A 72,089-nucleotide genomic window follows, 5' to 3' on the forward strand; every position below is an offset into this window, starting at 1 on the left:
ACAAAATCCAAGTGAAAACTTAAACAAATGAAAACAAAGAAAATGGCAAACAAGCAAAGACAAAATGCAAATAAGACCAAGGAAGTGATATTTTTCATCAGGAAAAGTGGGTGGAGTTGTGTCTGGTTAAATGAGTGGGTGAGTGGAAGCGCGGCTGGCAGAAATGAAGGTGCTGTAAAAAGTGTATTCGATCTATGAAAATATTATGTACAGTTATGCATTAGCATTTGTTGTGTTAATATGTAAATTAAGTCATTTATAGCCTAGTAAATTTAAAGTGGATAGTAGTTGACTTTTCTCTCTTTCTTTTTTGTTCTCTTTCGACTCACTCAGTTGAAATCCACCCCAGTTCCGTTCCTTTCCCGCGGGACAACCGTCAAGCATTACTTTACGGGAGGCGGAGTGCCTACTGCCTCTTCATGAAGATCTGCGCTGTTGTTCAGCGCGATGTATCAGGTCAGTCCATAAGTTGGTGCGTATTTTACCCATAATTTCACTTTTGTACGATTTTTGCATACAAAAAATTATTCGCGGAATATAACGGAACTATTTATATTTTCTTTGATATATTGTGCACTGTAGAAGCACGTGTTGTTAAAAAATAAAATGGTGTCGTCGTACGCGTATGAGAGGCATACTTTGTATTTTTTTATAAAAGTGGTAAAAATGCAACAACTGCTGCTGCAGAAATAAACACTGTTCACGGATAGGATATTGTGAATGGTTTCAAAATTCCGAAGTGGTAAATGCGTCGTGGAGGATGTCCCGATGCGTCGTCCTGAAGTCTTTAACTCCGACACCTTGCTCGAGCTCGTGGAAACTAAGCCAAATTAGACAGTCGATATTATAGCTCAGAGGTTAAATTCATCGCATGAAACAGTTCACAGGCACCTGGTTCAGTTGAGAAAGGTTTCAGAGCTGGAAAAATGGGTTCCGCATAGACTTTCCGTCGCCAACCTTCAGTACGGAGTTAATGTGTGTTCTCAGCTGCTGCAACGGCTTGAAAATGAAAGGTTTTTCAACCGTAATCCCGTTCGCAAACGTTCATGGTTAGATAGAGATCAAACACCAGAGGTGACCCCTAGAGATGGCCTTCACCGCAAGAAGATTCTCCTGTCTATTTGGTGGAATATGGCCGGTATTGCTTGTTATGAACTGCAGGAACCAAACCAGAGGATAACTGCTGATTATTATTCCCATCAGCTGTCAAATCTGAATGAGGCACTTAACAAAAAACGACCGTCTTTAGTGAATAGACGCAAAGTTTTGTTTCACCACGACAACGCAACACCTCATCCCGCAAGGCAAACATTAGGCAAGATGAACGAGCTCGGGTGGGATCTAATACCGCATCAACCATACTCTCCGGATATTGCACCTTGTGATTATCACCTTTTCCGTGGACTTCAATCCCATATGAGCAACAAGACCTACTCCTCAAAAGAAGCTATAAAAAGGGATATCGAAGCATATTTTGGCTCCAAGGACAAGCAATTTTTTGAGCAGGGAATTAAAAATTTGCCTAAACGTTGGGAAGACATTGTAAATATATATATATGTAGGATAAAATGCACCCCTGCATGGCAACCCGAACACGACGAAGACATAGAAAACTGAACGGACGCCACAGAGGTTAGAAGCGACCCGAACACGACGAAGATATAGAAAACTAAACGGACGCCACAGAGTTTGAAATAGTTAGACATGGTAGAACGGAGTGTTAACGCCAAAAGTTGAATGGATAATAAGTTTGTAATAAATTGAATTCCTACATAAATGGATAATAATAAGTTTGTAATAAATGTACTGAATAAATGGATAATAATAAGTTTGTAATAACTGTACTGAATAAAGGGGTTGATATTGGTGAATTCCTGCATATATACAATATATATATATATATATATAAAATTGGGGCGTACCACCTTAAAAAATGCATGAACTTATGGACTAACCTGATAGTTTGTGGTAATTACTATTTTTTGCCATATTACTGACAGCGGACCAATGTTCTTCTGAGTCAAGCATAATATCCCCTAGGTTACGAACCATTATTGAAGATTTTCGGAATCAATCGATACGTTCATCGTCCTTTCACAGAGTAGTTCCACTGCTCCTGCCACGTACGGATGCTTTGCTCCCGTTCAGAGTTTCGCTTGGTTGGCTGTGCTGGATTCGCTCGGAGTTTTTTTTATATCTGCGAATTCGAATGTAGTTAGCTTAACTGGTAACATACCTGCGATGACTAATCCAGCATCCTTTGATACGGCGCGGAATGCGCAATACCCTGAGGGCACATAATGCCTTTCATGTAGGTGCTGCAATTTGTTGTTTGGTGTATCTGGAATAGTATGATGCGATTCAATGCATACATCGTAATGTTTGTGAGGTGAAATGGTTAGAACTTTGAAAAAAAACATATAAAACATATACAAAAAAATTATACATCCTCCAAAAGCATTACATTTCCTTTCACCTTTATCAACAGCTTACAAAATCTCTTTTTTACACAAATTTGCCAACAATATGCCTTAATTTTTCCCCAACACCATTGCGTATGAGTAACTTTTGCTGCAAAGAAATGCAACAAAATGTGCGGCGTGCATAAAACAAACTTAATAAAGAGCTACCATCAGCGTATTGAAACAAGCAATAACTTGAAACAGCACTTGAATGGTAATTCATATTTTCAATTAAATCACTCACACTAGCAATTAAGTGCAGATACTTCAAACATTCGCAATGGGCCGCGTTGAAAGGGAGCGCCGGGCACTGGATGAAATCCATTGAATGGACTAAAAGAACTGAGAGTATACAAAGTATTGAGGTGCAATGAAGAGGCTGCATATTGATTGCATTTAATTATTGTGTGGAGTGGCATGTTTTTTGTGAAGGCCATTGTGCATGTGTGTGTATGTGTTGATGTGTTGGTAATCAGCGAAAGAAAGTGAAAAAAGAGCGAATGGAATTCATATTTTTTTTATTGTACATAAAATTTTAAATCAACACAATGTTGCATTGACTGCTGTTGAGTGTTTGCGCTGAAACACTATACCTTTTTTAATTTATCTGGCTGCCACTGTGCATACTCGCATGTTCGCCTTGGTATAAAGTGAGAGGCGTAATGATAAGATCACCACATTTTGATAGGTTTTAACTAATTATTAGTATATTCTTTTTAAATTTCAAATATGTTTTTAAGAAAAGTGTGTATTTTATTATATGAAAAATAGATTTCATTCTATCGGGTGTTTTTATAAGAGCTTGAGACTTGAAAATGATAATGCAGAACAGAAATATTATGCTTGCTTGAATACTCCAACAAATCGATTGTTAGGCGCGCTGTATGGTAAGTTACGCCGTCTTGTTGGAACCAAAAGTCGTGCATTTTTAGTTGACTAATTTTTGTAAACAAAAGTTCAGTCAGCATATCGAGCCATGCTGACTCGCCATTCACCGTACCTGCAGCTCTTTCTTCATTTCACAAGAAGTAAGGACCGATGGTGCTTCAGCGCTGGTCAGTGCTTTATGAACTCTGCGAACAGATTTACTTTTTTTTTTTTCAAAGAAAAGTGCCATATTTTTCCAAGCTTTGTTCTGGCGTTAAACGTTTAAGATGACTTACTGAACAGAAATGTTACCACAGTTTGCCATTCTTAGCTATCAAACCATATTCATCTATATCAATAGTTCTCATGCACTTAAAAAAAACATCTGATTTATGCAAGACCTTAAAAGCCAAGTTCCAAACTTTTGCCATATAAAACAAAAATTTGGTGTACTTGTTATATAGAGAAAATGCGCAACAGCTTAATGGGAGAAAAATAATAAAAATCAACGAGAAGTGGGAGCGAATTCAAATTTGCACTCTATTGGACTGGAATTAAATGGGCCATAAAAGTACATACTCAATTTTTTTAAGCTGAATAAAAAATGTAAAGGCTGATGAAATTTTGTTTTATTTATGTTAACATTGTATACCTTTTTTTGTTTCTATTTTATTTATATATATATTTTTGAATTTATATTTATTTTAATTTAAGTTTTTTATTTTTAATATTTTATTTATTGTATATTTGTTTTAATTTATATTTTTTATTTTTTCATACTATCTATATTTATATTTTATTACTTTTTTAACACTAGTTTTTTATACTTTTCCAAGTTATTTTTTAATATTCGATTTATATTTATTTTAATTTAACCTTTTTATTTTACATTTTTATTTTATTTATACTTATCTTATAATATTTTTTTTGTTTCTATTTTATTAAATTTTCTAAAATTTATATTTTTTAATTTTTATATTTTATTTGTGTTTTTTAATTTATATTTTTTATCTTTTACTTTTTAATTTTTATTAAATTTTTTTATTTTTTTTATTTATATTTTTTATATTTTATTTACATTTATATTACATTTACTTATATTTTTACTATATAACATTTTTAATTCTATTTGGTTTATATTTTTTTAAATTTATATTTGTTATTTTTTATATTTTATTTATGTTTATACTTTATTACTTGCTGTGTTGTTGTTTTTTTTTATATTTACACTTATATTATGTTACTTTGTTTTAATTTTATTTATATTTTGATTAATTCTAATTTTTTATTTTTTATATTTGCTTTATAGAATGAACTATATTTCCAACAAAACACAATTCTCAAAATTATCAATATGTGAGGTGACCTTATCATTATGCCACTCACTTTATATTCATGTAAATGATGCTCCAGCCGCACTGCTATCAGCGTTTTCAGTTATTCAATGCAAGTGAGCTGCGGCATTTAAATCGTTGGTGTTGGGTATGTGGGAATTTTTTTTGCTGAAAGGAAAAAAATTAATTTTCTCTTTTGATGGAATTAAAAAATAAGATAAAACACTAGTAAAATTAAAACCATAAAGCATAAGTGAATTGAGTGTAACGACAGGCGAATGAAAAAATTAAAAAAAACGGTCAACACACATACACTTACATGCCTACAGTGTAATCAGCTGCTGCGTTGATAGCTTCGGTATATACCGTGCGAAAGAAATTAATTGATATTTCATGTGAATATTATTTAAAAGTATAATTCCATGCTGCGAAAGTGAGTAGTGCAGAGCGAGTAAGGGAGCAAGGGAGTCCGCGCGAGCGAGAAGAAAGGTGGTTTTGAGTAAGCGCTATCGTTTACATATAAAATTAATAGGCTTATTCCAACCACATATTCAATTCATTTACTTTCGTGCCATAAAGAAAGAAAATGAAACCAAAAACACATGAAAAAGGAAACTTTTTTGCTCAACCGAACTTTCTGTATGGCTGGTAGAGAAGAAAAAATATATGAGATCGTGCAGCACAGGCAATGCTATTATCCATGTGGCAGCAGCTTAAATGCACCGCTGCCACTTCAAGAATTTATTTCGCATATAAATTTTACAAAACGCCCACAAAACAACAACTCAATGCCGTCTATGAAGCCGCGAATCCACCTACACATGCGCACACACACATAGCCGTGGTATTAGTGGCAAGGAAGCGGCAAAAGTAGACTGCTCAAGCGCAAGTTCGTATAAAAAACGGGAGTAGACTTTGTGGTATGTGACGTTACTGCCGCTTTGCATGTGAATTTATGTGCGCTGTTGTATGTGCAATTGTTCACTTAGAGCTACGCGCGCGCATTTGTAGCCATTTAAATGCACTACTACTCGACTACAATTGCTTGTGCTGTCATTGCTGCAGCTGTTGTTGTAGTTGCTGCTTCGGCCATATATTATTCAGCCATCGCTTTGCATGGCATACAATTTCAATTCTTTTCTCCTGCTCTGGTGGCAACTCATTTCGGCAATTCGCGCACGGCTGCAAAATACCATTGAAAGTCTCATTGCAATAAACTTCATTTTGAAGTGGCTACAATTGCGCTGAGACAACAAAACACACACGCACACACATACATACTTTTGCAATGCATATATGGAAATAATAAAAAAGTTTGCATGCGGTGCGGTCGCATAATGTTTCGTGTTTTAGGCTGCCACATTGGCGTATGCGAATCGTTAAAATGTTTAAAAGAGTGCGGTTTCATATGGAAAACTTACTGATTTGCTTTTGTTTTTGTTATTTTTTCTTCATTCGGCTCCATTAAGTGCAGTACACTGAAAGTACGTAAAACTTGTATAGGGTCTTGAAGGCTTAAATGTGTGCGACAAGTCAATGTCCCTTAAGGCGATCGAAAATTTTTGGAAATTTGAGTTTTGTTTTAAATTTCAAATAAGTATGAAAATATGTGAATTTTAATTGCTATTTTTTTGCGGATGAGGGGTTTTAAAATGCCTATTGCGTCAACAAAGTTACCGTTGAAGCAGTGATATGTCCGGAGACTAAAAAACTCGCCCTCGTTCGGAACTGTCTCCAACTCACAAGGTCTATGCTTGTGCGTCTGCGTCCAGGTCCCGCTTTTCCATCAGGAGAATATTTTCCGCGAAATCACTGTTGATTTCTTACATTTCCTCGCTAGTTTGGAGTGGTTATGTGCCCGACTGCATTCTCCAGTGCTCGACGTTTTTGTTCTCAACGCATGTATTGGAAAAGGTGTGCTTAACGCCATCTTTGGCTGCATCACCGCTTATGCAAATGGGCTGTTCGAATTTCTCTTATTTTGAACAGGTATTTCTAGAAATACCCGTGCCTCGAAAGCATTTGGGTTGCATAAAAATTAATTCCACTGAAGTTCCCGCTGTACAATGTAGTGACGTCTTTTATTAGCCTGGCCGTCCACCTGCCGCATATTCCGTTTCTCCAGAGGTCTTGCCATAGCCTTATCCTTTCATCATTTATTTCCCGTGCCGAAAGTTTGCTCACTACTTCTTCCAACCGCTGGTCTTTTGATGCCCACAACTTCTTTATCTTAAAGGTTAGTAAATCTTTAGGTATTGAACCGCTTATTATTTGAACAACTGGCCTTGATACTCTGTGGTAGGCAGATACAACTCTCACAGTTGCCGTTCGCTGTACCGATGTTGGAGTTACCCCGGCGATTCGCCTTTAGCCCATTTGCCCACAGTTCAGCGCCGTATAAGAGAAAGAAAAGTGTGGTAGCCATGATTTCTTCCCGTTTCGTTTGGGTTGGTCCCTCTATGTTTTTCATCAGTTCACTGACTACGGATGCCATCTTAGAGGCTTTCTCTGCTTCTTTTATAATCTTTTTTGTGGTTAGCGCATTTGAGCAAGTTTGCATGCTAACTTCTAACGGGATGTGCTCCTTGGTTATAAGTATTAGCTCTGTGTTCTCTATGGCTAATTTGAGGCCACGTGAATCTATGAGACCAACGTGACTTGGTTAAGTTTTCTATGGACTTCTTCAAGGTCTCGTGCTGTTATGTTTGCGGCGATATGGTCTGCGTATCCGATTAGAAAGGTACTATCGGGCATTTCAATATTGAATATCTCATCGTAGCTGACAAATCCCAGATTGAATGCACGCTTACCCTAGATATATTTCAAACTAGGGCATTTAAAAACTCCCGCAAGTCTTAAGGGAACACATAGAGAGCTAGATTGTTCCAAAATTCTGTTTTGAAAACAAATTTTCCACACGCATCCTCGGAAATATTGCAGCTAGCTCTAAGCTTACCTTATTACCGCTGCGCCGATCAACCTGAGTATAGGTAAAAAAGAAGCCGCGTTTTGGGTTAGTAGCTCTTCAGTTGTAATACAACCAATCACTTCGCACTCTGAAGTCTCAAACTGCCAAAAAATATCTACAGTGGAAAAAATACTTCTCCAAACTATCAATTTTATGTAGAATTATTCGAACTGAGCTGGCTAGGCAGTGCATAAACGAGCATTGTTGAGGTCTCTACATAGAGAGGCATTCCTGGAAATTGTAACGCGTTCGATGTGGCAAAAAGCGGAACTGATCTTAAATCAGTCTATTATGCGCAATACGTGGACATTCTTTTATTCTCAAGTAAGTTCAGTTTCAGGTCGGTCTATAAACGCAGAAAAAGGGTGGGTGGACCGTGGAGACAAGATTTAAAAGGAAAAAAGTTGATGGATCACGGATACTGGATCAAATAACTAGACAGATCTGGTCTAGATAGAGCGTACACAGAACTAGGTCCTTCATTAATCTAAACTGGGCGTTACCTAATTGCGCTATGACTTCTGTTGCAACTGTAGGAGCGCGTATGTGGTGAAGAGTGTTGAATACTGCTGGCACTACTTTTCGCTCTTCTCAGCAGGGGCATGCGATCTTGCCATACCATCTTTGGATGGCTGGCAGACTTAAAATTGGCGGATTTTCGTTTTTCATGTAGCATAATTATTTTGCTTCACCTGAAGTTAGTGAGCGTAGAGAATGGATCTTGTCATCAGAACGGCGGATAGGAGAATTTTTTATATTTAGGCCACTAAATAATTCTTTGTGTGTATTTTTCTTTTGACTTGACTTGACTTTTTGGCTTTACCCCATTTGCATTCGATTTGACTTTCTTTTGCTCGGCACCCATAGCAAACAACACAACGCCTATACGCAGTCCAACTGCCAGACCAATGGCGTTGTAGTGGAAGCAATCGAAGTTGACGTTGAGCCTAAAATCGACATGCATTGAGCCATACAACACAAACCTCGGGTGGCGGCATTGTCGCAAACACAGTCAAAACACACACACGCACGCATATATCAATATACAAGCATAGTTAGCATCGCCACAAGCAATTGAGGGCCATATATTTGAAAACCGCCTACAATTTTTCGCAGCCACCGCAACTAGCAGACACACACCAATAAACTGCAAGTAGGTGAACGCAAGAGGATGAAAAGCAAGGCAATAGGCAAAATTTCTTTTCGCCTTATCCCAGATGTCTAATCTATGAGTACGACTGACTGGCTGACTATGGGATTTTATTTGTAGAGTACACACATATGGCTGGCTTCTTTGCCGCACCGCTAGTAGACGCTCTAGCTGTCATACAAATGTCGCATGTCCTTTCTGTTGGCAGTGTAGGAAAAATTTTGTTGCATACATGCACACGTAGGCTGCTGATTTCAGGGACGCTCGTACAAATCTTATATCAGAGCTGAAGGCAAATAGCCGTACACCTGCCCCCGCACACGCACACTCCATCCAACTTGGTACCATAGATGCTTATATGCGCCTTCTTTTCTCGCTCATAGCTTGTCAAGCATGCCGACAACAATACCACTACATACCTACACACATACATACACAGCGCAACATATTGGGTGGTAAACGAACTAAAAGCGTGGGGGCAATGTGAGCCGTGTTGCTTTGGCTTTCCTCCTGTGTCAAATTTGGCGCTAGGCCAACTAAATTTTCTACCAAACTGAGAATAAAATACAAAATATCCTGCGATTAATGCGGCCATGTGTGAGTGTGTAGGTGTAGATGTGACGGAGCATAGGAAATTGCCAGCGGCGTCTAAGCGGCAAGCACACACACACTCCCTCATTCACTCACTCACACACAGGATATGCCATTATGCACTCGTATGTATGTGCGTGTGTTTGCATGTGCCGGTTGGCAGTTATAGGCAGTTGTCGCAAGCGCCTAGGCAATTCTCACACAACTTTTATGCGCCCTCTATGTAGGATCTAATGTCATATGCCTCATTGTGCTTAGTGATGTATGTATGTGTGTGTTTGTTTGAGTCTTTGCCTCTGCTGGTCCGATGTGTGTGATCAAATATTATTACGAGCCTTAGTCAAATCCGTGTGTGCACACTGAGCAGTTCACTGCGCCTCTAATGCCGCTCTGACTCAAAATGTTCGACTTTCCCCGTCTACTTGCCACCTAGACAAGGCTGGTCGTACAGCTTGGCTGCTTTCACTATGTATGTATGTATTTATGCTTACACAATTTTACCACAAGTTTTCTAGTTTTTTGACTGCCGCTGTGTTTCCTCAGGCGTCTCTTTACTTGCTGTTTGTGCCGATTTATATTTTTGGTCTAAGCAATATTTTTTGCTTGTGTTTTGCTTTTTTTTGGGTAGGCCTTTGTCCTGCTAAGTATGCTACACTTCCACTTCTATGCTGTGTGAGCGCCTTGAGCTTTTTGACTTACGTGGTGGCATACGAGTGCGCTGTTCAGGTCCGTGTATGATGGTTTGTGACTGGCTGTGTTTTATTTTCCAAATGCAGCCAAGCGCAAATGGGTAAACAAGGGATTCCAATGAAATTGAAGTGTTTTCGGCTATTGTGTCTTGGATTTGCTCTGTTGCATCCACATATATAAGTATATATATTTGGCTCAATAGATACACATCCACACTTATGCCTACTTTGATTTCTTTTGTTTCGAAAATTTTTGTGGAGACATCCCATGTTATGGCACAATACACACACACATACATAGGCATGAGCAGCTTGAATGAATGCAGCTCAGTGTTAGAGTGATTTGGCTTTTGCGAAGTGGCTTACGAAATGTCGGAAATCGTGAAGAAAATTTGCAAAATTGCAATTGTTTTAATTCCTTTTTTCAATTTTCTATTGTCTTGAGTAAAGCTGAATTTCAAATTTGAAAGATTTAATTGAATTCAGTTGAAATGAAATTTAGTTCGTTACCGTTTTGTGTCAGAAAATACTTTAAATTGTAGCTACAGGGAAACTTTCAAGTTTCACAACATTTTTTCTCACTATTTCTTTTAGTTTTTGAAGCCAGCGTTCAACAGTAGTATTATCAAAATGGACATCCCACACAACACACACTGCCACAATTGTAAGCAACCAGAAAGAAAGGAAGCGATTTTCAATTTCCTCTGAGAATACCCAGAAAGTGCCAACCCCGAGTAAACCAATGTTTGAGAGTCTCTAACAACCGTGGAAACAAAATGTTGCAGACTCCAAAAAGCGCATTCTGGATGAATTTTTCTTTCAACCAACCGCGGTTGTTAAGCCTCTAACGCGCGGTGTCTATTGTTGTTGTAGAAGTTCATAAAATCCTGCCAAATGCAGTGAAGTTCTCGGCCGTTGTCGTTTATTCCATCCAACCGGAGAACTAGAAAACAGGTAGCTTCGGCAAAGTGGGAGCAGAGAGAAAAGGTGTTGAGGTGATTAGTGCAATGCGGGGTATTTTCACTAGCTGGACATATGTGTGTTGAATATGTCTGGGTGATTTCAGCTACAATATCCAAAGCATAATTTTGCCAGAGCAATACTGGCGTTGCGAGACCATTAAAGCTCTTCGTCTCTAGTGGGTGGCGCTCCAATAACGAAGTGCGGAGAGTGAGTGTTCATGGAAAATATTGAAGGGATTTAGATTGGCGCATTGTCTCAGAAAGGCTGTCAAAGAAAGGAGCACTCAGTAACCTTAATCGCCTAGCTGCCAAAAATGGAGATTTACTGGAAAAATGCTTGCAACAGTCTCTTTATCTGAAATCAGATCCCCCCAGCTTCTGCAATAGGGGCTAAATGGTAAACCTAGCTTTTCCGCATGTGAGTCAATCGTCCAATGACCGGTAATACAGCTACGAGCTTGGAAATTGAATGGTGTGGAGTCCCCAGGACTTTCAGAGTCCTCCGTCTACTGTACTGGGGTTACAGGATTCTCTGAATAAATTAATATTTTTCCTGCACTTTTCTGAGAAATAAGACCAATTTAGTACACTTCAATTTCAGAAATTTCATTTCCCTTTATGCTCCTATGCTCTGGAACCCAGATCCTCTGTTTCCTCTTAGCTAAACGGTTGATGCAGATATTTGGTCGATTTTCCTCAAATTTATGTCCACTTCGTTGTTTCCATCAGGCCTAACTTTGACTAGCTTCTTCAATAATAAAATTCACTAATTCTACTGTTGCTGTTTTTTATAATTAAGTTTCAGTAACATAGATCAGCCTACCCTGGATGTGAGCTGATTATCCCCAACAAAACCCTGCGGAAAACAGTGAGCAGAAGAAATGCAGAAAAAGTACGCATTTAGCGCTGATAGTTCCTAGTTATGGCAAGTTGATGGTTTCAGAGATAAAAATAGCTAATGAAATAATTTATATCTTCAAATAGAAATATAGAAACAGGAAATGAAGTTTGAATGGCCCTATGTGCATACCTACATATATGTATGCATACATACCTTGCTTTCACGCATTTCCAAAATTCCAAATTCCAAAACAAAAAAACTCACACACTTTCAAATGCTTTTAGTCATAGTTTTGCAAAATTTATAACAAAATAAAAATCTTCCACAATTCTAACCAAGTACATAACTTTATTTAAATCCATCTAAAAGCTATAGTTACGTATACGCATTGGTGACCAGCAATGCCTTAGACCGAAAAATGCAATCATTGCAACATGTAAGTAACAACACACACATGCAAGCAAGTGCAAGCATATGCTGAATAATTGTCTTAGCCGCCTGAGATTTGTTGGTTTGGAATTTCGCATTCAGCATATTTCAATGATTTTGTCACAATTGGCTGCACAGCATTGAATATATGTGCGTTATTTATATATGTGAGTTATGTATGTATGAAATATCTAGAAAGAGTTGGAGGGAATACGATTTAAATCGTCGGGGACAATTGTTTGAAGTAAAGAGTTGGAAAGTAGTCATACAAGCAGGTTGTCTATTTTTGATTTTAATAAATTTTTTGCATATTGCATGACGTCGATTTTTTTATAAATATTGATTGGTGGGCACCACCATACATTTAAGTCTATAAAGTTATATTTTCATGCCCCATTTAGACTCAGTGTTCATAAGAGAATTCATTGAACACTTGAATTTGACACATCCCACCAGTTTTAGGGCGGCAAGAAAAGTTACCTCGGATAGTGCGGGCTGGTTTAGCGTAGTGCATGGCAGTTAAGTTAGAGATGCAGAAACGCTTTTTTTTCTTTATTTCACTGCTTCTTATAACTTCTACAGGATCGTTGGAGATTCATACCCAGTTTTTTCGAATGTTGTTTTGATAGCCTAGGCCCTGCTAATGCTCGAACAACAGTCGATATAAATATCTTTCTCTTAAAAAATACTACATATTTCACACTCGGTTTTGATGCCATTTTTCCCAACTTTGTCTTACAAGACAATCTTTGACTTCATCTTTCATGAATCCGCCTTTTTATAAATTCCCTGAGAAGAAGTTTGCTTGTGCACATCCTTTATTTAAATTAAATTCTCTAGATTATATGAAGAACTCTGTATTTGGTGATATTAAAAAAGAAATTTATAAATATTGTTTTTGGTCATGCAGAGCATATGTTTTCATAAAGCAAATTCCGGGTACAAACTTTTCATCTGCGAGATACGTTTATTCTGATCTTAATACAATTTTTTTAATAAAATTTACAAAATTCTTCTCTAAGTAATATTTATTACAAACATATGCTCGTATGAGCATAAAAGCTTTATGCCATTTAACAAAGCAGAATGCCTGCTGTCAACTTTCCGGTGCAAAGACAAAAGCGCTGGCGTCAGTGTCACTCAACGGTTTTGGCTTGCTTAACACTTTAGCTCTGCTCAGCAAACTCAAAGCGAGTCTGTGTAAGAACATAAGTTTCTAAATGAAAAATAAAAAAATGGTATTTTAATTTTTGCTTTGGCAATGAGAAAGCAACCAAAATACAAGGAAAAGTCAAATGATTTAGCAACTGGAAGTAGGGGTGCGCATGCGCAAGCAATATTTTTACTTAGTAAAACTTGCTTTCGATAATAACTTACGGCGCATACTAAGTGCATAAAAAGTTTTACAGTTAAGCGAAAAATATATGTACTCAAAAGAAATACTGATAGTTATGCCACATGAAAGATAGACAGGCAGCAGGCAGGCAGACAGAAAGAAAGGAAGCGTGTGACAGCCAAAAAAAGGAAGTGTCATGCCGACGTCGCGATAGTTGAAATATAGTCATGCACTCGCACGCTTCAACTATTACAAGCAATTCAATGCATACACAACTTATATATTGCCACAGTGTTATTGTTGTAGCTGGCTGCTCAGCTAACGCTATTTATCATAATAACTTCAAGTAGTTCGCTTGAGAAGGAAGAGAGAAAGAGAGAGAAGGAGAACACAAAAAATAATAATAATAAAAAATAAAAAAAGGTTCTCGTTCCGAAAGCGAGCAGCGTAACTTTGATAACGGGTGTAAATTGCAGCTCCCAGCACTGGTGCGCATCTGTGGGTGTGTATGGACGTCAGTTAGTGTAAGTGTGTGTGCGTATGCACGTGCATGCTAATATGCAAAGTAATGTCATAATTAAGGATTTACATGCTAAGCAGCAGCCAGAGGGACAGCTGTTGGTAGGGGATAGTAGTGTATTTGTAGGCGGCACTTAAGTAGGAAAAATGCAAAAAAAAAAAAATATTGTATAGGCCAATTGCATGATACCCAGTGCACACACGGGAAAGTGGTTTCTTCGAATACGCGCGTAGATCTGGTAACCAAAGCAACTGAGGTGTTAAAGCCGCAAGTAGACAACACTTTCAGTAGTTTTCGAAACTAACAATAAGTGAAATGTTATTGCTGGAAGTAGGATTTTAGACAAGTTGACTATTTCCATTGAGCCTTAACTCCAGTTTATAATTAACTTGAATTCAACAAAAAAATTGTCTAGGTAAACAATTTCTCTTCTCACTGAACATCCTAAACTATCGATACTAAGAAGATAGAACTACCGTGGAACACTAGTAGAATAATAAGTAAGCTCCCCACAGAAAGAGAAAATGAAAGCGGCTCAGCAGCTATTCAGCAATACTTCACCCTGATGTGGCAACCAACCTTCCTGATATCGAAAGCTCTCGGAACTAGCTCATGCAACACGGTTTTTCGGCGTCAGGTTTACCGAGTCGGAAGATGCGGACTACGATACTTGATAAAATCCGTGAGCGACATCTTTCAAGGCTGCATCCGCCAGTAGAAGTGTAGTTTTAAAATTTCGCACACACTTACTCCCATCAACGATGGGAGTAATTTGGATAATTCTTTGAACAATTCTGGAATATTTACATACTCGTAAGTTCTCCTATAATTTGTGGTGAAGAGACCAAATATTTAAGGTCGCTTTCGAATGACATATGGCTTATTGCCACTACCTAGGTAGGGCCATCGCTATTCATCGTTTCTATCATTTAGTGCCTCGTACCCAGAGTAAGTATCATACCCGGGTCTTATCAAATTGTCAACAATACTCAAATATTTATTATAAAAGTTGTAAAAACGACACAAATACACTTCGAAAATTATTATAGAAATTGCTTTCAAGAAATTTCTGCAGCGGGTTTACTGTTTTGCACAACATTCCTTTTGTTGTTGTTGTTGCTTTTGTTATACCACCCATCTCGCTTTGCTTCATTTGCGGTGAAAAGTTCATTTCACGCGTCGCGCGGTCGCAACATCCGGTGCACTGGTGCGTTTCTCCGCCTTTCATGCCACTGCCGCACCGCAACCCGCTGCACCTAGCACTTAGCCTATCAATCTTCAACTTATTCCGCGTGCTTGCGAAAGTTTGCGCGGATATGCGGCGCACTAGAAATGACACTACAGGCATGAATACTAATTTTACATCTTCCACACCAGTTACGCTCCAAGTGCCCCTCACCAATCTTCACACACTCACGCTGTCAAAGTTCTGCTGCCATATTTGGCTGTGTGCAGCAGTTGCACTGCCAGTGGTTTTGCTGTTGCAGCGTAATTGTGAGCGCCTTCACTTCATTGCACTTCTCCACATAATTCAACACTTGTTTAATCCTTTTTTTTGATTATTTTTTATTACTTTCTGTCACTTGTTAGTGCAGTTACTTTTATTGTTATTGTTGTCATTTGCGGCTTGCTCACAACTTTATAGTTAGTTGCAGATTTTCTTAAACTCTTATGCAGTCGTGTGTGTGGGTGTGGGAGAGTAGTGTGCGTGAATTTTCGTTACATCCGTTGGCAATGCCTGCGGGTGTCCTTATTTTTGTGAGATTTACAAATGTTTTACCCAAGCGCAAGCAGCATTGTCCCTTGCAGCTATTCACGCCACTATTCTTGCCGAAGCGTGAGCGGGTAGGTGGTTGACAGGAGTATTTACGAAATTTCTGTCAGCATCTTTAGCTCATCAACATTATGGCTTTCATCAGCGTAAATATCATTAGCCTCGACTTCATTAGAGGCGGCGGCTGCGGTGTTGCTGGTATTAGTTTGCAGCTTGAAAATTATCTGGCAACAAATTTTGTGGCGCCCACAGGCGACATACATACTTATGTACGTGCGTATATACTTGAATATGTATCTAATTTCTTTTAAGTTGCCGCCACTTTTATCCCAACGCTTAACGTTTCCCCTTTTTGACCCCCTCAACTGTCGCGCAATGTGTAAAATTGTCACCCCTCCACTGCATATCTCATTATCTTCTTCTCTCCTAATCTTAATGTACTTCTTGCGCTGACTTTTTTCCTCTTATGCCATTCTCCCTCACCACAAATCCCCCGAAGTTGTTGATACGCTGATTAGTAGCTAATTTTTTTGGCGGTTGGTGGCGGTCGTAATTGCAGTGTCAAAGTGGCGCTTCAAGTTTTGCATACATAAAATTCATAGTCAAAAGTTTTACTGCCAGATTTGCTTACGACAAATTGCCATTTTCGTTACCAGTTTGTTGTCGTTTCTTCGCTTTTAGTTTTTTGGCTGATTGTTTGCAATTTGGAGATATTTAAATGCATTTTAAGTGATGTGTGATTGATGCAACCGAGTTGGTGTTATGCTTTTAGCAGAGTCGGATTTGTCTGTGTGTGCTGATGTGTGAGAAGTTGGCTTCTTTGACAGTTTCGACATAAATAACGTTATGTGGAAAAAGTGAGAGTTCGGTGCGTTATAGTAAGCTTGGAAAAACACCTGCCTGTCTTTTGCACACTTTTCCATTACTTAGCTTTAGGCTGATAAAGTTGGCGAGCTAGGATATTCAGATATGACTTGTCATCTCGTTACTGATGTCACTAATTATGTCGCTCATTGTTAGTATAAATGACAACTTTTTCATTTGATTCGTTAACAGTTATGCAAGGAACAAGAAACTACATCACACCAATGTGAACTGGAAGTTCTTACAACTCGGAACAATGCGCTGCGAAGATATTCCTTATTAAAAAAGGAAATACGCCAAAATAAATCTCTTAAGAAATGCCATCGGTCCTTGAGGCCTCCACCTTCACTTGTTTATACCAGCTCGCTCAGTGAAACTAGTAAGCGAACAAAATGTCTAGAAGTCTGAAAATTAGTACTGGCTGACCGAATAATTAAAATGTGGTTGATAGCAGAAGAATTAGAGATGAGCAAAAACAAACAGGAGAGCTTTTACAAGAATATTTGCACATGGAAAAATTTAGTGTGTGTTTGGTACCGTGAAGGTGCACACCATTCGACAAGCAGATATGATTGAAGAGTCTTTTGAAGTTATGACAAAGTGATTAAGATGATTTTTGCAACCAAATTGTGATTATTTATGGAATCTGAATTCGTCTATGCAAAAGTCGATGAAGTTGGTCGATTACTGGGCTAAAGTATTTACAAATAACAGCCAATACTAGAGGAGTAGAGAAAATACAATCGCATATCGAGTTATATTTTTCTGATCAAAAACAATCATTATTTCTTCAGTTTTAAAATTTTCATCGAAAATAATGATAATTTTTTCTGTTAAGCTTCATTTTTTCTCTCAGAAATAAAAATTAGGGTTAAGTCACTTAAGAAGTTACCTCAATAATTTGGCTTTATTATTTTACAAGTTTTCTGTTTTCTATTGAATTAATTTTCGTTATTTTCTACTATAAAACCGGAGTTTTTAACTTTGTGGAAATTAAAAAAAAAGAAAGAAATTTAACAAATCTTTTCTCGAAACTTCAACCTATTTAACCTGATTGTTTTTTGATTCGTAAAATTTTGAGTATGTAATTTTATAGCCGTCGTAGCCGAATGGGTTGATGCGTGACCACCATTCGGAATTCAGAGGGAAAGCAGTAAAATGATAGAAAAAGTTCTCTTCTAATAGCGCTCGCCCCTCGGCAGGCAATCGCAAACCTCCGAATGTATTTTTGCCACGCAAAAGTTCCTCATAAAAAATATCTGCTGTTCGGAGTCGGCTTGAAGCTGTGGGTCCCTCCATTTGTTGAACCACATCAAGACGCAGGCCACAAATAGGTGGAGGAGCTCGGCCAAACACCAAGAAAGGGTGTATGCGCTAATTATATATATATATATATATATATATATATATATATTTATATAAATATTTTATAGCCCTTTAAATTTTGGTAGCCTAAATGCAACTTTAAGGTGGCTCCAAAATTACATTGATTTTTTTAAATTTTTTTTTGGGGTGTTGTGTATTTCCATTAAAAAAAACTCCCAGTTATGATTAAAAACTCGTAGGGATTACTTTCTTTGACGTTTTATAATACGAGCTAAACTTGCAAATCTCTCAACGAATTTGATTTGGCGATCGCGTGGATTCGTCTATGCAGCTTTCATTACAGATTTAATTATTTTAGGAAATTTGTAGCACAGTAGGTATACAAAAAGAAATCAGTGAGCCTAAAAAAATCCGCAAGCCTAAGTTACTCACTTTTAAATTTTATCCAACTGCAAGATTCAGCAAATAATTTCAAAATAATATCAAAATATTGCATTAAAACCTTTACGGCGGTGATAGTTAAGTCATGAAATCTCCATCAAAAGTTAGACTGCATCGTAACGCAAAAAAGAAACTTCATTTCATCTGCTAACCAGCACGCCAATAAAAACAACAACTTCTTCTTTCTATGTTGCCTGCAACATTGAATATAGAACATTTGAACATTATCTGTCTACGCCCACGAGTCAGTTTATCTGTCAGACTGTCATGCAGAAGTGTAACTGATTTACAATTGTTGTTGTTGCTGATGCTTTGATGTCAAGCGTCGTTCAACAGTCACCACTTGCCTTTTGCCACTCGCCATTTCGCCGCGGCCATTGTTGGCTGGCAGTTAATGTTGAATATACAACTATCTTGAGCGCTACATATTTTTAGTCTGTTCATTTGGGAGCAGTGGTGTGGGGAATTGCATGTGACAGGGATGCTGGTTGGCAGCTTGACTTTCCAAAGCATTCTGATTTTCTAAGCGCAGTTGGTTTGCATTTTGTGCAGCTTGGCTAGTTTTGCATGCTCGGCTGATTAACTGACTGACTTAATGACTGTAAATACTTGCCACACTGAATAAAGATACTGTAGGTATGTGTGCACATTTGTATTATGTATAGAGAATGCGCTGAATGCCTACTTCGTATGCAAGAGGGGTGGCTAAACTTGGCTGAAAAATGTCTAAGGCCACAACAGATGAATAAATATGATTTAATATTTTTACTTTTTTGCTTTCACTACATTTTTGCTTTCTCGCTATGCAGAATTTTAATAATATTGTTAAAAATATGGCTTGTGAGTGTTGTTATGAAAAGCAGCTTAATGAAATATCTAATGAAGTACAAATTAGACAAGCAATAACGAATCCTTTTTCAACTGTGTTTTAAAGCTTATTAAAAAACAGCACTACAACCAATATTATCGTGTATGGAATTTGACTTATATGCACACTGCTGTTCTTCCAAGCTATTGAAAACGCTTACCTCAATCACTACAGGGGTAAAGAGTCTCAAACTCGCTTCGCTACGCTTAGAATCTATAGTTGAAGAGCAAGTGTTAAGATACAAAATAATTTGCATGAGTTATTCAGCTAAGTTCTGGGTAAAGGTTTCAAGCAACATGGAACCACATTTCCAACTGGGTAGTTACAGTAAAGGAGCCACTCCACTCCGAATTGTAGCTTTAATCCTTGAAAGTTTCCTCGAAGTCCTCTTATCCATCCATATGTCGTCAAAAGGATTCCGCTAATTGCAAACAAAGCCCACGTTGAGCTGGCTCATTTCAGGCTTACTTAACAAAGAACAGATCACATCATCATCGCCATCAGGAAGCACTATAGCTCAGGGTGAGCTTAAGTTTCATTTACTAGCTTTTTAAAAGTTCCACGATTCAAGGCAGCATACCTCTACATTCTCTTTGTATGGAAAGATTTTCTCACGTGGGCGACCTCATTAACTTTAGAGTTTTGTGCACTGGCAATAGCTCTAATGACCTATATAAATTAACCTTAATTCTCCCTGACCTAATGCGAAACCGGACATATTCAAATTAATTTCAAACGCATATTAATGAACTGCCTATTATTCTTTGAACGCGTACTACACTGGTTAGCACTCAATCGATTGCTACTTTGATTGCGACTTACTCGACCATTTTGAAGAAGAAGTTCTAGCAAAATTTGTTTAGATGGAAAGTTAAAGGACAACGTCGTAAGGGATGACCATGACTCCGATGGAAGTACCATGTCAAAGGAAACGTATCATCGCTTGGTATAACAAATTGGAGAAGGCGCGCGCAAAGCAGAGACGCCTGGCGAGACTTGCTGCAGTCCGCTGCGGCCCGGTAACAGGTTGTGATCCTTCATCAGGGTATATACATAAGTGTAAGTAAGAAAGTAACTTAGTGTTTTTCCGTTAGAAATTCCTAATCGCTATCGTTCGAACGTTTTCTCTTTTACCTCTTCTTTTTAGTTCAGTGACATCTCAGTAGATGTTTTTCTAATAGTTATCGTCCAAGTCAGTTCTCCTCCTTCTAGAGTTAAAACATAACCTAATCTAATTTGGGTTTCGCCACGAGTTTTTCTTCTTTCCTCCATTTACTTCGATTTGCGTTAAGGTGGATGTCAAGTAGGGGGGTTTCTAGCTATCCAGTTTCAATTCTTGTGATGCATTAGTAGCTGCTAACCTGTAGTTAGTGCCAGGCTACATAAGCGCGAAGTGGGACTCGCACTAAATTTTGCTGAAGCTTTCTATTCAGCCGCCGTAGCCGAATTGGTCGCTGGGTGACTACCATTTCGAAGCGCCCAGATTCGAATATCCGGACATGAAACATCAAATAATAGAAAAAGTTTTTTCTAAGAGCGGTCGCCCCTCGGTAAACAAGAGTGGACTACCTTTAGAGAAAAATGTATTATAATCCAACATGTCTCAGTTACTTTTGTGTACAGTGAGTTAGAGTTTTGAAATTTTTGGTCATAGAAATATTTATTTGTTACAAAGTTAGACCAGTTGCAAACAAATTTTGATGTTGTAGTCCAAACATTTTCCTGCAAAACAAAAAAGAAAAAAATATATCCAGTATTACTAGTCTCTGTTCTGTTCCAATCAAACAATTTAAATTTGTTGTACTGTGTAATCATAATCACGATTTATGCAGCCTGTAACTCGTGCAATTCAAGACTCTTGATTTCAAGTTCAAGGCACTTATTCACGATGTGTAAAAAAATTAAGAATTTATTATATAAATTATCATTTTTCAGATATTACAGCAAAGTTTAATCGGAATTCATTTGCAGTTTATGTCGCAGGCTTTTCGTGTTTTTGCTGTTGTTTTTCTTCACGTTGATTCATGTTTGTTATTTATCAGCATTCGCTTTTACAGCAGCTATGTAGCTATAATTATACTTTTGTGTTTGTTTAAATGCAGATAATAACATTTTTCTGCTATACGTATTTGACGTTGCAAAGTGGAATTTGCGATCGAAAAATTCCCTATTTAGATTCTTGGAATTTACATGTGTATGTACACACATATGAATACAATATTTTTGTATTTAGGCAAGCATATAAATAAATAAATGGGTTTAATTAGTTTTTGTGTATTATTTTAATTCTCACGGAAAGTTAAAAAATCCGTCCATCCGGTTTAAGGAACGTTTGAAGTAAATTCCCTTGCGCAGTGGGGGTTTAGAATTTCCGAAATGTTAATCAAATATATCTTTTGAGGAAAAATTATCCATATTCAAGGGAAACTATTTCCTTTTTATTAGCTTTTCACTTTCTGGTAATCCAAATAGTTTCTTTTCCGGTGAGATTAAATTCGTTTTGACTGAAAAACCTATAGGAGTACAAGAAAGGTTAAGACCCTTGTGACGCGATTGCATTGATTTTGTTTTTCGGTAAATGTTAAAACCTTTGAATGCTTTAATCGGTCATGCAGCAGAGTCATTCCAGTTACGATCTGAAGGAAATCAACGTACAAAACTGAGGAGACGAAGTCATGGATAGAATAAAGTGGAGATAAAATGTTGATGAAACTATGAGCCACCACTGTGAGGCTAAGAAGAAGAAGGGTGATAGTTGCTATGACCTTAAGCTTGAATCGAGATATAACATGGGGTTAAATACGCTTCTTTCAGAAATTCTTGCGTTCATTGCTTGCGTGTCAAAGCATGCATCCTTGCTGATGAATCTGCTGCTCTAAATGGTTTTCAACATTTGGTAGTAGCCAGATTTTAGACTTTTACGAAAGACTAGTATGTCCTATTTTGCCAGAGGCTTTTGCTACGTCAAGATACAAGGTGGCGCAAAATTAATCTTCTAATTTGGTTTTAGAAAAATTTCTTTAATTAATTTAAACAAAAAATAAAAAGTTGTTTGAGTGATGAAAATCTTTATTTTGATGCATGACTTGTTTATATACTGCAGCTGTATACTTCACAAGTGTCAAATATGAATGCCGCCACTTATGAATCTCTCGATAGGGTGATTAATTTAGCGCCCCATTGTATCCAGCTACACACAGTTGCTTTTTATATAAAACGCCGTCTATTTTATGTATAACTCTGTGGATTTATTCTATCGTCGAATTGCTACGTCTAAATCTAAACTGGTGCTAAGGCATTCGATTTATCTGCATCAGTATGGGCGGTTAAAACTTTGTTTTTGCGGTCAAAACTTTTGCTCACGAAACTTTGCTTTGTTCGTTTAATTTTGACAGTTTGATTAATTTAAAATTGATTGGTGAAATCGAGCATAAGAGAAAAAAAAAATTCTGAAAGCTAAATGATTTTCCAATAACAGGTGTTATTGGTGAATGGATTGCGCTATCGAGAGATGATTAACGATTTTTTATGGCCGTAATTGGATGGTATTGATCTGGACAACGTTTATTTTTAACAAGACGACGCTACGTGCCACACAAGCAACGAAACTATTGATCTCTTACGGGAAAAGTTTACGAACCGTGTTATCTCTTGAAGACGTGATGACAATTGGCCACCGAGATCTTGTGATTTAACACCTTGTGATTTGTTTTTTGGGGCCCAGGGTCGATTCAAGACCTCAAAGATGGAATTCGTGAGGCTATCGAGCACATAGGGCAGCCACTTTGCAATTCGGTTATGGAAAATTTCATGAAAAGGATATTGTCCTGTAAGCGCGGTCGAGTTGGTCATTTGCCTGATGTTATTTTCCACTATTAACGGCATACCTTCCACTTTATAATGAAATAAACATCCGATCATTTATAAAAGTAGCATTTTTTTGAATATAAAAATAACACCTCTTATTAAAAAAGCCTTTATTTCCGTAATTTCCGATAAAAACTGGGGGAAAATATTCAAACATTTTTTAGTTCAAAATATTTTTTTAATTTGAAAAAAAAAAATTTAAAAATTTTTGGTAAATAATTTTTTTTCTTTAATTCCGAGAACCGAAAATAGAGGTGATAAAGTTTTTAGCTGAATAAACTTGACGCGGTTTGCCCCAGATATAAATAACCATGATCTTCTTCTTGTTCTTGAATGGCGTGAGAGCCACTTAAGCGATTTAACGACGCGTCAGTCGTTTCTTTCTCGTACGAACCGGCGTCAATTGGACACACCAAGCCGGACCTGACTGATATTTCCAACGTAGTGGCGGCCCTCCTCTTCCTCTACTACCACCAGCTGGTAAGGCATCTTTCAATACTTTCAGAGTCAGAGCGTGTGTATCGATTCGGACGACAGGATCCAGCTGGATCTTTATTCGCTACACTATGTCTATGTAGCTGCAAATATTATGAACTCCGCGTTCAATAAATTCAGCTGTAACGCTCCAATGAAAGGAACGCTGTCTGAACATAAGAAGCTCTCAAGTTCTTTGTACCTCGATCTCTCCTTTGCACTGATCTGTACTTGCATTAAATAAAGTTATAAATATAAAATATAAATATAACTGTTTGTTTTGAATTTTGAAAAGAGAATCGAAATTCAACAAAATCTTTATATTTCTAAAACTGGCTGCAGATACGAGTTCCTGAGTACGCGTACTTGGTTTTGCTCTAATAAAGTAATTCGTTCATTGAACCATTCATGGTCATTTGAAAAGTGAAATAAGAAAAACAAGGTTTCGTTGGTTTTTTTTGCAAATTCGCCAAAATTCACTTTAGGCTTGTCCCAATTTTTTTGCAAAAATGATGCCAGCAAACAATCAGCGTTTTTGGGTTGTGGTTAGTGCAGATATAATAAAATACTGCTGAAAGTGTATACAACAAAAAAATATTAAATAAAATTTTAAATAAAAACTTTTTATACCGCTATATCGTGCATGCAAAAATTCTTGTGGAGCAAGAGCACTAAAGTACTGCTTATCCGATGCGAAAAGTATGTCAAGCTCAAGTAGTTGCGATTTTTTTTATTAACAGTCATTTCAACTCCTTTGTACTTACATTCATTTTTTTTTACTCAATTCACGCATTTTTATCAAAATAATGCTTGCTGTGAATGTATGTACATTTGTGCGTGTGTGTGCATTCAAATATATTTTATGCGATTTAAATATTTTTGGATGAATGGCATGCGCATGCAGCTGCCCCGATAACGAGTTGCGGGTGGGTTGGCTGCACTACTACGCCGAAATATATATATTTCTATTTACATTCGTTTGTATGTAACTACGCACTATAAGCAGCAAATGAAGCTGTATTTCAATGTTCTTATAATATACTATTATATATGGCAACGCTATCGCATGACACGCTCCTACATTTTTTGCGCGTTTTTGCCTTTTTTCTACTCACATAAATAAATATTTCAGCGATAAAGCTGCCCAGCTGAATCTGGAGAAATACTGAGTTCTTTGCAAAGAAACGCTTTAAAATCAAATAGATTTTCCTTATGAGTAAATTGATTGTGGATTTTTTTTCCAACCCTCTCCGCGGCTATAAAAACGGTTGCGCGCGCTTGGTGTGGCCAGTTTTCGTGCGCAAGGCGCTCGGTTTCGGTACGTCGGTAAGTTTCTCGGACATAGTGAAAAAATAGTGGATAATTGAAATAAAAGTGTGAAATAGTGAAAAGTGTTGAAAAGGATATGCACCGTTAAAGGACAAAATTATATATGCCCTTTACACCAGCTGGTGCATAGTCCACTAGAAAAAGGATAATCAAGGATAATCAATGCAGGGATTCTTAAATTTAAAGCTGTATTTGATTTCTTATTTATTTATATGCACATTTGGCTTGAAGCGGATGCCACCCCGGTAGTGGATTTGCAGTAACTGTACTTTGAAAGTGAAAACTTAAAAACATTTGTGATTTTAAATGAAAATGAATTGGTGTTTTGTGGTGACTCTGCTGCTAATGCAGCTTTATGGCCATCCAACAGCAGCGGAGCCTGGCGATATTGTGGAAGCAGTGGCGCCAAAGTAAGTGTTTTGGTTTTCGTTTCAGAAATTATGTGGAAAGAAATTCTGAAAAATGGATAACTAAAAAAAATGTTTTTTATACATATATGCTTTTTGATAAATTAGACAACTTTGGACTTCTCTGTGAAGTAGTAGTATGAATAATTTAAAAAAAAAAAATAAAAATCAAGAAAGAAAGTAGTTCCGAAAAATTCGGCAGAGGACTCTCCTTAGGGTTAGAACTGTTTTTCTTAACAAGTTCAACTGTTTTTTTTTTTAATTTTAAAAAGAAAAAAATACAATAGTTTAAAATAATTTTGAAAAATTCTGCTGAGAACTGAAAATCCTCTTGGCGAGTTATTTTTCTGGTTAAAAAAAGTATTTTGACCAAGTTTTCTGAGGAGTTATTTTTCTCGTTTTGATATGATAAATATTTTTTTGTGTAAAAAATAAAAAAAGTATTTTTCTGTTTTATTTTGGAAAAGTTTAAAAATAAAATCCAAAAAATAATATCGAAAAAGCATAATAGTAAATATTTTTTTAGGTGTTATTTTTCGGTTCTAAAAAAAAATATTTTTTGTATAAAAGTTAAAAAAAGGTTTATTCTTGCTCATTTCGAAAAATGTGAAAAGAAAATAAAGGCCGAGAAATCATTTTCAAAAATTTGGCTAAAAAATAACAGTTTTGTTTGGTGTAGTTATTTTTCTGGTTTTGAAGAAACAAGTGTTTTTTGTGTAAGAGTTATAAAAATAATTTTTTCTTGTTTATTTAAAAAAAATAAAAGCTTAGAACTGATTTGTAAAACTTCGGCAGAATACCTACGGACACTTTTTTAATTTTCTGGTCCGGGAAAAAACCTTTTTTTTGCGTACAAGTTAAAACCGTTTTATTTTTCTCACTTTTTTCGAAACATTTAAAAGGAAACCGATATTCAAGAAAAAATTTCGACAAATTTGTCCGAAAGCTGAAACTTTTCTGACGTGGTATTTTTCTGGTTTGGAAAAACATAAAAACAGTTGGTTTTTTGCTTATTTCGAAAAATTTAAAAAGAAAATAAAAGTAAATTTTAACACTTGGGATAAAAGCTGACAATTTTTTTTGGGGTGTTATTTTTCTTGCTTGAGAAAAAATAAAAATTTCCTTTGGGTACAAGTTAATATAAGTTTTTTCTTACTTATTTCGAAAAATTTATGAACAAAATAAAGCTTAAGAAATGATTTCAAAAAATTCAGGAGAAAACCAGCAATTTTCTTGAGATGCTATATTATTTTTCTGGTTTAGAAAAAAAAAATAATTTTTTCTGTGAAAGTTAAAAATAAGTTTCTTCCTGTTTATTTCGAAGCATTTTTTAAAAGCTAAACAAGTTTCTTTCTTGCTTAATTCGAAAAATTTAAAAGGGAAAGAAAAGCCAAATAATTTTTACCGGTTCAGCAGAACGCAGACAATTTTTTTTGGGGTTTTTTCGTGATTTTTCTAGTAAAAAAAATTTCTTTTGCAAAAGTTAAAAAAAGTTAGAAAAATTCGGCTGAAAGTTGACAATTTTTTTTAAGAAAAGTTATCCTTCCGATATCCATTGTAGCCGAAAGTCTTGGTGCGCGGGTACTATTTGGAAGTGCTCGATTTCGAAACCTCAAGCACGAAAAACCAAGTGGTAAAAAAAAGTGTTTCTTATAGTGGTTGCTCGTCGGCAATGCAACCTTGTAGATTTCTGTCATGAAAAAGCGCCTCATAAAAAAACCATCTGCCTTACTGAAGCAGCATAGAACTGTAAGTACCTTTATTTGTAGAATAACACCAAGTTGCACACCAAAAATAGCAAGAGGAGCTCGGCCAAACACCCAATAAAGGGTGCAAGCGCCAATTATATACCTATATACATATGTAATTTAAAAAAATTAGTCTGTGAGTTAACAAAAGGCTGCAAAAGGTAATAAAAGTCAAGGAATAATTTGGAAAAGTTAGTTTGAGAGCAGACAACTTTTTTCTGGAACAGCGTTATGAAAATATTATCTTTTATTAGAAATATAACAAAAATGTTTTATTTTATTTCAAAAAGTGAAGAAAAAATACAATAAAAGAAAAGTAATTTCGAATAATTTTGTTGACAACTGACAATCAATTTCTCACGTCGTTTTTTATTTTTCATTTTTATAACCAATAATATCAATAAAAATTATCAATAATATTAAAAAAGGTATGTGTGAAATATTTGGAAATTATGAATATGTGAAGAAAATATCAATATATTATATTATATGAAGAGACTCACTCTTCATTTCAAAGACGAAATCTATATTCACGCGTCATTTTGTACAAACTTTTATAAATTTTATAACAGCAGTAAAATATTCGAAACGGTTGGCGAAGCTGTCTCGTTAAGAGATGGGGGACATTTTACAATTACCTTCGCACCAGCCGAACAAAATTAAAGGAATTGGCAGTGGAGTATCTCTTAACTTATAATTTTGCACTATTATTGATATGTGAAATGCCTTACCTCTTTTCAAGGTTTTTGATACAAGGAAGGTCACCATGTTCAACGCGTTTTTTCAAATAGTCATCCACTCTAGGGCAGATTAGGTCACAGAAAATCGAGTCAGTTCTCATATTCAGGATAAAGCCGAATGTCTATAAGTACGTACTCTCATTATGTATATACATATTCTGTGTAAAAATAGAAATAACTTAAAACCATTGTTGAACAACATCAACACGCGCACCACAAAGAAGAGGAGGAGCTCGGCCAAACACCCAAAAAGGGTGTACACGCCAATTATATATATACATATATACTATATGTATACAAACCATTGTTGCTTTAATTAAAAATTTATTTTCACTTACTATTTATTATTACTTTTCCAGTCCAATCAGCGCCGAAAAAGACGAACAAGTTGATAATAACCGCGAGGAGCGTGACTTTTTTGGACTAATCAAGAAAAAAACAGCAGCAGTGCCGACGCTGAGGTAAGAAACAAATTGAAGGTTCACAAAAAAAAAACATCAAAAATTATGAAGTAAATTTGCAATGCTATGAATCATAGGAACCATAGCTCCTGCGCGTTTGAAAGACTTTCACGTCGCAACTTAAGTATACAAAACTAATAGCAGTGGTTATACAAATATATTCAGGCTATCAAGCCGAAGCGGAAGCTTAGAAAAATGTGAATTTCGATAAAAAAAATTAATCTTATTTGCAACCTTAAAATTACAGCATAGGCTTGGGTGGCGGTAATAGCGGCTATGGCGCAGCTAAGAGCGGTGGCTTCGGTTACGGCGGCGGAGCGTAAGTTTTTTTTAGCAGATTATTTCTATACTTATATATAGGTACGCAAGCCATACGAGTACATATATGGAAATTAATATCACTTTTATTTTTGCTCAACCAACGCAAAATAGACATTTTGGCATCAAGACAAGTCAAGCTGGCTATGGGCGCGGTTCTGGTGGTCCTGGTGGTTACGGTCATGGTCACGGTGTCGGTGGTTATGGGTCACCGCATAGTGCTTATCGCACTGGTGGTTACGGTGGCGGCAGGTATGTGTGATTTTGTACTTGTTAGCATATATTAATCTATCCATATAGGATTCTGCCAGGGTAAATACACAAATTGAGCTTATTTTATTTGCAATACCGTGACCTGCTAAACTTAAAAATCGCATTTAACGCGCTTTGGAAAATCTGTATAATTTATGGAAAAAAATTTGACTTTTTGGTACATATTTCGGAAGAGGTACATATTTGGCGGCCGCCGTAGCTGAATGGGTTGGTGCGCGACTATCATTCGGAATTCACAGAGAAAACGTCGGTTCGAATCTCGGTGAAAACACCAAAATTAAGAAAAACATTTTTCTAATAGCGGTCGCCTCTCGGCAGGCAATGGCAAACCTCCGAGTGTATTTCTGCCATGAAAAAGCTCCTCATAAAAATATCTGCCGTTCGGAGTCGGCTTGAAATTGTAGGTCCCTCCATTTGTGGAACAACATCAAGGCGCACACCACAAATACGAGGAGGAGTTCGGCCAAACACCCAAAAACGGTGTACCCGCCAATTATATATATATATATTATATATATATTTCGGAAGAGGAAGGAAGATTTTTATTTATTTTTTATGATTTATTTATTAGAATAAATTTTTATATATAAAAATGAATGTTTGTCTGTATGCCCTCGATGAACTCAAACACTACTGGAGCGAGTATTATAAAAATTGGTATAGATAGGTATTTTTCCACGGAGAAGGTTTGTAGAATATCCTCATTGCTGCCACTCGCCACCAGGTGGCGCTGCAGAGTAGCAACTTCTGCCCCGTTCAACCGATTTTTTCGAAATAAACAAAATCAATAAAATGGTTTAGAATGAATTGAATATTTGTGTACTTATTTTTCTTTAAAGTTGTTTTTATTAAATTTATTTTAGTTGTTGGCGTAGCAACGCGCGCCGGGTACATCTATTTAGTATATATTATAATATTAAAAACTAATAACAGAACGAGTACTAGCTACCAGGATCCACAACTCGATAGTTTGATAAAAGAGTCCGAGTTATTATTAGAAAAACATATTAAATCATAGTAGTTTAGTTATAATCTTTTAAAAATGTATAGTTATATTGCTCATAGAAACAGTAGCTAGTAGAATAGAAGGTTTGCTGGGTTCGATGTGGTTCTTCCTGATACTTTTTAAGGTGCGACAATCGTTTAAAGGTGGTCAGCTGAGAGGCTATTGGTCATTGTCGTTGGGTAGCTTCTGTACTGAAGTGTTATTGTGTGAGTTTGATATGTCGTTTTCTGAGTCGGGAGTACTTATTTGGGTAGAGAGCTGATTTTTGCATGCCATTGAATGGAGTATATCGTTGCTTAAACGTATTCCATTCTGCCAATTCAATAGAGTCAATATGTTTCTTTAAATGCCTGAGTAAATAATATCTTAATAAAATAGTAGTAATGGGCTTGTTGATGGCATAAGTTGGGCTGTTTCCACGGATCGCGCGTTGCCTTGGATACCTTTCTGGCTTTTATCCAACCTCAAGACAACCTGCTACCTATTTTATTGAAAAAAATTAAAAGCTTTGGTGAATGTAGCCCTTGATGGATCAACATTTTTAATTACATAGTTTATGGTCTCCCTGCATTACTACGGTATTAACTCTGAATAACTCAGAAGCTTGGTCTTGTAAAATCACTATTGAGTAGGACTCAGCGAGGGTTAGACTTACTAGCGAAGCCAATTTTTTCGGTGTTTCTTACATGTATTGTACACATTTTTCCTCTTCCAATATAAATTCAAGCAGCTGAATTCCTTGTCGTTAGCAAGTGAATTCTAGTATTGTGGTGGTAAAGTCCTCGGGCAACTAGCCGAGCCCGGCAAATTATCGCTTTAAGTGTGCAATTGCAAGCAACGTAAATATCGATCTCGTTTCAATTTATCATTTTTCAAATCTAAATAGCAAACTGTAATTGAAAAACAAAAAATTAGTTTATATTTAGAGAAAAATAAAAGAAATTATTACGCTTGTCTGCCAAGCTCTTTTCAATACAAATCCTGTTCTGTAAATATATTTTTATTGATACGATTTTTATTTTTGTAACTTATGCCTTGTTGTATTATTGGGATTTTTATAGCTCCTACAACTTATCACCGCTTAATGCATTCGGCGTAAAAACAGTGTAAGTGAATAATGAATTTGTTTTATTTTTAAAATAAATTTTAATTTAATTTCAAAAAAATTAAAAAAAAAAACATTTTCAACAAAAGATTTTTTCAAAATTCAGTATTTTTGTCATTAATATTTACGTAACTATATTTTATGTAAATATAGAAGAGTATGAAATTACTAAGTATCGAGAATATTTTTATTTTAAAATAGAATTTAATTTTTTCTAATTTTAATTTATTTTTATTTTACATTTTCTTATTTAAATATTATTTTTTTTATTTTATTATTAAAAAAACAAAAAATAGAATTAGTCTCGTTGTTTAACGATTTTACTTTTACATAAAATATTAATATTCGTATTTAAATATTAATAAAAAAAATCGTTTATTAATTTAAAAGGTATATGCCATTAGTAATAAAAGAGCAAGCTCAAAATCAACTGATATTTTTATAAGAACTCCGAGTTCGAAATTCAATTCCGAAGTAGCAGCTATAACTTTTATCGTAAAATTCCCTAAAACAAAACTAATTTGGGTGCCAGGAAACCCCAACATAACCGGAAAAAAAAAATCGGCGACTATACCACTAAACAAGCATATTGAGCACCATGATATTAAAAAAAGCTTATTAAAAACATTTCTATACCAAATAGCACCATGAATGGAGCTCAACTAATAACTGGTACTGACAAATAAACCATACAAAAACCAATACAACAGACTATAAAAAAATAAAAATAAGGTGACTTGACTTGACGTCATAAAATACGGACGACTTCGTCTTGGGTACACAAAGACTACACAGGGACATCTCATAACCAACTCTTACCCAATTACATGCTCGTACAACCTGGGCGTAATAAGTACCATACCCTATATAATACTCCATTCCCCAATATACTTCGTCCGCAGAAGATAAATGCTCTGTAACTCAAACCCAATTATCCGCCTATCCTTCCCAGATTCCGATTCAATATCTTCAATAACCAAATTCCTTAAAATAACCAACCTATACTGTAGAATTGAATATACAAAAGTACTGTAAGTCTATACACACACACTGAGCGTAAGGTCTCGAGATTATAAGAATTACTTTTTAAGCTAATTTTATAAAAAGAAAAAAAAAAACTTTTATCGCTTTCTTCTTTTCAATTGAAGTCTCAACATCACAATTTTTTTTACGTTAAAATACTAAGCAGAAATATAAAAAAATATATAATATATTTTCCAAATCTCTAACAGCTCTAATGTGCAATTAAATAACGACTTCCTGATGCACGAACGCCCCCAAATACCCGCTTATGCCAATTGCCCAGCATACAGACTACCCCCGAATGTGCAGGTGAAATGTCGGGCCAATCAATGTGAAGTAAGTTGTCCGCCACAATACAGTTTTCCAGATGGCACAAACCTACTGAAAATGATCTGCATGAGTGGATCGTGGATAATACGTGATTCGGCTATTACGACTGTGCCGCCCTGTCAAGGTGAGGCGCAAAGAACACAAGAACTGATTTTTTACTTTTAATAACAATAAATATCTCGCCCACTTTTAGCTACTTGCATACCACCCTGTGAGAATAACGGCATTTGCTTAGAAGCAGGCATTTGTAAATGCGCTGAGAATTTCTTCGGTCCATGGTGTCAGAATAAGAAAACATTCTGTGGCGGTAAGCCACCAATACCGAAGAACTCGCGAGTTAGTTGCAGTAATAAGTAAGTGTTTTCATTGCTCTAAGAAATTGTTGGTTTTAAATTTGAATAAAAAATATATAATAATATAAAAATGTATTGAATTTCTTGCAGCGTTTGCAATGCCGAGTGCATGAGTGGCTTTCAGTACCCGGATGGCAGTACTATAACCAATCTCGAGTGCGTGGATGGTATTTGGTTTCATAAGAAGTCAAATTCACCAAAACCACCTGATTGCGGACGTAAGTTGAGATAGAAAATAAACTGTAAAATGACTTAAAGCCCAATTTCTTAATCTTTGCCACATATGCCTTTAGCAATTTGTGAACCACCCTGCGAGAACGACGGTCAATGCATTTCCTTTAATGTTTGTCAGTGTACGCAAAAATATCGCGGCAACTACTGCCAACACAGTGAGTATTTACCATTGGCTTTAAGCAGTTCAATTTCATGCTTTTTTACTTTGCCTGTTACATTGGCGCCCAATCTCCATTCTCCAATCTAGGCGTGCAAGCTTGCAATGTGACGAAGACTGGCTTTAATGGCAGCTACAAGTGTAACTACGATGGCTTAGAAGCTAAATGCAAATTTTCTTGTCCCTCGGTGCCGGGTTTGAAAGTGCAGGGCAGCTTGGACATTGACTATGCCTGCGAGTACAGTGTTGGCGAGTTCTTCCCCAAGCCATTGCCGAAGTGTATATACCGTAAGTAGGGTTTCACTTAAATTTAAAATCCAAAGAAGCGACACTCTCGCTATTGACATTCGATCCGATTCCTGTGAAGCAAATAATATTTACCATTATTGAGTTAATAAATTCTTTCATGCTTAGCTCCTGGTTACATCATTCGTCCTGGCTCACATGCTTCACAATATTCGCAGAGTGTTGTCAATACTATCGGTGGTGGTAGTGCAGAATTTGGTATGCAGTGGACCACAGAACGCGAGCGCCTTCAAGCAATACTGGCCAAATATAAGGATATAGAGCGCCATAGTGTACGGAGAAGTTTCAAATAACTTTCGTTTAATTTAATTCTCAAATTGTTTACATTTAAAAAAAAAACATACTCTGATTTGGAAAATATAGGAATGGTGGTCCTCGGAAGAGACGGCAATATCTCCGACTCGTTTTACACTATATATGGAGGGCGACGTGAATGTGATGATTGATCGTGCACCAAAGCCTGCATTGTGCACCACTTGGGGTGGTGTCAACATGAAGACGTTCGATGGATTGGTTTTTAAGTAAGTGTCTATAATTTAAGCTTTTAGAAGTTGAGTATTTTAAACATTCAAATTTAACTTTCAAGTTAGAGTTTTAATTTTTTTTACCTGCTTTGCCTTTGTTTTTTTAGCATTAACATTTAACCTTTTACCTTTAATCTTAAATATGCTATACTTGTTTTGCCCCTAACCTTCAACCTTGAATCTTTTTTTTTGCCACTCCCTTCTGCAGCCATCAAAGCCACGATTAGCAAACGGGTTACTTCAACCCACAAGCAAGCTTGGCTGAGAAGGCTGCAGATGAACAAAACTACCTCTCATGATCGGCTAACTGCCGCAGATCCTTCTGTTAATAAGTAGAAGAGACTAAAGGCAGCTGGTTGGACTGATGACGGGTCTCTTTCTATGGCCGAAGCAGATGGAAAAGGTCGGTATCTCAGACAGTGCACTCTGCCCAGCATATGGAGACGAGGATGAGACGGCGGACCACTTCTTCAGCCTTCGCTCGAACCAGGCTTGAGGCAACATTTAACCCTTACATTTTTATCTTTAATCCTTTAACTTTAATCTTTAACCTTTAAATTTCAAAGCTTTAACTATTAACCTTTAAACTTTAATCTTTAAATCTTCAGTCTTCAATCTTCTTTAGTCATTGATGCTTAAAGTTTAAGTTTTAAACCCTAACCTGCAACTATTAAACAGTTGTCTTCAACTACAATGTTAAGCTGCAATCTTATAGATGGATGTTTGACCTTCCGCATATAGCACTTATTATTTATCTCAAACTTTTTTTCCTTGAATCTCCCATATCAGTATCCTAATCTCTAACCTTAACCTGTAAATTTATTTTACTTTTGATTCTAATCTTAAACTCCGCTTTTAAACTTCATCATTTCAATTTGTATCTTTTTAGAGCGCCTCTTTCGTGCTCCCATACGCTAGTGAACGATAAAGTGGATGCTACGTTCGATGTAACACTCAAAGCTTGTCCGTATGGCTCTGGCTATGGCTGTGCTCATTCGCTGCAGATATACTGGCAATCCATACCATATACGTTGGACAATCTGAGTAAGCAATAAAAGCAAAAAATATATTTCTTGGTAGTAAGAAGTAGTTGAATCTCTTAATTCTTCATTCTATCTTTCTTTTCATTCTTTCTTAGATGGCACGATTCATCTTTCCACGCCAGCTAAAAAATTACCCATACCCGTACAGGTGATGGGCATGAAGATCATACCTGTTGCTCAACATATGCAAATCCAGCTGGAGTCTGTTGGCCTACAAATAGATTGGGACCGCCATCAGTATTTGGGCATCCATGCCGGGCCTTTGCTGTGGTCTAAAGTTGGGGGTTTGTGCGGCTCGCTAGACGGTGACTACAAGAATGACTTGACGGCGAAAAGTGGTGTGGTCGTGGAGACTGTTAAGTCCTTTACAGATTCGTGGCGTGTTGATGACAAATCAGACTTGTGTATAATGGAAAATAGTCGTGAGTTAGACTTTGGCATAGATTCCTGTGAAATTGCCAAACAGAAGAAGGCAGTAGAAGTCTGCAGTCGGCTTTTGTCAAATGAAAAACTGGAGCAATGTGTGAAGGGCATTAACTTTGAGGCAATGCTGCGCGTATGTGTGGACGATTATTGCAATTGTCCGAATCGTGAGCATCCAGAAACTTGCAACTGTGATGCAGTCTCTATGTTGGCTAAGGAGTGCATCTTCAAAGGTGTCAAATTGGAGCATGGCTGGCGTGATTTGGAAATATGTCGTAAGTAGTAAATTCTTGTTTGGTGGCAGTGCTTGTGCGCAGTTTTTAAATTTCGAATTACACAGCTGTAAGCTGTAGCTATGGACGTGTGTATTTGCCATGTGGCCCAGACGTTGAGCCCACCTGTGACATGGCAGTAACGCCAAGCAAAGGAAAATGTAATGAAGGCTGCTTCTGCCCTGAAGGAACAGTGCAGTACAAGGACGCCTGCATCACACAAGAGCTATGCCCATGCACTATGCGCGGCAAGGAGTTCAAGCCAGAAGCGAGCATTAAAAAGAAATGCAATACATGGTGAGTAGTAAGTCACAACTTTTAATAATTTACTTACACTAATGCACCCTCTCCACCGATAGCACCTGCAAATCTGGCCAGTGGAAATGCACGGACGAGGAGTGTGGCGCTCGGTGCGGCGCCATAGGCGATCCGCATTATCAGACGTTCGATGGCAAACGTTTTGACTTTATGGGTCAGTGCTCCTACTATTTGCTTAAGACAGCTAAATTGTCAGTGGAAGCAGAGAATGTGGCTTGTTCTGGCGCGATTTCCGAGAATTTGAATTTGGTGGCTGCTGCAGAGAATCCATCATGCACCAAATCGGTTACGCTCCGCTTTACGCTAAAGAACGGCGTGCCGACCACTGTGCGCCTGAGTCAGGATATGCTTGTGCATATAAACGAGAAACAAATCACAAAGTTTCCCAAAATACTTGGCGCTGGCGAGGCACTTATACGTTTGGCCAGTTCGAGCTTCATGACAGTTGAATTCCCCGATGGCGTACGCATTTGGTGGGATGGTATCTCACGTGTCTATATTGATGCACCGCCAAGTTATCGCAATCAGACTGCAGGCCTATGTGGCACCTTCAACTCGAACACACAAGATGACTTTTTAACGCCGGAAGGTGATATTGAGACGGCTGTAGAGCCGTTCGCCGACAAGTGGCGCACAAAGGATACTTGCGATTTCCCAACCGATACTGTACCTGGTCCCCATCCTTGCAGCGCAAACCCCGACAAGCGTGATGTTGCAGAAAAATACTGTAACTGGATTATGGATGACATATTCCAAGACTGTCATTGGACCGTTGAACCTGAGCAATACTACGAAGACTGTTTGTATGATGTCTGCGCGTGCAAAGATGAGCCGGACAAGTGTTTCTGTCCCATCTTGGCTGCCTACGGTACTGAGTGTACGCGTCAAGGTATTAAAACTGGCTGGCGTATGGCGGTAAAGGAATGTGGTAAGTATGATAGATAGATAGTTACTTGATTGGTTATTCGGCTTTGGCCATAAACGCAAAACTCACATTTCACAGCTGTTAAATGTCCAATGGGTCAAGTGTATGACGAGTGCGGCGACACATGTTCGCGTACCTGCAGCGATTTGGCTACCAAAAATAGCTGCAAGAAAGAATGTGTTGAGGGTTGTCGTTGCCCACATGGTGAGTACTTGAACGAAAAGAACGAGTGCGTGCCACAGCACAAGTGTACTTGCACTTACGACAGTATTACCTTCAAACCGGGTTACAAAGAAGTACGACCAGGTGAAAAGTTCCTGGATTTGTGGTAAGTATTACCTCAAGCAACTACTCTTATTCGCTGCTACTTGTGCTGAGATTTGTATGCGCTTTCAGCACTTGCACGAATGGCATATGGGAGTGTGAGGATGCCGAACCTGGTGATGAGGAGAAGTACCCACCTTCATCACAACTGCGCGCCGACTGCGCGAATCGCCCCTACGCCGAGTTCTCTAAGTGTGCACCCAATGAACCGAAAACCTGCAAGAATATGCATGAGTATATGGAGAATATTGAGGACTGCGCGCCCGGTTGTGTCTGCATGAGCGGTTATGTTTATGATACCTCACGCAAAGCTTGTGTCCTACCCGAGCATTGTTCATGCCATCACGCCGGCAAGAGCTACTCTGATGGCGAAAAGATTAAGGAGGATTGTAATCTATGGTAATTTTGTAAATAACTATAATGCTGTTGTTGTTTTTTGTAAATTCTTTTACTTTTACATATTTAGCGTTTGTAAGAGTGGCAATTGGTCGTGTTCCTCCAATGGCTGTGGCTCGACCTGTTCTGTATGGGGTGACTCGCATTTCACTACATACGATAATCACGACTTCGATTTCCAAGGTGCCTGCGATTATATACTCTCCAAGGGTGTGGCAGACAATGGCGATGGTTTTACTGTTACAATACAGAATGTCTTGTGTGGCACAATGGGCGTAACCTGTTCGAAGTCTGTCGAGATTTCATTAACCGGTAGTGTACAGGATACCATTACACTGGCTGCAGATTCGACTTACACAACTGATCCGAACAAATCGGCGATTAAAAGTAAGCATGAGAGTTAGGATTCAATTTTAACTCTTTCCCTCTCTTTAATGTAAAAAGTGAATCAATTAGTTTCTCTAAGGGCTAACCACGGTAACAGAAACAAAATAAGCTGTTTCAAGATGTGCTGAGACGAGTGCAGATTTTAAAAGTAAACGAATCCCTGCTCTTTTACGGGTTTAGTTTCCCTTCTTGGTATCCGTTTTTCTATGCAATTCTTACAATTTCTTAGGGTAAACGGTTAATTTCATTTGGGGCCTTAGTAGGTTAATTTTTCCGTTTTTGCGAGAAGTATTTGTTTCTATGCAGTTCTCTTAGTTTTTAGTTCAAATAATATGAATCTCCTCTTACTTTTAATTTCACCAAAAAAAGCGTGAATGGGTTAATTAACTTTTTGTTTATCTATAATATTATAATTGTTTGTATGCAATTTGTACATTTTTCATAGCGAAAGTGGTCGTGAATGGGTTAATACATTTTTTTAAATCTGTTTTGTTAATGATTCTTACAGTTTTTAGTTAAAATAATAAGGCTTTGTAACTATTATTAGTTTCCCACTGCGAAAGTGGTCGTGAATGGGTTAATTTTTACTTCTTTCACTGTTTTCTTTAAAGTTTACGGTTCAAATAAAATAATATGAATTTGTAGTTACATTTAATTTTACAAAGAAAAAATGGTCGTGAATGGGTTTTTAAATTGTTCCTATACCTTTTCTGTATCCAATTCTTGCAGTGTCTAGTTGAAATTATATTACTTAGTAACTATTATTAATTTTGTATATGGAAAATATCCATGAGTGAGTTAGTTTTCATTTTTTACGACAATTATTTTTGTTTATGCAACTCGTTCCGTTTTCTTATTATAATTATTTCTCTTAATGAAATTCTTACAGTTTTTGATACAAATAGTATGACCTTGTAGTTGTTGTTAGTTTTGCACAGAAGGAATGGTCATTTGACCCATTTTGCTTATTATTATATCCAAAGAGAGTCTCACTAAATTTTCAACTAATATCACATTCCTTTAAATTTTTACTTACTAGTATGTAACCCCCGCAAATCGGGTGGGCTTTTTTCCCACGGAAAGTAAACAGCATATGTGACACTTTTATATATTAAAAGTTATGATGATTAGAAAAGTGTATATTTTTATTCATATGTAATATGTAAGAACTTATGCATATAACATTTTTAAAATTTTTTTCAGTTAAATCAGTATTTTTTTTTTTTTAATTACTTCATTATAAACTACATTCAACGTCAAGTTTTCGTTATTGCCCATTTGAACTCGTATATTTTCCCAGGATCTAACCCGGCTTAACGCAACATAAAGTTGGCCATGAGCAAAGCAATCCTCCTCTAAATGAAGCCCCACCCTTGATAATGTTTGCCCCTGGGCCTTATTTATTGTTATGGCGGAAATGGGAAATTGGCGGCGCTTCAACGTAAAAGGAAGTGTGGTTTCGCTCGGCTGCAAATTTATACAAGGCAATAGAAATCGCCTTCCCTGAGCCTCTTCGCATAACACTTCCGCGTGCAAACAATTCGGATAGGAACTCTTCTACGAACTCTTCTTGGTCGTCCTCTAGGCATATTTTAAAGTTAAATATGGATGTACTTTTTTCTTAAAATAAATTCTATTTTGCACCTGTCCAAAACTCTTTCTAATTTGCACTGTTACCGTTGTTTTAAGTGAATTGACAAATTTCAAGTCAATTGTCAATTCATACCAATTATTGCCATCACAACAAAATTTTGAAAAAAATTCGCAGCCCCCGTTGGGACTATGTTCATGAATACATATTTATTAGTAAAGAGAACAAAACAAAACAATTATTGAGAATCCAAATGTACATTTATAAGTGCTCTTGTATGTGTCGTTATCCCGCTCACAAAATTAATTTTACTCTTTGCATAGAATATCTCATTAATAAATGAACCAAGTTAATTTTTATGATTTTTTCAAACATACTCGTAAAATCTTATCTTTTGATATATAATATATTTCATATTTGTACATATTGTAGTTTAGTCATAAGCGCCATGTTTTAAAATAATACTATAGATAAATACATATTTGTTATAGACAAGAGTTTTTTACTTTGTAATATTTTCAGAAATCCGCGACGCTAGCAATGCCAAAGGTCATGGCGCCTTCCACATCTACAAAGCTGGCGTATTCATTGTGGTCGAAGTAATACCACTCAAATTGCAATTGAAATGGGATGAAGGCACACGCGTCTACGTGAAACTCGGCAACGAGTGGAAGAACAAAGTGAAAGGATTGTGCGGCAATTACAATGACAACGCCATGGATGACATGCAAACGCCATCTCAAGGCATCGAAACAAGTCCACTCATCTTCGGACATGCATGGAAGGTGCAACAATTTTGCGCACAACCAACGACACCCATAGATGCGTGCAGAGAGCATCCGGAACGAGAGACGTGGGCACAACTGAAATGTGGTGTACTAAAATCGGAAATATTTAAGGTAAGCGGTATGAGTGCTGGTGAGGGAAAGAACAGCTGCCGTGCACAGCAGAAAACAGATAATTAAAATTCCAATACGCATTGCATTTGCTAATACTTAAGTGTGCTTCTTCTTTTTTTCTGCTTACTCCTTTCACATCCGCGACATCTACCCAACGCAGGATTGCCACGCTGAAGTGTCTGTTGAGAAGTACCTGAAACGTTGCATATTCGATACGTGCGCCTGCGACCAGGGAGGCGATTGCGAATGCCTGTGTACGGCGGTGGCCACCTATGCGCACGCCTGTTCGCAAAAGGGCATCAATATCCGTTGGCGTACGCCACACTTCTGTCGTAAGTACTTCAAATGCATATGAATGAATAGTAGCGCCGTGACACAAGTAGACGTGTAAGGCAGTTGCAAAAGTGTCATAGCAAGTGTGTATGCATGTGAGTGATGTACATATGTCGTTGCTGCGTTGCTGAAAATCATTGTCTCTTCAATTATTCATTAGTGTAAATCGTCACATCCGACGCTGACGACAATGCGACTGGCAAGCTAAAGGACGAGCAGGAGCCTACGAACGAACTCGTAAAAAGACAAGAGTTCTCAGGCTCGATTGAGCTGCCAAAAAGGCATAACTGTATATGTTTCGATATGTTTGTATGTATATGTAAAAGTGCATGTGCTTCGCTTTACAAGTAGACTTGTCGATTAGGCGTAATTGATACTTGAAAATTATTCATTGTGATTTTTGTACAAGCACACAACCATACATGAAACACACCCGCATACACAGACATCGTACTTGGTGCTGAGACTTACACCGCAGCTGAATAGTCTCATAATAGTTAAATCAGATATTGACTGCGCAGGAAATCCTTTAATTTTGACCGCAAGCAATTATTCACACTTGACAGAAATGTTGAGATTAAAATTTATTGGCAGTCAGCAGCCACACAAATTGGCAGGAGAAATCGATTTGGTTGGTTTTTTGATTATTATATAATTAATTTCGAAATAGCTTAGGAAATATGTGCACTCAGGAATACCCAATGGGGTTGTTGCCTTCCTGAATTCATGTATAAGGTGAGGTACAAATTTTTCAGTTTTGTGTTTGCTTTATTTCGGCGATGAAATTAGCATAGAAATGCAAGAAAAAAAAGAAAAAAATATAAAAGATAGCCTAAAGAATTTGGAAGACTACAGTTTCGGCATTTTCTCTCTCACTTTCCAGCAATGCAATGCGACTCCCATTGCTCGGAATATCAGTCCTGCACACCCGCCTGCGCTGTTGAGACCTGCGACAATTTCCTCGACCAAGGCATGACAGAACGCATGTGCAACCGCGAGAACTGCCTTGAGGGCTGTTTCATCAAACCCTGCGACGACGGCATGATCTACCTCAATGATACCTATAAAGAATGCGTACCGAAGGCTGACTGCAAACCCATATGCATGCTGCGCGATGGCAAGACCTATTACGAAGGCGATGTAACGTATGTGGATGATTGTGCCACATGCCGTTGCTCGAAGAAAAAAGAGGTATGCAGTGGCGTTAAGTGTAAGGAGCCAGCAACAACTGAGCACCCAAGCAAAATTGTGGTCGATAGCACTACGCAGCATCCAATGGGCACCGACACGCAGCCGAAGTGTGTACGTGGTTGGACACGCTGGTTCGATAAGGACTCCGATACGTCGGGCAATATTATACATCTAAACGATGAGGAGAAGCTGCCTCGTTACGATCGCATGGAGAGTATTTATGGTACCTGCCAGAAGAAGTATATGAAGAAGATTGAATGCCGTGTAGTGGGCACACATGAATCACCTGACTACATGGATGAGAATGTGCGCTGTAATCTAGAGGAGGGACTAGTTTGCCAGGGCAAGTGCCACGACTATGAGTTACGTGTCTTCTGCCAGTGCGATGAGGAGGTAGTAACACCACCGACGCCGACTGAGAAGCCACAAATTGGACTGCCATGCAACTCGCTGATAGCCGAGTATAAGGAGTACCCGGGTGACTGCCATAAGTTCCTGCATTGCCAGCCAACGAACGATGGCAATGGTTGGACATATGTGGAGAAGACTTGTGGTGAATATATGATGTTTAATCCAACCGTGTATGTATGCGATCATATAGCGACTGTGCAGCAAATCAAACCGAGCTGTGGCAAGATACCATCAAGCTCAGAGGTTGAAACACCTAGTGAGTGCGCTGAAGGAAAAGTGATGGTAGAGTGTGCAAATCAGTGCGAATTCACTTGCGATTACTATGGTTCGGTGAGTACGCAGCGCGGAGGATTTAGAGAGTGAATTTTTATGAGTTGAATGAATGAAAACTCTACGCATCTTTTAGATATTGCGCAAGCGCGGTCTCTGCAAGAAGGGCGAGCATTGTAAGCCTGGATGCGTGGACAAGCATCGACCCGATTGTTGGGCATTGGGTAAGTACTGGCGCGATGAGGATACTTGCGTAGAACTGGATGAATGCCCTTGCATGGATAAATCAGAGAAGTACGTGCAGCCACATATGCCTGTACTCGGCGAGGACGAAGTGTGCCAGTGCATTGACAACGCATATACCTGCGTGCCAAATAAGTTGCCGGTGGTGACTAAATTACGTAAGTTTTTATTGCATTTATGCTAGCTCTTTCCTAAAGTGCATATTTTTCCAAGCAGCCTATTTCTTGAGTACTACGCCTACAACCAAAGAACATGAACCAGAAATTCTGCCATCCACAGTGGCACCACATTTGCATTGTGAGCCCGAACGGTGAGTTTTCTTTAGGAAGATCGTTGTAAGTGTACACAAAAATAACCTCCACTGCTTTTAGCTTGATACCGTTAATACAAGGCGATCAACCATTGCCTGATAGCGTCTTCAACGCGAGTTCTTCACTCAACGCCTTCAATGCACCCTTCATGGCGCGTATTCCTAAGAATCCAAAGAGCAGCATCGGCAGTTGGTCGCCTATCATTGATGACCAGATGCAGTATCTGCAGATCAGTTTCGCAGAGCCTGAACCTATTTTCGGAGTCATTATGGCCGGCAGTCCCGATTTCGATAACTATGTTACGCTTTTTAAGGTAAGTTTCTTAACGCAAGTTTTTGTTGCACACAAGGCGAATTAATCCACTGCTCCGTATAGATGCTCTACAGCCACGACGGCGAGTCCTATTACTATTTGGTAGACGAAACCGATACACCACAAAAGTTCAATGGTCCACTTGACTCACGTACGCCACAGAAGACACTCTTCAACATTCCCGTCGAAGCGAAATCTGTACGCATTTATCCACTCAAATGGCATGGTCGTATCGCTATGCGTGCAGAGCTCCTCGGTTGTGGTGAACCGGCTACAGCAACAGTGCCAACAACCACTGAACAGCCCAAATTTGAGAAAATCATAATGACTACTACCATGAAACCGATTATTTGGCCGGGTGCAGGGAAGTGCTTGGATCGCATGGGTGTGGACAGTGGTAAAATGCATCCGCAGCAAGTGGAGGCCAGCAGTATCTGGAAATTACCACAACCGGCCAAAAAACCACGCTTAATAGATCTGCTCAAGCTCTCCTCTCCTGTCGGCTGGCGGCCTGTGGCTAATACACCGAATGAATATGTGCAGGTATGGACTTGAGTAAAAGATATAAAAAATTTAAAGATGCACTGATAACTTTTTGCCTTTTGTACAGTTTGACTTCTTGGCACCACGTAATGTCTCTGGTTTTATCACTAAAGGCGGCCCTGATGGTTGGGTTACCAGCTTTAAGGTTATGTTCTCCAAGAATAAGTATATTTGGAATAAGGTGCTCTTTTTCGATGGACAACCCGAGCAGTTTCGCAGCAACTACGATTCAAATAGTGAGTTTGTGAATAGTTTCCGTTCGCCTATATTGACGCAGTACATCAAGATTGTGCCTTCCAAGTGGGAGAAGAATATTAATATGCGTATAGAGCCAGTGGGCTGCTTCGAAACATATTGTAAGTGGCATTATTTCTGCATGAATTCTTATACACTTAAACTTCCAACTTTAACTTTTTCAGTGGAGGTTAAGGAAGAGGAGCCTAAAGTTGACACACCTCAACCAAAATGCCATGTTTGTGATGACGTTCTAGATACTACCGCGCCAGGTGAAGGCTGCAAGTGCAGTAACGGTTTGTTCTGGGATGGACGGAATTGCGTGCAGAGTAATCTATGCCCATGTGTCGAGGAATATAGCACGTAAGTTTGCGTATGGTGCATAGCTGCCAAGCTGTTTCCATATTCTCACTTTTAATTCTGTTATAAATAGTTACCCCATCGGCACTAAATATGAAAATAAGCATTGCGAGGAATGTGTCTGTGTTTTGGGCGGCCACTCCAATTGCAAGCCGAAGAAGTGCCCACCTTGTGTGGAGACTAACTTGCGTTCATTGGTTACTCCAGATTGCTTCTGCAAATGTGAGCCTTGCCCGAAATATCAACGCATCTGTCCGTCAAGTGGTGACTGCATACCTGAACTGCTTTGGTGCAATGGCGTACAAGATTGCGCTGATGACGAGGATGCCTCGTGCGAGAAAAAGTTCGAAGTGACTCCACAACCAACTGTTAACAAGAGTGAAAGTGAGTATTTGGCGTTTTTTGGGTGGGAGCAATTTGTTCATAATGTAGAAAATATTACTAATAGCCTTGGTATTAAAAAATTAAAAATTAATTGCTAAATTAAAAATTAATTGCTAAATAATAATTAAAAAATAAGTCGTATGGTTTACGAAAGGAAAATTACTGAAAAATTGAAGTTGTGACAGTCAACTTACTATATGACGCTTGTATGTACTAAACAGTTCATAAATATCAAATTCTTCGGTTAGAGGCTCTCAATTAATTAAGATGTTTTGGTGGGAACAGTATATTTTGAGTGAAACTAGATTTCAGAATGGAGATTTTTGTCCACTAAACAACTACTAAAGAGCTCTTAAATTATATATGTGTAATAACTTAGAAGTTTGAATGGGAAAATTTTTACTAGTTGAGAACAGTCTTAATATGTGACACCAGTTTTACTAAGTAGGAACAGTTTTATTAGATGTGAACAGTTTTACTAAGAGAGAACAGTTTTACCAGGTAGGACTCATTTTACTAAGCAAGAACAGTTTTACAAAGGGGAAACAGTTTTAATATTTTGTACTGGGAACAGTTTTTTCTCAAGTGTAGTGTGTGATAGGCTTTCCTAAAAACTCGAACAAATGACATCTCAAATGAGACTACGGTCGTAAAATTATGCCGGAGCAGTTGGTTTAGAGTTGCGTTCTTTGGAACGTGTGCCAGAAAAAATTCGAAATATGAGAATTCCGAAAATATGACCATTTTGAAATATTTAATATTCCGGGAATATAATCATTTTGAAATATTTAAGTAAGAATATTTTAAAGAACTATATGAGCTGTAAGTTAGCAGGATAGACGGTTAACTCTTAAGAGGGGAGACAAATATTTAGTAAAATTTGTGGGTGGGAATAGTTAAAATGGTATGAAAACGGTCACTTAACTCACTCACTTTAAACAGCTGTGATCATCGAGTGCCCAGAACCCGCCTGCCCGCCCAATATGAAGATAAAGTTATTGGAAAAGAAACAACGCAAAATGTCACAGATGTTTGCCAAGTCGTAAGTAGAATTGCAACTTCTCTATGCAATGCCACTTAATAATATCCAACTTATTTACTTTAGTTTCACCGACATGCAGGCCGTTGGCAATAATATGGTCAAAATTATAAAGACAAATGTTATGGTGAGCGAAACTCAAGAATTCCTTATGATGCCGACAGAAGAAGTAAGCGGTGTAGAGGAGGAGGAATGTGCCGAATTCACGTGCGTGCCAATACCAACAAAAGTGGTGCAGAAAAACGAAACTGTCGTTTGTGTGGAGCCTCAATGCCCTAAAAACTACGAAATTGAATTGGATATGTCGAATGCTAAGCCAGGTCAATGCCGCAAATATGCGTGTGTACTCAAACCGACTAAAGATGATTCCTGCGAAATTAGTGGCAAATTATTCACCACCTTCGATGGCACTGAGTTTAAGTATGAGACGTGTAGTCATATATTGGCGCGTGATATCAAGAATTCCAATTGGGTGATAACTGGTAAGTTAATAAGTGAAATGGTGACAGCTTTTGGCTAGGCAGATAAAGTTTTCAGTGGCAGGGTAAAGCCACATAAAGTTTAAAACACCTTTACAACTTTCAAGGAAAATAATTGAAATATTGAAACAAGCTGAGAGGCCATCTGCACATGCTTCGTTTAGTTTCAAGCGACGGACGCTTGATGAGTTGCTCGCTCTCAGAGACATCAATGCATGTGTGCCGCGAATCTGATGCCAGCTGGCTCAGTATAGCTGAAGAACGTGTTCACTACAGCTAAAAATTTAATTTAAATTAAAGCTTACCAGAGCGTTGGGTCTGGAGGAAGCTCTGTGCAGAGAAACGGCCAAAGCAGATCTTTAGAACGAATTGAATAACTCATATCAATATTTATTTCTATCTGATATTCAATTTAAGATAACTAAAATCTGAATACAGTTGGTGCTTACACCCTTTATTTGGTATTTGGGCCAGCTTCTCCTCCTGTTTGTGGTATGCGTGCTGATATTGTTCCACAAATGGAGGGACCTACAGTTTTAAGCCGACTACGAACGGCAAATGGCTTTTTTTGAAGAGCTTTTTCTTGGCGGAAAAACAATCGGAGGTTCGCCATTGTCTGTCGAAAGGCAACCGCTAATAAGATAAACTTTTTCTATTATTTGGTGTTTCATGCACGGAGATTCAAACCAGTGTACCTTCCAATAGTAGTTATATACCAACCCATTCCGATAGGAGTTAAGAGCGATTTTTTCTGCCCAGCTGTTAACTTTGGACTTCTCCGTCAAGGAAACCGCTTCAACTGCGTAATATGATGATGGGTTTCAGATCAGCTAGCGTCGTCCGTCAAGGGGAAACTGTGCCCTACATGTCGCCCCAAATATCTTTTGGATTAGAAACTTTTCCAAACTTTTTTGACCAGAATCTAGTGGAATCACTAACTATTGTAGGTTCAGCCCAGATACAGACTTTTATTTGAATTGGAAACATTACAATTAAATGCGTTTATGGTATTGTGGAAGCTTCAATTATTCATTGGGAAAAAGCTTGGGTGAAACAAATTGGCAATCCTGGCAAGGGATTTTATGATAGATTTAGATATACATTTTTCTGCAATTTAAGCTCATTTTTTTCTACGTGAATGAAGTTTTCCTAATTCACCAAATTCAGCACCACAATCAACTCTGTAGTTTATCACAAAATGAATTCTGGTTAGGCTAAAAATAGCCTGATAAACCCACCTCCATCCACTCTTATCTCAGATCATCCCATACAGTCTCACAATTCCTCCCGAAAATATCTCTTTACGCCTTTCTTTCTCATTTTGTTTGCAGTACAACTTCTCTGCGAAGATGAAGCACGGAAAATCTGCCATAAAATGGTCACGATCAAGGATATCGAATCGCAGGCCATATTAACGATTATGCCGAATATGAAATTGAATTTTAATGGCTTCGAGTATACCGTACCGCAACTCATGAATTCACCCATCTGCAAGGCGGCGTTCGTCATCTCACAGCCAGGCCGCACTGTATTGGTGGTGTCGCGCAAACATGGCTATTGGGTACTGTACAATGACATCGGTTACATCAAGATTGGCATCTCGTCTAAGTATCTACGCACCGTGGATGGGTTGTGCGGCTACTATGATGGCATCCCAAGCAATGACAAACGCACGCCGGATGGCAGTCTGATGCAGAACACAGTGAAGTTTGGTGACAGCTGGTTCGACAAGAAGATACCGAAGGAAATGTGCTACCCACAAGCGTGCCCAATTGAGTCGCAAAAGAAGGCGTTAGCGTTGTGCAATGCCATTAGGTAAGTGATGGGTGATTTTGGGCGCGTTACATAGAACACATGAGCATTATTTGTGTGTATGTATGCACATATGTGTGTGCATTTTAGTTTTGTGAGTTCAAAGTGCGCATTTTGTGTAATGTCATGTAATTTTGCTTGCACCCCGACAGGCATCCGGTGTTCGTTAAGTGCAACAAGGCGGTCAACTACAAACAGTTCGTTAGCAAATGCATCGAGACCACTTGTGAGTGCCTGCAGGCACATCCGGGTGAGGACAACACTTGCAAATGCAATGCATTGCAGGACTTTGTTGCCAAGTGTTTGACGATCAATCCCAATGTACAATTGAATTTGTGGCGTGCGATACAACAATGTGGTAAGTGGTTATCTGAGTAAGGAATTGCATTCTAAGGTTATTTGAAAAACTTTGCTTCACCACTTTTTTGCTCTTAGAAATTGAATGTCCCGCGCCACTTATTCACTCCGATTGCTATAAGCGCCGCTGCGAGCCGTCCTGTGACACACTGAATACCGATGATTGTCCGATTATACCAGATGCCTGCTTCCCGGGCTGTTACTGTCCCGAAGGTACCGTGCGACAGGGTAAGAAGTGCATAACGGTGGCTGACTGTAAGGATTGCGCTTGCAACTCTTTCGACAAATCGCAATTTTTCACTTATGACAAGCGAAATTTCCACTTCAACGGCAATTGTACGTATCTGCTTTCACGTGATATAGTACTACCCGGGCAGCATAACTTCCAGGTGAGTCGTTGGCTGGTTGTCTGTGGTAGCAACACAACATTTTGTTTTACTTTGTGGCCTTTTATTTTTGAAGGTTTATGTGACAATGGACTACTGCCAGCGACTTGGTTATGCCGCCAACTTAACTCAGGAATCGTGCATTAAAGCTTTCCATATCTTCAATGGCGATCATCTCATACATATTGAACGTCCGAAAGTGGGTAAAGTTCCTAGAATTCTGGTTGATGGCGCAGAGGAGAAAGTGCCTTTCAAAAAGTCTTGGATCAGTATGCGCGAAGTAAACGGCAAGGAAGTATTGCTCTCGCTGCTAGAAAGTTATGTAGACTTACGGGTGTCCTATGATGACATGGCCTACACGGTAAGTAGAAAAGTTGTATCTAATAGCTTTACGGTACCCAAAGTGCCCTCGGGGGCAGCTAGAATCCGTAGATGGCGCGTCTCCAGGTAGTTGATAGGGGAACACCTCCCAGATGTGGGTGGTAGAAGAGTAAATATCTCCCGCGAACCACACAGGTCGAAGACGTAAATTCATTAAAAAACTCTCTCAACTCTAGGTGTGATTTGACCCGTGCCTATTGGGTAGGTTTGGCAGCCGGGTTGATTAAATAAGGCTGTATGCTAACGGAGCCCGCCTGATATCAGGCCGCCTCAGGTTTTAATTGTGACCTTGCCATGCTATGGGACGCTGCAATGACCGATTATTTACCCTTAATCCTTCTTGGTCACCGCGCATGGTGACAGTTTTCATACTAGGGGTTATACTATTATAATTACTACTTACCCCACTTCATAACATCTACTCCATATCTTATCTTGCTTATTAAGACTTTTAATACTTATTCTTCCCTTGAACTAAACTTTAAGCTCTCTGTGCCCAGCGTTAAGTATAGCTCTAAAATGGAAGGTCTTTGCGGAGACTGCGATCACAATCCTAATAATGATCTACTCGAAAATCCCGCCAAGAAGAAGGGACGTAAGCCTAGCACAGATTTAGCAATTGTTCTGCAAAGTTGGCAGGCAGAGGAGCCCAAACTGGGCAATGATTTGCAAGTTTGTTCCAGCGAAAATGTACCCGAAAATGAATGTGAACCACCACCGCCCGAGAAGGATCCTTGCATGTTGTTCTACAGTGAACAGCTCTTCGGGCGATGCAACACAATCATTGACCCAGCGAAATATGTAGCCTTGTGCCAGAAGGGATTGTGCAAGCCCGGCAACGAAAATCAAAGTTCGTGCAATTTGATGAGCGCTTATGCGCGGGAATGCGCAAAACAGGGCGTCTGTTTGAATTGGCGTCGTCCCGATATGTGCCCCTTCGATTGCCCCAGCGATATGGTTTATGAGGCATGTGGCTGCGCTAAGACTTGTGATATGATAAAGGCTTTGCACGAATATGATGCAGTCAATATGAAGACCGATACGTTTGTGAAGACAGTGGAAGTGAATGATATGTGTTTGGCCGAGGAACGTTTCGAAGGTTGCTTCTGTCCGCCGGACCAAGTAATGGATAATGGTGAGTGCGTGATAGAGCAGTCGTGCGTGAAATGCGATGACTTGGTGCATGCGCCGGGCGACAAGTGGAAGAAGGACAAGTGCACCGATTGTAATTGCAATCTCGAGGGTAAAGTTGAATGCGTGGAGCAGAAGTGTCTGATTGAGGAGAATATCTGCGCTGAAGGCTTTACACCGAAAAAGATTGAGTTAACGGATGTGTGCTGTCCACGCTACAGATGTGTGCCGGAGCCGAAGCTGCCGCCGGCAAAGTTGTGTCTCGAACCGTTGATGCCGATATGCGGCCCTGGACAATTCAAGAAGCAGAAAACCGGTGCTGATGGCTGTCCGCAATTCATATGTGGTAAGTGGTGATAAAAAATGAATGCGTAACGGAATTTTAAATGAAAACAATAATTTTTAGAATGCAAGCCTAAAGATGAATGTGAAAAGTTGGAGTTGCCACGCGCTCTTAAACCAGGTGAAAAGATGGTAGAAGAGGATCTCGGTTGCTGTCCAACACAGGAGATCGTTTGTGATATTAGCACATGCCCACCGGCGCTGAAAGAATGCGCTGAGCGCTTCTACGAGGTAGTAAGAAAACAAGAGTTGGGTGATTGCTGTCCACACTACGTATGCAGTGAGTTATTTTCCACTAGTACAAATTATATATTTTTCTAAATTGCTACCACCAAATGCAGAGCCACCCAAGGATACGTGTATTGTACAAAACGGACTGGGTGAGAAGTTCATCAAACCGCTGAACGCGAAATGGCCACATCCAACAGATCCTTGTAAGCAGGAGACGTGCGCTTATGGTCCGAGTGGTAGCACACAAATCATAAGAACGACTGAGACCTGTGATTCGTATTGTCCGCCTGGCTTTACGTATGCGAATAAGCAGCCCACGCTCAAGTGTTGCGGCGAATGTGTGCAAGAGAAATGTGTAATCGATAATCAGCTATATGAAGAGGATGCGATATGGACGAGCGCCGACAATTGCACCACCTATATATGTTTACGCAAGGGTGAGGTACTGATAGTATCATCATCCCACGAGACTTGCCCCGATGTAAGCGCATGTCCTGAGCACCTGTTGGTGGCCTCCGAGAATGGCTGTTGTAAACTGTGCAAGCCTGAACCGGATGTTGAGGAGCAGAGTAAGTTGTGTTAAAGAATTGTTGGTTACCCCAGCATTTTTAATTATCTTTTGTTAATTTACAGAGAACTGTTTGCCCGTTTCGTTGGCTGAACCACTGACTGTGGAACTCATAGAAGTCACTCAGCCTGGTGTAGGTAAATGTGTTAATAAGGAGCCCATTCAAGGCTTCACAGACTGTGACGGTGCCTGCCAGTCGGGTGCGAAATATAATAAAGGTAACTTTGATTAGGTCTTCAAGTGGTAAATAATCTGCAGTCTATGTTTTTGATAATTCCAGTTTCGGCTACACATGAGAAACATTGCCACTGCTGTAGTATAAAGGGTTGGAAAACAGTACCGGTGCCGTTGACTTGTGCGAATGGTAGTAAGATAGTGAAGAAGGTAAGTATCGGAAAGTCCACTAGTTATGGAGCGGGTAAAGAAAAATATCTTGGGTAAAGAAAAATATTTTAATTTCTAAGCTTAAAATATACTTTTTAGAAAATTTTTATGTGACAAAATTAATTTTTTTTTTCTTTCGAAATTTTCGGGAAATTTATTTTTGTAATTTTTGAAAAACTTTCTTCCTCAAATTTTCTTCTTATTTTTGAAAATTTCATAGTCAATTTTCGAGTTATATTCCAATTGATTTCGTACTGTTTTCTCGCTGGTTCGCTGAACGTATTTTAAGATAACTCGAAAATTTATGGGAATATGGAAAAACTTTCAGGGATTACTGAAAATATTCTCAATTATCAAAAAAAATGAAAAACCAAATTTAAAATTTTTCAAAAATGACAAAAAAAAAACTTTTTTCCAAAAAAGCTTTACAAAAAGCAATACTCATTACTAAAAATTAAAAAAAAAATTATAAAAATTTTGAGCAGAGCGCAGTAGTAGCCCCTTAAATGGCAAACAAAATTATTTCAAAATAAAGTTTTCAAAAACTAATATGGACTCTTAGAAATAAAAAAAAACTTATAAAAATTGTGAGAAGAACCCTAGATATTTCACCTTAAATGATAAAAAAATTTGTTTTTCCAAACAGAAGTTTTCAAAAAGTAATATTTTTTCTTAAAAATATAATAAAAATTGTGAGAAGAACCAAAGATATTCCTTATTAAAGAACTTCCTACAAGCTTTGCAATCAATAATTCTTAAAATTATAAGTTTTTTTGCTTCAAAATTGTTGCTATTTACTATTTTTATACTCACAATTAAACCAATTTTCTGAAAAATATACGACAATAACCAAAATATTTGGAGCACATGAATTGAGGTCGCTCTATTGTAGAATGAGTGACGCAAAGCTTGTAACTAACAAATGATCTTAAGATTGAGTCTAAAGCTCAGATTGAAAATAAATCATTCCTTTATTCCTGAGAAGTTATATGGAGACATAGTTTTCGAGATCCTAATTTTTCACTTCCATTTCCAGGTGGATGTGCCAGCGAGCTGTGAGTGCAGCCCTTGCGATGAAATGACCGGTTATAATTTTAGTGATAAAATTGATGTTCGTATGCACGCATTACCCAAAATGCTGTCCGGTCAACTACCAGCGCTTTGAGGCGACATGGAAGATGGCTAGCCACTTAAGAAATGTTTTAGCACTTAAGATTGGTTATTAAGTAATAAATTAAATTTGAATTGGAATACAAAACTACAAACAAATTTACTTTCTTTCATTCTACTATACATTGTACTTGACTGCAACTCTTGAGTTCTGCGTTAAAGGCGTTAGAGGCTATTTTTTCGCTTTTCAGACCTGAGTAATAATTCATGAGTTGTGGTGCCTTTCGATTGATGCGAATCATAGATGTTCTTCTTCAGTCCACAAGCAACGAGTGTAGGGTCATGGTCGGTGCGGAGCGCTTACTTCTTCAAGGCAGTTCACTGTTCTATATGCCTTTTATGCTGTTGGTCTTAAGCAGTTTTAGTGGCTTGCATTTCAAGTAACAGCATCGAGCATTTGCCACTTTGCCAGCGTGCTGATTTATTGCCGCGTCTGCCACGTAATCGAAGTGTCGTAAAATGGATGGCAAGAAGCAATGATTTGAAGTAAACATTTTGTTTATTTCTCTTTTTGCACTTCAACTTCTATTGCAATTCATGAATATTCCAAAAGGTTCGCTTATACCGGGTGCTTCAAAAAAATGTATACACACTTTGAACTTCCATAGAAAATTTATTTACCGGTCTACAAAGTTAAATTTCAGGAAAATAGAAAGCTGAAAGTCCAATGTAAATGAAACATAAATAACAAATGTTAATACTGTTCAAATTGGTGACCTGCAGCATCAATACATTTTTGAGTACGAGTCACCACAGATTCTGTACATCATATCAAAACGTTGATGACTCATCACTTGTAGCTGTTCGAGGCCGACCTGAATGACCTTTATGCACATCACACACTGTTCCATGAACTTCGAATTTGTCTCGTATGCGTGTAATTGTTAATCTTGAAGGTGGTTCTGTATCATACTCCCTTCTCCACTGTCTTTGAACTTCATTTACATTCTCAAACTTCCAGTACCACTTAATAACCTGCTTACGTTCTTCAAAACTCAAACGTACGTCCCCCATGTTGATATTACAAATTCCAACTGATAATATAACATAGAGGGACGATTATGCTGGCACCTGGCGAAGAAATATAACATTAGCCTTGTAGAGCGGGAAAACTACAATAGTTCAAAGTGTGTATACATTTTTTTGAAGCACCCGGTAGTCGCACCAAGAGCTTAACTCTTCTATTTGATGTTAAAGCCAAAAAGCTGGAAACGCTTTGTATATTTGTATATTTGTATATTTGTATATTTGTATGTTTTTTATGTTTTGTGTATATATTTTTTAAATCTAATATACAATCCAATTTTCTTGATGTAGTAATTTTTTAATATTTTGAAAACCACAAAGCAAGCATTTGTGAACTTCAAGTTCGGAAGCTAATAGCGGTAAAATAATTTGTATAGCTAAAACTGGTTGAAATTAGGTATATAAAGGCTGTTGGGACTTAGTGCAAATTAATCAAAATTTTTGAGTACCCCAAATATTATTTTACTGAAGTTATCCAGAATTGTTTCAGCTTTTGAAAATAGCGGCGAATGCGAGTTTTGTAACAACTTGAATTGCTAGTTTACAAATAATGTTCAAAAAGAATAAAATATAAAATAAATACATTTGTGGTGGCTCTGTGACTATTTAGCATTATAGCAAATTTTATGTCATTACTTTAAAAAAATCTGTTTAAGACTTAGTTTGTAGTTGACGTAATTTAATTTCACTTTGTTTTAATTCACAACATTTCACTTCATCTCATAAAATTATCGCCTTTCATTTAATTTCACTTTTTAAATTCCCTTTAGCCAGCTATTTCTTTATTAGAATCCTACAGCTCTCGTACTATGATTATATATTACCATAATATTGGGTAGCAGCCACCGTATTCGGATGAGTTGGTGCATGGCTACCATTCGACAGGTCCTGGGTTCTAATAGCGGTCGTCCCTAGGCAGCCAATGGCAACCTTTAAGTGTACTTATGCCATGGAAAAGTTCCTCATAAAAAACAATCCACCGTTCGGACGCGGCGTAGAATTGTAGGTCCCTGCATGTAAGGAAAATATCAAAACGTATATTACAAATAGGAGGAGGAGTCTGATCAAATACCCAGCATAAGGGGGTAAGCGTCAATTATGTACATATATATATAGGAACATGTATATAATTATGGATTTGATTAACTTTATTAAGAAAACCTTCAGTTTAACCTCAAACCTTCAGTTCAAACCTCTTCAGTTCAATTCGGGTTTCTTGTAACTCATTTCCGCCCAAACGCCCACTGATCCATATTTTTTGTTTCATGAAAAATTGAATTGAAAATTCCCGCCCATCGGTGCTATTATTACTGGCATACAGCCAAACTTTTGGAAAGTGCAAAGATTTAAAAGAAAAAAAGTACAATAATAAATGTAGTTCAAATAGCAAATGGCAGAGAAGCCGTATAATTTCATGTGTGGGCGTAGCCAACACTCATAACTCATAAATGTTGCGATATGCAAAGTAGAGGAGAGTGCTTGAAGTTTAATTGCCCGCAAGCATGGAAGAACGTAGTCGTCCTCATATTGATTTGTAAGGGAGAAATATGGCATTTTGCAAGCCTATGGGGTATGCCTATGTAGTTGTAGCTCATTTTGGGGAGAAGTACTGTACACAAAATATTGTATACAAAGAGCGTGGGGTAACAGTTAATACAGTAGTTGCAGTTTTTTGGAATATTAGTCAAATTCAGCTTTGGTTGGAATAGAAAGTTCATTGCCTACTTGGGGTAGTACGTATGAGCAACTATTTCCACATGGAAATATGTATATTCGGAGGTGTTTTTCGGGATTTCGATATTGTCTAGAATGATTTCTGCACAATATATCTTGTTCCACATCTAATAAGAAAACTACTGACACACGACTTCATAGTGTTCATCGTGATGTGTGTGAACTGCTAGTTAAATTCCCATTCAATATACTATGTATATCTTTCAGGTTAAATGCTGTGTGTATCAGTTATTTTTCGTTGTTATTTTCCCCGCCAAATACAAACTTAGTTATTTTATAAGAATGCTGTAGTAAATGCTTAAAGCTGCACCAGTGGTGGAAATAAAGCTTTTCCTTTCTCAAAAAGAGGATTTTTTAAATGAATATTTGACTAATTGCGTCTGAGGAAGACAACGATTACACTCAACAATTTCGAGATTTAAGTCAACTAGTACATATTAGTACAAGCGTTTACTAGGAGTACTTATACATATATAAAATTTGGTCTTTAAAATGAAATAAAAATTTGTATTGGAGTTGTAGTTATAAGGATTATTGTTATTTTTGGCCGATTATTTTTTCACTTTATTTAAAAGTTTATGTCAACAGTTCAAAGACTTTACGAGGGTTTAATAAACGAGAACACGCAAAAGAAGGAAACAAGCGCTAGAATTTTGGAAATAAGCAGCACAGTTGGCGCTTTCATATTTTTAGTTCTTCGTTTCAAGCAACCAGTAGAGGCTCTATGCTTCTCAAAGAAGTAAGGACGAGAAGAAAAAAAATATATATAGAAAAATATATAAACAATAACAATGTAGCCCACTACCACAAAGATAATGCAATAAAAATAGTAAATATTTTCCTGCTCAAGTTCAACTCCGTTGGGGAAACCAGCGGTTCAATATGTTAGCAATAACAGTCAGACTGAACTGAAAGGAACAAATGCAAATACAATAAGAAATCAACTGACAGCAACAATAATACGTAGCAGACGCTGATGTGGCAAATCTGAAACTGTTTGTTGCTGTATGTTACTTGATTGTTTTGTATCTATTTACAACTACCTCAATAACCGAGACTTTTGCTGTTACAACAGTTGTTGTTGTTTTTGCAGAAAAGTGTACACTATTTTGCATTTGCATGGCTGCGTTGTGAAATGTGAAAATGTATTATTTGTGTAAATGTACATATGTAGGTGCATCTGTGTGTACAAAGTAAGCAATTTTGATGAACTTTTTTTAACTAAAATTTGATGGACTATAAAACTGCATACTGAAATGTATGTGATTAAAAGTTTGATTTTTGATGAAATTGTTTAGAATTAAATAAAAAAATTCAAAAACCAAATTTTTACCTAAAGTTCGATTGGAAAATTAGAAATTTTTTTTTGAGATTCCGATTAATAGTTTGAAAATTTGACGACATTGTGTTTTAATTTTTTAATGAAAGCTCGATGGGCTATGAAACTGCATACTTAATTTTTCTTAAAGATTCTGATTAAAAGTTTGACATTTTTTAAAATTTTTTTTAATTCTTAGCAACCAAATTTTGAACCAAAATTAGATGGGCTATGAAACTGCATATTTAAATGTTGATTGAAAGTTTGAAATTTTGACGAATTTTTTTTTGAATTTTTTTGAATTTGCTTAAAACCAAATTTTTAACCAGAATTCGATGGACTATAAAACTGCATTTTGTTTCCTTGTTCACTCCACTCGGGAGCATAGGACCTCGAGAAGACTCAGTCCAGTGTTAGATTCGTTAATCTGTTTTGCTTCTGCCAGGGTAGGTGATTAGCCTGCCGCTACCAGTCCTAAATACTGGAAATGCCCACTTCTCGTTGTTTAGGAACAACGCCATTTAACTGTTTAGTGTGCTATCTGTGTTTCACATTTTTCTGTCAGAAGGATCACACAGATGGTTGAGGATTTCGAATTTGAATTTTGGTGTGTCTGCGCTATTACCGCGACTGCCCGCTTCCTCTTGCTGGTGCCACTGATGCAATGTGTAAACTGTCTCTTTTGAAACCGCATACTTCAGTTTTTTCTAGAAACTCTGGTTAAAAAGTTCGAAATTTTTATGATTTTTTTTTTAATTTTAATTTTTAATTTTGTTTTTAATTTTTCGCAAGGCTTGAAACTTTTGTTTCTGGCATAGACTACATTTTTATAAAAATAAAAATATAAACAAAATTATAAAAAAAATAATAAAATCCAAAACCTTTTAATATGTCGTGGTGCTATTATTGTGCACACTGGTGTACATATATGCATGCATGTATGTGACTGCATGTGATGAGAGCAATGCATTTGATACCCCGTTTCTTTTGCTGCTTCTGTAAGTGTCAATATGTCTGCTCACTTTTATTGCCACTGCTGCACTCAGTCCCTGCTATCCTCACGATGTTAAGCAGCACGCATATCCTCATGATTTCCAATATTTGTATATATTACTTTTAAGTACGAGCAACATTATCGTCATTATGACAAACATTATTGTGATATTGAAGAGTGTTGTGATTTTTGTTGCAAATGTTATTGTTGGAGTACCGTAGGAATGTAGCTGCATTTTATTGCTTGCGGTGTATACATACTCGAACATATATGTATGTATGTAAATATATATGTGGATGCAAGTAGTGAAATTCTTGTTGCAATTGTTGTTGTATTATTATTTAGAGTTATTGTTGTTGTGAAAGTAGGCTATATATCCCGCTAATATTTATTGCTGTCCTTTATATTTTTCCCCGTTTCGGGGATCCCGCAACTTACTGTTGTTGTGCTGTTGTTAGTGTTTATGTACATTATTGTTATTGAGGCATAAGTGCACTTGCCTATCCAGTGTATTGATTTAAGAGTGTCAGTTGGTTATCGATTTACATGCAATAATAATGGAAGAAAACTTGCTGGAAGCGAAAAAAATGAAGGCGGCTTGTGGGCTACTAGCAAATGATGGGCGGACTTATGTTTGCGAATGGATAGTTGTGTAAAATCGTTTTGAAGCTGCATTCATGATGGGTTATGGTGTAAATTTTAAAGCCAAAGGAAAATCAATTTTTTTTAAACAAAATTTTTTTTTAATCAGTAGGCTAAGGAGATATTGAAGATTTGAAGACATTTTTGGCCAGTCTAAGCGTTTGGTCGAAAATACTTAGTAACGAAGTGTCTCCCAGATCTTAGCTTTAATAAACAGTCTTTACTTGGCTCCCAAATTCATATCTTGGATAATCCTGAAATCGTTTTTTATGCTCAGCAGAGCTCTTCGAACATTAGAGGTTTTATTTCTCTTAAGAGGCTTTTCGTTTCTGGTGCGTTGTTTGAATCAACATTTTTTCGAAGCTTATTTTTGTTTTGTCAGTCAGCTATACAAGATTTTATGTACTATAGTCTCACATAATAAAATCTAAACTCATTGGGAAATGTTTCACTGTCCTCTGTAATCTGAGAGAAAGGAACGCCGTCTTGCTGGACTGCGTGCTAGGACAGGAAGTTCATGACGAAAACAAACAGGCGGGTTGCCTAGTAAAAATTATGCACCACAACAAAGCTGCATGGATCAGACCCCTTTTGGTAACTTACCAAAGCTCACATAAAAGAAGTTATCAACGACCGGGAAGATAAGAAATTCACATGACATTGAATGGAATGTCCAACACAAATGCAGGCAAAATAATTTATCCTTCCTTCTAGAAGAACGTCAAGTAGGCTGTTCACTCTTGTTAGAGAGATTTTAAGAACTCTCACTGAAATTATATAGGGCATTGTAGTCTTCTCTTTGATTTTCAGGCAACTAGGATTAATCGAAACAAGCACCTGCTCTTTTTGGGTTTTGAAACACCAGATCACACCTTCGGCAAATGTGTAGCTCTCCTAAGACAAATACTCATTCATCTAGACCGAAGACTCTTAATCAATTGGTGATATAAAACAAAATACCTGCACCATTAAAGATTCGCTGCAAAGCTTTCATATTTTTAATAGCTGTCATAAAATTAATACAAACGCTCCGGGTCTGAAAGTATTGAAAGGTGCCGTACCAGCTGGTGTTAACAGAGGCAGAGGCAGACTCCTCTCCGTTGGAAAGATCAGGAGGAGAAGAACTTGTCTACACTTGGTATGTCTAACTGGCGAAGAAGAAGTATTTGAGATATTTCGTTTGCGGTATTTGGTTTCGACGACAAATTTCTATTACGAGCCGAAGGTTTAAATAAAAACGTCTACAAAATTGTGTCTGAGAGAAATATTTTTAAAAGACGTGTGTCTGAAGGTTTTGAAGGAAATACTTTTAAAAGTGTTTATCAGGTTCTGCCAAAGGAAAGAAAGAATGCAAGATCGTCAATTCTCAAATACAGATTTGATGCCTTTTCAGAGGATAACTGGCAGGATATGAAATTTTGTGAACTGTATGAATCAAATGCGGAATATTTTCTGGCCACAACATCATGGCACTCAAAAATGTGCTAAGGAGCTGTGGAATGGCTACAAACTATTATTATTGCTTGAAAAGTAGTAAATGTGGCATAATTTTCCTAGCACTTATTTTGTTTGATGATGTTTGCCAGACGCAAGATTTTTACTTTGAGCCAGGCCAAGGTAAACTGCAGTCAAAATTCTATGTGACAATTTGTACTATAAACTCATCAAAACAGTAATTTTAGAAAAAATTAAGTTTTTCATTTTATTTTTTTAAATTAGTTATTTGTTTATGTATTATTTTTTAAATTAAATTATTTTTAATAGCGTTTCCTCTCTCTATGGGGAAATACATACGAAAGCTTAATTTTTAGTTAAAGTTTGTTTATATTTTTTTATTACTTTTATTATTGTGACTAGGACCTTGGCCATATACCCAACAAAGAATGTAAAGTGTTTCTGTTTTAAATTTTTTTAGTTACATTTTTTTTGTATTCATGTTACCTAAAATTTAACCGCATATTTTTGCGTGATCTCCTAATATATTAAACCATAAAATTCTCAAAACACCTGACCCAAATTTTTATGCCCAAATTTGCTAGATACCAAAAAAAAAACATGTCATGAAACCACAAAAATCCCGCACATTAGTGCAAATTATATGCCTCCACAAAGCTTGGGCAGAAATTTGTCAGGCTCCTTTAATATTGTCATACTCCCATCAAACACCTACAGAGACGACACAGAAAACTGTTGAAAAAATAGAAAATAACAAAAAAAAAAAAAAAATGATACAATGGCATGCCACATTTTCATTACCTAAACAAAACATGACAAAGCAAGAGTAAGAACACCAGAAATGGACAACCGAAAACAAGCAAATAACTGCCCAAAAAGACAAGTGAAAAATGCGAAAAAGAGAAAAATGAAAGCAAACAAATTAAGTTATAATACAAGCGACAGCGACTAAACACATTCGAGCGAAATATGGATACATAGATATAACCAAGTTGAGACACATGTCGCGTGTGTTATGACAACACATCATGCACGATGTACCAAGCAGAAGGGGAAAATAAAAATGCGAGTAAAGAGTGAGCGACAATAGCGTGTCCCACAATGAGTGACAAGTCGGCTGACATATAAACACACACCCAAACGGCATACGGCTGACAGTTTGCTCACTACATTGAGCTAAAAAGGGTGAACTAAAAAAACAAAAAAGATTCTGGTAGAAGAAGACATTTGTGATAAGTGTTCGCTGATAAGAAACAGGCAAATTCTACCATAAGAACACATATGAAAATGTGCAGAACACATACATCGCCACTGGCAGGCGTTTGTCAATGTCTGTTAACTAGCGAGGCGAGAAACGTGCCGCTGTTCTAGAACCAAACAACGCGCAAGGATTTGCGACCAAGCAAAAATTCACTAAACGGGGAAACAACACAAACATTGCGCAAAAGTATGCTAACAGTGAAAGGCAGAGGATCTAGTGGAACAGATATGTATAATAAAAATTACAATGATTAATAAAGCAACAACAATTGGAGAAGCTACAGCCGCACGGTAGTGAGTGTGGGGTAAAAGCACGCGATGCAGCAGAAATGGTGATTGTATTTGCTAAATCAAGGCGTGAATATGGCTGGTGAAGGTGAGAGTTAGTGGCTAAGGATTTGATGCTGATGACGATGTTGCCGTGAAGCTGACAACTAAGTGAGTGATGAGCTAACAGCGATAAGGAGTATATGAATGGATGGTCATGTGCATAAGTGTGTATAGTTGGGAGAATAAAGGGACTAGCGCCCCTGTAGGAAGCGTAAAGTTTCGTGTGTGATTTTAATGATTTTAATGATTTTCTGATTCATATCTTTTGTTCAAATTAGTAACTGTTTCAAAATTTACGCTGTTCACCTTTTTGCTGTGTTTGTTACAGCTCATCCACGTGCAGCTCAAAAAATGTGCTGTTCGACGCGATCTGACCGAAAGATATGGAGTGTTAAGTGATTAAGTATGAGAGGACTATGGACAAAATGGTTACTGTTAGTTTGGGTTTCATCACAAGCTCGATGTATTATTCGCATGCTTCAATAGTGTCACAGTGAAAAAAAACACAAAAAAAATAAATAAATAAAAAAAAAAATGGAAAAATTACAAAAGTGAGCTCTTCTAGAGAGTTTAACGAGGTGACGGTAATAAAAATTAGCTCTACATTTTTTATACGATACGATACGATAAGCCCAATCTGCTGAAAATAAATCAGAAACGAAAAAGTCAGTAAAAATCGAATACCACTTGTAGAACTTCTTTCGACGCAAGTGGCAGGTTTCCCTACTGAGATTTATAACGTACGAGTATACTACAATACATTTATTCTATTATATGAAAAACTATATGGCATTGTTATATTTAAGTAGTCATATATTTGAGCGCATTTTCATTTAGGTATATGTCAGATATATGCACATAGCCTTGCCAGTATATTTGCGCAATTTATCCTTTCACTCAAACACTTTCTTCAAAAACAGTCTGTGTCATTGTTGACGAGCTTTTGTTGATAAAGCGCGACGTAGTTGACAAGAGATGAAAAAATCGTCATTTATACTTTCTATGTCGTAGATGCTAAATTTAATATCTGTATGTATGCATGTATACTAGAGCTTATATTTCTATAGGTATGTATTGCGATGTGCATTTCTTTGCTTCTGGCTGTGCTTTATTTGTTTACATGATCTACAACCACGAAAGCTGCTTCATATCAGTCAGCCAATTGTAAATTTGTCTAATAAGGAAGTGTGTATGTGGCATTGCTTACATACTACTACGTACGAAAATGCATTTACTCATACTTAGACATATATGTGGTTTTGCTACGATGTGTGTGACAACTTTCACTTTAGATGACTCAATTTTACTGAGTCATTGAAAAACTGCTATCCTGCTTAAATTTCTTCTTTAGTTTTCTAGCTGAAAAAGTCAGAGTTGAGTTACGATACGAAAGCGTTTAATATATGTAAGTACATATATACTTATACATACATAAAACTGACAAGTACGTTCACTTTAAGATGTTTGGCCGAGCTTCTCCAGCAATTATTAGTGCACGTTCTGCCGCAGATGGTTTTGATTATGTTAGTTTGGGGAAAAAGGGAAAATCTATCGCATTAGTTTCCCGGTAGATGACTCCAGTGATCAATATTTTATATTATATACTCTAATCCCTTAATATCCTATTTAATCTATTTATTTATTTAGTCTTTTGAATAAAACTAAAAAAATTTGGATTTTTGCAGGCTTCACTATTTTTATTCAAAACATGGCCCTTAAAAATTATACATGAAAAACTACATACACATGCCCCACAAAGTCTGCGTTCACGCGAATAGCCTTCTTCAATTTATTAAAAACAATATAGAATAGTATGATTAAATTGAAATCTTTGCAATTTGTTTATTCACTATATTCCCAGCTTTCAAGGGCAAAAAAAAAACAAGATTCCCCACTTCACTTTTTAGATAACGGGAAAATAATTTCAGCAGCATGTAAACGTGGCACCAAAAAGTCTGCGTTCAGCCTGTTTATTTTAATGATACCGTTAATTTTAAGATATTTTTCCTTGTTTATATTAATTTTTGATTGCGCATTACTTCGACTGAATGTTAACAAAGCTTAGTTGAACATTTTATTTATAACTGGAGATAATTAAAGAGCATGGAAGGAAAGGGAAAAGAAATAAGGGGTTTTGAGGAAAATAATTATAAAAATGTGGAAAGACGGAAAAAGTTTCCGAAATATTGGAAAATCTATTGGGAGAACGTATTCCTCTATTCAGCGAGTTGTAACAAATTTTCGGCAAACTGGAATTTTTACATCTAAGCCCAGGTCAGGGCGTCCGAAAAAATTATCGACCCGGGAAGAGCGTTCTATAATCAACTTGGCAAAGGTTAACCCCCGTATTACATCCTCAAAATTAGTTGAAAACATAAATCAAACATTTAAAAAAAGTATTTGCGCTGAAACTGCCAGAAAAGTTGTACGTCAACCTGGATACCATAACAGAGTCGCCCGAAGAAAGCCTTTCATTTCTCTTGTGAACAGACGTAAACGTATTCAGTTTGCTAATGAGTACATAAATAAGCCTCCCGAGTTCTGGAAAAAAGTAATATTTGTAAAGCAAATTTTGTATATTCGGAATAAAAGGCCGTCAAATTGTTTGGCGAAAACCTGGAACTGCTATTGAAAAGCAAAATCTTGTTGGCACGGTTAAGCACGGAGGTGGCGGGTTTATGGTTTGGGGCTGCATGGCGGCAAATGGGGTGGGTCAGTTAGAATTTATGGATTCGACGATGGATAAATGGGGATACTTGAACATACTAAAACGGAATTTAAAGCAAAGTGCAGAAAATCTCGGCTTATCAAGAACATTTTGGTTTCAACAAGATAACGACCCGAAGCACACAGCCGAGATCGTTAAGCTTTGGCTCTTGTACAACGCCCCAAAACAGCTTAAAACACCACCACAGCCCCCAAATCTTAGCCCCATCGTACATCTGTGGGATCTATTGGAAAAAAGGATTCGTCAGCAAGTGATTTTGCGGAGTGTCATGCAGGCAGAATGGAGGAAGATAACAACAGAGGAAATCAAACTAGTTCAATGCCGCCGCTTAATTTACTTGTTACAGCCATTATTCCCCGTTATCTGAAAACTTATGTGAGAAATCTTGAAATTTATTTTTGTTTTTGAAACTTAAACATATAATAAACATATAAATACATACAAATTTATAAAAATTATAAAATCAGGTTGTGTGTTTCATTCACTAAAAAGTTATTGTAGGGTGAAGCAACACTTGGAGTGTTCGAGAGAAAGATTCTGCGTAAGATTTTTGGACCTTTGCACGTTGGCAACAGCGAATATCGCAGACGATGGAACGATGAGCTGTATGAGCTTTACGACGACATAGACATAGCGCAGCGAATAAAGATCCAGCGGCTACGTTGGCTGGGTCATGTCGTCCGAATGGATACAAACGCTCCGGCTTTGAAAGTATTCGATGCGGTACCAGCTGGTGGTAGCAGAGGAAGAGGGCGGCCTCCACTGCGTTGGAAAGATCAGGTGGAGAAGGACTTGGCTTCACTTGGTGTGTCCAACTGGCGCCTGTTAGCACGAGAAAGAAAGGACTGGCGCGCTTTGTTAAACTCGGGCAAAATCGCGTAAGCGGTTATAGCGCCAATTAAGAAGAAGAAGAAGAAGGGTGAACGCAGATTTTGTGGGGCATGTGTAATTTAAAAGTCGACCCGAGAGCATCTACAAGCTGTCATAGGATAATTATCACACATTATCGCATTAAGTTCAGCGATCTCGATCCGAATGAGGGGTTTCAGCGTTGGAGTCGTTGTTGGCTTATTCACATAGAGCTCACTTTTCAAAAAACTCCACAAAAAGTACTCTATGCGTAATTTATGTGGCCAGCTTATGTTACCACCACGAGAAACTAATCGACCGGGGAACTTAGATTACAATAATGTAATGTTTTCTCGTGTTATGCCGGCTTCATTCTGTTGAAAATAAAGAGCGTCTATGTCTATTCCCTCAACCTCAGGCCAAATCTTCAATCAGTTGTATATAGCGATATCCATTGACAGTAAGAAGAAGAAGAAAAAATGCACAAGTATTCCACCAGCCCAAAAACTACACCAAATAGTACATTTTAGTGGATGTAATGATGATGTAAAAGTGTTTTCTAATATAGTCTAGCAGTACTCATGCGAGTTTCTTCTACACGGGAGTCATTTTGGAACAAAAAAAAAATATGTAAAAAGACAATTGACTATCAAAGTAGGAACTGATACTCTCACTAAAATCTATGAAAAGAAAGGTCTAGGGGTTATGTTTGCTTCGAAAATATCCTTTTCTAAACAAACAGATTTTAAGATTACTAAGTTTAGGTCTAAAAAAAAGCTCCTCAAAAAATATTTGCCGTTCGGAGTCGGCTTAAAACTGTAGGTCCCTCCATTTGTGGAACAACATCAAGACGCCCACCACAAATACGAGGAGGAGGAGCTGGGCCAAACATCCAAAAAGGGTGTACGCGCCAATTACAAATATATACATATATATAAGTCTTGCGTTCAGGGCAGAGGTAGGAGCAAAACCGCATACCTCTACGGACTTTACAGAACCAGCCGGAAGGAAGTAACTTTCCCGATGCAAAACCGACGGCAGCAGAAAAAGCTACGGAAAGAGTACGATTCATGACCGAGTGGCAAAGATGATGGGAAGCGGCCACCAAAGGTCGTTGGAAGTACAGAATTATCCCGAACCTGAAGTGGGTGAATAGAAGTCACGGTAACACTCACCCATTCAATTACCGGTCATGGCTGTTTTATGGAATATCTAGATCGATTCCAGCTTACGGACAGCTTCTACAGCCCAGAGATCGGACTTGTGCGTGACCTGTGTTCATGCAGCGTCAAATGGCACGCAGTAAGAGCACTTGCGGTCTCAATTGAGAATCGATCGAAATTGTAACACAGTAATTGGCGACAACAACAGCGGCATACCAGCGGAGAGGAACTGCTTCAGGCAAGCAACCAATCGAACAGACGCTTGAGATAAGCACTCACTATAGTATCGGACGTATGACACGACGATAGCTTGTAAATTTCACACTATCGCTAAATTTCCGATATAGCATTTACTCTAAAAACACTGAGGAAGAAATGGATATTATCGAAGTCTTACAATATGCCTACAGGAGGGAACCTGGACCCAGGCACCTGTTGTGCCAGAAGATATAAACTCGGCTTCACTCTGATGTAATATCTTTAGGTCCCGGAGTGGAATTAAGCCAAGGACGAGGATTGTTATAGTATGAGTGCAAGCATGCCTCACATACCACTGATATGACGGCGTCTTTGATAATGTTTCTGACATTTTGATGTAAACCTCCTTAAAACAAAAAAAAAATATTGTACTTAAGTTATTAATATATTATTTTTTACTTTTTAATAATAAGTACTTAATAATAATACTCCAATTGAAGAAATTTAAATAAATAAATAAAAAATAGCACAGAAGTGTAAAGTTGTTCTGAGTGCTTTACAGCATAAGTTTCTGAAGATTCTGTCTAGCAACAGCCTGCAAAGCAGACTCAATTTAATCTACCTGAATACGCTTGCTTGCCTAATGCAGCAATTCGAGATCTATAACTTCAGAGCTGCACCTATTTATTAGCCTCTGAGGTGAGTAATTTTTTTGCCGCCAGTACAACCCTTTTTTCATCCCATTGAAAATTAATCGCGCCCAAAATTTTTCCACAAAATAAATGACTACGAATTTTATGCAAATAATACCACAGAAGCCCATAATTTTGTCACGTACTTCGTTTCGGCAAACAAACTATTCAAATGATTGGGTCGTGCCTAATTTTGCTTGAGTGGAAAAAAACAAAAAAAAAGTGTCCATAGCTCACGAGTTCTCACTCGCATGCTACATTGTAATCCATTCATTTAAGTATTTATGTTGCAACATCAACGCAAATTGCTTTATTTTTATTCGCAACAGCTTATTAGGCGAAACCGTTCTGCCCACGGCGTAGAATAAAAGAGTATCTCTTCAATATGCATATCTCTAGCCCACCTTTAGTGGTATGTAAGTGTGCATTACATAAATTTTGCCCTCTTTTTACCAGTCTATTTCAGCTTGCGTTTTGTCTTGAAGTTTTCGGCAATGCTTTCCTTCCTCTTCTTACTGGTGTTTTTGGTTGCGTGTTTGTTGTGTGATTGTGTTTTCAGTTCTCCTACATTGTTGCTGTGCATAAAACATTAAACAGTTATGTTGTCATTATTGCGCGCTTTATGCTTGTTATTTTTTATGATAGCTGCTTCAACTGCCAACCACTCTCTTTAACCGGGCTATTACGCAGATAACTCGCTCTAATAGGTGTTGAGGCGTTTGTGGGTATATAAATTTGTATATTTTCATGTTTTGTGTGTATATTTATTTGCGTGCTGTTTTAGTTGTCGTATGCTGTTACTTGCTAAGTGTGCGTGTTATTTTTGTAAGCTACTTTTTTTGTTTTGGTGTTCACCTTAATCCGAGAGTAACACTTTCACCGCCGAAACTGCTCTAGCAAAAATACGTGTGCAGGTATATACACACATACCTATGTTTATGGTGTATTTGACTTATAAGTATTTACGTGTGTGTGCGGCTAAGTGTTGTGTAACCAAAATTACAGACATATAAATGCTTCATTTACTGGGTTTTATCCTTTCACCTTTTTGATGCATGCGTCTTATCTGTGATGTATGAGGACACACATACAAGTAGTATGTTTGCATGTATGTATGTATGCATGCATGTTTAGTGCACAGAGAAAATTTATGTGGAAATTCTTTTGGTGCACTGAAAAAGAAAACTAAACGAAGTAAACTCTGAAGCTCTAACTCCGAGAGACATTCTACCTTTTCAAATTGTACAGCTCGAAAGCATTTCAATCGCTAGAACACCTTCGAAGCAAGAACATAGAAGGTGTTCTAGCGTTTCCCTCCCTTCCAGATCATTGCAAAATCTGCAGCTATCGTTGTTGTGTAATTCCTATCTTGTATGCGTGGACCTCTAGCAAATATTCCGCCGTCATTATACCTACGACAGTACTGCTTTCTTTTCTAGACAGGGCTAGAGTGAATCTGGCAGATTTATTTGCATTCTGTGTTCACATAATTTTCGCGGCTTTGCAAGTGGCTAGATTTTTCCACCTTCTATATATGGTATTTTCATGTCCACAACGCTGCCATTGTATATCGTTTTTAGGGGTTTCAGTATGCAGTTTTTGGTTCAAATGGTATGTAAACAGCGCTCTTGGCAACGTCATACGGGTTCCCAATAGATGTGCAACCGTCTGACTGCGACTAGTCTAGTAGATTCACCTTGAAGTCATCTTAACATTACATATTTCACCAATATTTTAGAAATAAATGCAAACTTAATCCGTTTCACACGAAAATATTTCCTCAAATGTATCCGTAATATTGCCCATTATTAGGAGTTTAGCCTAGATTTTCTTTCGGAGATTTTCGAACAGCCAGGGAAAATTAACAGTGTGTACTGGCGCACCTGTTCGAGCTCGTTACTGGAAAATTTTCGAGCACGAGCTCGTGTATATATAGCTTTTTCGAGTGATCCAAGCAATACTTTTGATTAATTCGACTCTTTCTTCAGAACTTTTTTCTCAGTTCTAGGAATTATTTATACACAGCGCTAAAGTAATTCGAAAAATTAAGAAATGCTGATATTGTAACTAAAATTGGAAATTTTTGTTTCGATGTTCAAATCGTTCGAACAAACAGTTGGACAATTGGGCAATGAACGAGTTTCGACCATCGATATATGCGCGCTGCTGAATAGCCGGAGCCAAGCAAACCCTGCTAGTAGTTGAAGACAAGACAATAAGTATTTGATCTGGTTGTTGACAATATTGCAGTAGTTTGGCACCAAACATAGTGAGAAAATATTTTCTGCTCTAATTAGAGAAATAAATTTGGTATTTTATTCTGTAGCCGTATGGCGTAGGCGAATGGATTGGGCTCCATTTGGAAGTGCACAGGTTTGAATTTCCGTACATGAAACACCAAACTGATAGAAAAGGTGTTTTCTAATAGCGGTCGTCCCTCGGCAGACAATGGAAAACCTTGTTCCTAAACACAACAAAAATATCTACCGTTCAGAGTCGGCTTAAAATTTCTGATCGGGGTTCTGATCGGGGTTCGCTTCTTCACGATTTCGTGTTCCTTCTTTTCTGATATCTTGAAAAATTTAATACCAGACATTGTTTTCAAATGCAAAGTCAGAATTTTTTTCAGCTTTCAACCTCCTTTTCATCAAAAAGTATTTTCACTCTCGCTTCAAAACAACTTTTGATAACAGTTTCTATAGTTGGTCAATTGATCCCGAAAAAAGCTCTAAAACTAAAGCTCATTATTTTTTATATGCAATCACACATTCATTTCTTTTGCATTCCTGTCATTCCCACTCTCACATATCCAAACCGACCCATCTTCTCACCTGCATTCTTGTTTATTTAATTTAATAATCAATTCGCAGTTAATTGTTTTGCGTGAAATGTTTGACATAAATTTGAGCTCGGCATGGCAGTTCACCTTTGAGAGTTCCATAATTGAGTATCCAAGTGTGTGCGGATGTACATGCGAGCGAGTGAGTAGAGAATCGCGTGCGTGCATGAGTTGCCTGATTTTCGGCGCATAAAGCAAATGCGTTTTGTTGTTACATCACTCACCGGGTCGGGGTATTTGATGTCGTTTTGCGTTACCAAAAGGGGAAGTGTTAATTAAAAGGAAATTATATTTTAATCGCTGTAGTTGGGCAAACTTTTTTTTGGTAAGTTATGAATTAGTTTTGTATGCTTTATATACGTAAGTATGAGTGTGTGTGCGTGTAAAAAAAACGCTGTTTTGTGTGGCATAGTGCGTGTCATTATAATTAAGTTCACATGGTTTGGTTAAGCCGCAGACATTTTGAGTAATTGATTGGGTATTTTTTCGAAAAAGGCTTATTAGAACTGAAATTAAAGATTAATTAAATTAATATAACTAACGGTAGTGCCTCCAATGTGGCTGAATGGGGGTTTCTCTGACTATCAATCGGTTGGTTACACATTTGTTGCCTACCGTATGCATGAAACGACAAATAGAAATTTTTTTCGTTCGGAAGTCGTCTAGTCTATTATTGTACTGCCATGAGCTTGCCATTAAGTTTAACTATGGTTTGAAGATTTCGGGCAAATGTTTTAGTGGAAGTCATAAGTAGATACCCCAAGTTTTATTATTGGACTGGAGAGAGAGCAACTCAATTTACTAGTATTTTTTGTTTAAATTATGTTGCATTAATGTGACGGAACAAAACAGACTTGCTCAGAACTAGTTTCTTGTGTTGAAAAGGGATTCACTCGAGTGTTGATCCACTTATTACCAAAGTCCTTCAATCAAAACCAGGATAGCTGGGAAAAACAAAAGAGAAAAAAACTATGCCTGACCACTTTTTGAAGTTTCCCGATCAAATGACCACTATATCAACTGGACTGTTGTCCTCAGTCTTCGCACATATTTCTAATCTGTGTTATTTGCCACAGTTCTATGACGGTTTATAGCCCTCGAACAAAACATAGCCCATCAACATTTTAAAAAGTTTTGACTATTTATTTGTAAACTTGAATTATTTTGTTTATAAAAATATAGCTAATTCTATAAAAAATAAATAAATAACTGGCGCATACGCCAAGCTCATTCCCCTATTTGTGATGTGCGGATTAATGTTGAGAGACCTACAGTTTCAAGCCGGCTCCGAACGGTGAATGGTTTTTATGAGGAGGTTTTTCATGGCAAAAATA

General features: G+C 37.6%; 1 protein-coding gene across 2 annotated transcripts; it reads left to right on the top strand.

Annotated features, from left to right (window-relative positions):
- The first annotated feature begins 25,065 nt into the window (after positions 1–25,065).
- LOC129242912 (hemocytin) lies at positions 25,066–53,626 on the top strand. 2 transcript variants are annotated; one of them, XM_054879837.1, is made up of 41 exons: positions 25,066–25,502; positions 28,347–28,448; positions 28,696–28,767; positions 28,881–29,018; positions 31,107–31,151; positions 32,383–32,627; positions 32,697–32,856; positions 32,947–33,074; positions 33,150–33,245; positions 33,338–33,535; positions 33,662–33,825; positions 33,917–34,074; positions 34,967–35,121; positions 35,216–35,818; positions 35,884–36,112; positions 36,175–37,061; positions 37,137–37,386; positions 37,455–37,781; positions 37,849–38,165; positions 40,279–40,655; positions 40,816–40,987; positions 41,872–42,920; positions 42,997–43,261; positions 43,320–43,413; positions 43,475–43,727; positions 43,790–44,269; positions 44,337–44,625; positions 44,689–44,866; positions 44,937–45,247; positions 46,190–46,289; positions 46,353–46,768; positions 48,097–48,580; positions 48,730–48,935; positions 49,013–49,323; positions 49,397–49,681; positions 50,188–51,178; positions 51,239–51,454; positions 51,516–51,974; positions 52,039–52,191; positions 52,254–52,357; positions 53,394–53,626. In XM_054879837.1, the coding sequence occupies exons 1-41, from the start codon at positions 25,399–25,401 to the stop codon at positions 53,520–53,522; spliced, it is 11,700 nt and encodes a 3,899-aa protein (XP_054735812.1). In that variant the 5' UTR covers positions 25,066–25,398; the 3' UTR covers positions 53,523–53,626. The 2 variants fall into 2 exon arrangements, with proteins under 2 accessions (XP_054735812.1, XP_054735813.1); XM_054879838.1 differs by lacking the exon at positions 31,107–31,151 and having other exon boundaries at positions 25,072–25,502.
- Positions 53,627–72,089: the final 18,463 nt, after the last annotated feature.

The sequence above is a fragment of the Anastrepha obliqua genome, chromosome 3 (assembly GCF_027943255.1).
Source record: "Anastrepha obliqua isolate idAnaObli1 chromosome 3, idAnaObli1_1.0, whole genome shotgun sequence".
In the NCBI taxonomy this organism is placed as follows: Eukaryota; Metazoa; Arthropoda; class Insecta; order Diptera; family Tephritidae; genus Anastrepha; species Anastrepha obliqua.

Bases quoted from the DNA above. Each gene is read 5' to 3' on its own strand.
- LOC129242912 (XM_054879837.1), top strand. From the start codon at position 25,399: ATGAAAATGAATTGGTGTTTTGTGGTGACTCTGCTGCTAATGCAGCTT. The intron at 31,152-32,382 runs GTAAGTGAATAA...AATCTCTAACAG, and splicing joins GCATTCGGCGTAAAAACAGT to CTCTAATGTGCAATTAAATA. The intron at 32,628-32,696 runs GTGAGGCGCAAA...GCCCACTTTTAG, and splicing joins GACTGTGCCGCCCTGTCAAG to CTACTTGCATACCACCCTGT.